The sequence below is a fragment of the Aquarana catesbeiana genome, linkage group LG02, assembly GCF_042186555.1.
Source record: "Aquarana catesbeiana isolate 2022-GZ linkage group LG02, ASM4218655v1, whole genome shotgun sequence".
Lineage (NCBI taxonomy): Eukaryota > Metazoa > Chordata > Amphibia > Anura > Ranidae > Aquarana > Aquarana catesbeiana.
In genome coordinates this window covers 418,586,507-418,658,595 of record NC_133325.1, presented here as the reverse complement: position 1 = coordinate 418,658,595, position 72,089 = coordinate 418,586,507, and the positions used below count along the sequence as shown (strand labels likewise).

General features: G+C 42.5%; 1 protein-coding gene across 1 annotated transcript; it reads right to left on the bottom strand.

Moving 5' to 3' along the window:
• Positions 1 to 11,646: 11,646 nt before the first annotated feature.
• On the bottom strand, positions 11,647 to 65,627 carry GJB3 (gap junction protein beta 3). Its single transcript, XM_073615438.1, has 2 exons — positions 65,476 to 65,627; positions 11,647 to 16,824 (listed from the first exon to the last, which is right to left on the bottom strand). Exon 2 carries the CDS (start codon positions 16,808 to 16,810, stop codon positions 16,004 to 16,006), a length of 807 nt encoding a protein of 268 aa, XP_073471539.1. The 5' UTR covers positions 16,811 to 16,824; positions 65,476 to 65,627; the 3' UTR covers positions 11,647 to 16,003.
• Between the last annotated feature and the right edge of the window lie 6,462 nt (positions 65,628 to 72,089).

Below are 72,089 nucleotides of genomic sequence, written 5' to 3'. Positions count from 1 at the left end.
AGTCCTCTGGGTCACTAAGGACGACAAAGTCCGCAGCCACCTCCTCCCAGCCACGTACAAGTCCATGTGTTTCTTGGAACTGATCCCTTAAAGACTGCTGCTGATGCTGAGTGCCAGGCTCCACCTCCATACTGACACAATCTTCCTCCTCCTCCTCCTCTTCTTCTTCCTGTGTGATCGGCGGGCACGCAGGAACACTGTCTGGATAAAGGGGGCCTTGAGAGCTAAGGAAGTCCTCCTCTTCCTGCCTCTGTTCTGCCTCAAGTGCCCTGTCCATTATTCCACGCAGCGTGTGCTCCAACAGGTGGACAAGGGGGACAGTGTCACTGATGCATGCACTGTCACTGCTCACCATCCTCGTGGCCTCCTCAAATGGTGACAGGACAGTGCATGCATCCCTGATCATGGCCCACTGGCGTGGGGAAAAAAAAACAAGCTCCCCTGACCCTGTCCTGGTGCCATAGTCGCACAGGTACTCATTGATGGCCCTCTGCTGCGTGTGCAGCCGCTGCAGCATGGCCAACGTTGAGTTCCACCTGGTGGGCATGTCACAGATTAGGCGGTTCTTGGGCAGGTTAAACTCCTTTTGGAGGTCCGTCAGCCGAGCACATGCATTATATGACCGGCGGAAATGCACACAGACTTTCCTGGCCTGCCTCAGGACATCCTGTAAGCCCGGGTACCTGCCCAAGAACCGCTGCACCACCAAGTTAAGGACGTGAGCCAAACAGGGCACATGGGTCATTTGTCCCTGTCAGAGGGCAGAGAGGAGGTTGGTGCCATTGTCACAAACCACCATTCCTGCCTTAAGTTGACGTGGCGTCAACCACCTCTGAACCTGCCCCTGCAGAGCTGACAGAACCTATGCCCCAGTGTGGCTGCTGTCCCCCAAGCACACCAGCTCAAGCACCGCATGGCATCTTTTGGTCTGCGTACTTGCGTAGCCCCTTGAACGGCTACGGAGCACCGCTGGTTCCGAGGACAAAGCACAGGAAGAGGCCATGGAGGAAGAAGAAGAGGAGGGGGTGGAGGAGAGAGGTGTGTCACAATCATTAGCATTTTGGAGGCGTGGTGGCGGAACAACCTCCAACGCTACTGCACCTTGTCCTGCATCCTTCCCAGCTGCCAGCAGAGTCACCCAATGCGCCGTGAAACTTAGGTAACGTCCCTATCCATGCCTGCTGGACCATGAGTCAGCGGTAATATGCACCTTACCGCTGACCGCCCTGTCCAGCGAGGCATGGACATTGCCTTCCACATGCCGGTAGAGAGCCGGAATCGCCTTCCGTGAGAAAAAGTGGCGTTTGGGTACCTGCCACTGAGGAACCACACATTCCACAAACTCACGGAAGGGGGCAGAGTCTACCAACTGAAAAGGCAGCAGTTGAAGTGCTAGCAATTTTGCAAAGCTAGCATTCAACTGCTGGGCATGTGGATGGCTGGGAGCAAACTTCTTTCGGCGATGCAGCAGCTGGGGCAGGGAAATTTGCCTGGTACAATCTGACGTCGGTGTACCAAAAGCAGATTGCCCACAAGTACTTGGCTGTGACACACCTAATTCTACACCTTCATTCCTCTCAGTGCAGGTCTCAGAGAGGACTGAAGGCGTAGTGGGGTTGGAGATCTCAGCTGATGAGGAGCAAGGAGAGGTCCTCTTTGTTCTTTGGTGTGGGTCTTTTAGATACGCTTGCCAATGAACTGCATGGCAGGTCAACATATGTCTGGTCAAGCATGTGGTACCCAAGCGGGAGATGTTTTGGCCACGCGAGATACGCTTGAGACATATGTTGCAAATAGCAGCGGTGCGATCTGATGCACTCGTCTCAAAAAAGGCCCACACCAAAGAACTTTTTGAATAACGTGCAGAGACTGCAGCGCCCTGCACATGTGGAGCTTTAGGGTGTGATGCAGTCAAGGTGCTGCCCTTAGGCTGGCCCCTGGAGGGCATCCTGCCTCGTTGGTGATGTGCCGCCTCCTCCTCCTCCCCTCTCCTATCAGGCACCTACGTTGAGTCAGTGACCTCATCATCCCCTCCCTCCTCATCACTGGAGCAAACCTGGCAGTATGCTGCAGCAGGGGGAGCATGACTGCCAGATTGCTGTCCTTCTTGGGCACCCCATCTGTCCATGCTCACGTTACTGCCTTCATCGAGCTCAGTATCATCATCAGAGCCTTCCAAACGCTGGGCATCCTCCTGGAGCATGTACCCAACACTGTGGTCAAACAGTTCGAGGGACTCCTCAGGAGGACATGGTGGGGCTAGGGAAGGAGTCACTGATGACATTGAGCCAAGGGAAGAGGCCGCTGCTTTGCCAGACAAAGTACCCTGGGCATGGGTGAGAGAGGATGAGGAGGATGAGGACGGCTTGGTCATCCACTCCGCATGTTGTGGCTCAACACGGCCAGCTGCCGAAAAAAAGGCCAAGCGTGTCCCGCGGCCACGTGCTGATGAGGATGCACCGTCTCCACGACCAGCACTAGACACAGAGCCTGCTTGCCCTCTCTTATTGGCTTCTGACTGTCTGCCTCTCCTTCTTGGCCTTCCAGACATACTAATGGCCTGTAGCTGCACTAAGCTGGGATATATATATATATATATATATATATATATATATACTGATACTGCAGCTAGCAAAATCAACTGCCTGCCTGTAGTATGAGAACACCACCAACCTTCTACAGGTAGCTTTAGCTGAACATTGTGCAGAGCTCGCAAAAAAAATAACTTGTAGGTTTAGCTGGACACTGTGAGGAGGACGCACCACACTAACTTGTAGTTTTAGCTGAACACTGTGAGCAGGACGCACCGCACTAACTTGTAGGTTTAGCTGAACACTGTGAGGTGGACGCACCACACTAACTTGTAGGTTTAGCTAAACACTGTGAGAAGGATGCACTGCACTAACTGTAAATAGTCTAGCTGCCTGACTGTGGTACTAATAGGATCAAAAGAACACCAGCAATTTTCTTCAGGTAGCTGTAAATACTGTAAGAAGACAAGCCTGCCTGTCAGTAAGAAGATAACAGGAATGGATCTAGCTGAACACTGTGAGCAGGACGCACTGCACTAACTTGTAGCTTTAGATGAACACTGTGCAGAGGTCTCACTACACTAACTTGTAGGTTTAGCTGAACACTGTGAGCAGGACGCACAGCACTAACTTGTAGTTGTAGCTGAACACTGTGAGCAGGACGCACCGCACTAACTTCTAGGTTTAGCTGAGCACTGTGAGGTGGACGTACCCCACTAACTTGTAGTTTTAGCTGAACACTGTGAGCAGGACGCACTGCACTAACTGTAAATAGTCTAGCTGCCTGACTGTGGTACTAATAGGATCAAAAGAACACCAGCAATTTTCTTCAGGTAGCTGTAAATACTGTAACAAGACAAGCCTGCCTGTCAGTAAGAAGATAACAGGAACGGATCTAGCTGAACACTGTGAGCAGGACGCACTGCACTAACTTGTAGCTTTAGATGAACACTGTGCAGAGGTCTCACTACGCTAACTTATAGGTTTAGCTGAACACTGTGAGGAGGACGCACAGCACTAACTTGTAGTTTTAGCTGAACACTGTGAGCAGGACGCACCGCACTAACTTCTAGGTTTAGCTGAACACTGTGAGGTGGACGCACCGCACTAACTTGTAGTTTTAGCTGAACACTGTGAGCAGGACGCACCACACTAACTTGTAGGTTTAGCTGAACACTGTGAGGTGGACACACCACACTAACTTGTAGGTTTAGCTGAACACTGTGAGCAGGACGCACCCCACTAACTTGTAGGTTTAGCTGAACACTGTGAGGTGGACGTACCCCACTAACTTGTAGTTTTAGCTGAACACTGTGAGCAGGATGCACTGCACTAACTGTAAATAGTCTAGCTGCCTGACTGTGGTACTAATAGGATCAAAAGAACACCAGCAATTTTTCTTCAGGTAGCTGTAAATACTGTAACAAGACAAGCCTGCCTGTCAGTAAGAAGATAACAGGAACGGATCTAGCTGAACACTGTGAGCAGGACGCACTGCACTAACTTGTAGCTTTAGATGAACACTGTGCAGAGGTCTCACTACGCTAACTTATAGGTTTAGCTGAACACTGTGAGGAGGACGCACAGCACTAACTTGTAGTTTTAGCTGAACACTGTGAGCAGGACGCACCGCACTAACTTCTAGGTTTAGCTGAACACTGTGAGGTGGACGCACCGCACTAACTTGTAGTTTTAGCTGAACACTGTGAGCAGGACGCACCACACTAACTTGTAGGTTTAGCTGAACACTGTGAGGTGGACACACCACACTAACTTGTAGGTTTAGCTGAACACTGTGAGCAGGACGCACCCCACTAACTTGTAGGTTTAGCTGAACACTGTGAGGTGGACGTACCCCACTAACTTGTAGTTTTAGCTGAACACTGTGAGCAGGATGCACTGCACTAACTGTAAATAGTCTAGCTGCCTGACTGTGGTACTAATAGGATCAAAAGAACACCAGCAATTTTTCTTCAGGTAGCTGTAAATACTGTAACAAGACAAGCCTGCCTGTCAGTAAGAAGATAACAGGAACGGATCTAGCTGAACACTGTGAGCAGGACGCACTGCACTAACTTGTAGCTTTAGATGAACACTGTGCAGAGGTCTCACTACACTAAGTTGTAGGTTTAGCTGAACACTGTGAGCAGGACGCACAGCACTAACTTGTAGTTTTAGCTGAACACTGTGAGCAGGACGCACCCCACTAACTTGTAGCTTTAGATGAACACTGTGCAGAGGTCTCACTACACTAATGCCCCGTACACACGGTTGGATTTTCCGACGGAAAATGTGTGATAGGACCTTGTTGTCGGAAATTCCGACCGTGTGTAGGCTCCATCACACATTTTCCATCGGATTTTCCGACACACAAAGTTTGAGAGCAGGATATAAAATTTTCCGACAACAAAATCGGTTGTCGGAAATTCCGATCGTATGTACACAAATCCGACGGACAAAGTGCCACGCATGCTCAGAATAAATAAAGAGATGAAAGCTATTGGCCACTGCCCCGTTTATAGTCCCGACGTACATGTTTTATGTCACCGCGTTTAGAACGATCGGATTTTCCGACAACTTTGTGTGACCGTGTGTATGCAAGACAAGTTTGAGCCAACATCCGTCGGAAGAAATCCTAGGATTTTGTTGTCGGAATGTCCGAACAAAGTCCGACCGTGTGTACGGGGCATAAGTTGTAGGTTTAGCTGAACACTGTGAGCAGGACGCACAGCACTAACTTGTAGTTTTAGCTGAACACTGTGAGCAGGACGCACCACACTAACTTGTAGGTTTACATGAACACTGTGAGGTGGACGCACCACACTAACTTGTAGTTTTAGCTGAACACTGTGAGCAGGACACACTGCACTAACTGTAAATAGTCTAGCTGCCTGACTGTGGTACTAATAGGATCAAAAGAACACCAGCAATTTTCTTCAGGTAGCTGTAAATACTGTAACAAGACAAGCCTGCCTGTCAGTAAGAAGATAACAGGAACGGATCTAGCTGAACACTGTGAGCAGGACGCACTGCACTAACTTGTAGCTTTAGATGAACACTGTGCAGAGGTCTCACTACGCTAACTTGTAGGTTTAGCTGAACACTGTGAGGTGGACGCACCGCACTAACTTGTAGTTTTAGCTGAACACTTTGAGCAGGACGCACCGCACTAACTTCTAGGTTTAGCTGAACACTGTGAGCAGGACGCACCCCACTAACTTGTAGGTTTAGCTGAACACTGTGAGCAGGACGCACCCCACTAACTTGTAGTTTTAGCTGAACACTGTGAGCAGGACGCACCCCACTAACTGTAAATAGTCTAGCTGCCTGACTGTGGTACTAATAGGATCAAAAGAACACCAGCAATTTTCTTCAGGTAGCTGTAAATACTGTAACAAGACAAGCCTGCTTGTCAATAAGAAGATAACAGGAACGGATCTAGCTAAACTGAATACAGTGTATATATATATATATATGCAACACCTGGGATGCATATATATACACAATACACTGTAAGTGCAGCTAACTGACTGACTGTTCTGCCTAATCTATCTAACTCAAATCAAATGACACTGTCTGTCTCTCTCTCTCTCTCTCTCTATCTATGAACGCCGGAACACACACTACACAGGGCCGCCGTGCAGGCGGCCTTATATAGTGTGGGGCGTGTGCTAAATCCCCTGAGCCATAATTGGCCAAAGCCTCCTTGGCTTTGGCCAATTACGGCTCTCTGTTCAGACGGCGCTGTGATTGGCCAAGCATGCGGGTCATAGTGCATGCTTGGCCAATCATCAGCCAGCAATGCACTGCGATGCCGCAGTGAATTATGGGCCGTGATGCGCCACACGAATTTGGCGCGAACGGCCCATATCGTTCGCAATTCGGTGAACGGGTGAACAGACGATGTTCGAGTCGAACATGGGTTCGACTCGAACACGAAGCTCATCCCTAGTCCTGTATCTTTGTGAAAACTATGAGCCAGGTTAGGTGATACAGAGCCAGGTTAGGGTGGTATATAGTGCCAGGTTAGGGTGGTATATAGTGCCAGGTTAGGGTGGTATATAGAGCCAGGTTAGGGTGGTATATAGTAACAGGTTATAGTGGTATATAGTGCCAGGTTAAGGTGGTATATAGAGCCAGGTTGGGGTGGTATATAGAGCCAGATTAGGGTGGTATATAGTGCCAGGTTAGGGTGGTATATAGAGCCAGGTTAGGGTGGTATATAAAGCCAGGTTAGAACGTCCAGCAGGTCATCATCACTCCATGGCCACTCACTTGCAACATCCTGGTGCCTGCAGGAGGGCGGCAGATCTGTCGCCTGCGGGATCTCCATGAGCGGCTAGCAGTTCTCTACTGTGTGTACAGTGGACAGGGGGAGGGGCCTCTGACCCAGCCGGGCAGCTGATCGGCCGCAGTGTACAAGCAAATTGCTCTGCTTGTACACTGAAGAGAGAAGCCGATTAGCTGCCCAGGTGTGGAGGCCCCTCCCCTATCCACTGTACACACGGAAGAGACCTGATAGCTGCATGGAGATCCCCCACGGCCATGTCTCTTCACACCAGGGAGCTGCGGCTGGAGATCCCCTGAGAAAAAAACAATTTCCTGTGAATTTTCACGGCACACGGACAGACCGGGACAAAGGTCTGAATATCGTGAATGTCCTGGGAAAATCGGGACTGTTGGCACCTATGCATTGGTCCAGCTCGGCACAATGTAAGTATGTATATGTTATATCTGAGGCACTGCTGTGAAAGAGGACAATATGGTAGTAATTGGTGCTACTACAGTGCTTGCTGTGTTCTGGGTCCTCTGCAAAACTGCTTCTCATTTGCATAACTCCATAACCATATAACACCAGAGCAGGCAAAAAAATTAACATGCAGCATTTTTCCAGATGCAGCACACTACTATGCATGATAGTGCATTACCCTGCGTCGTGGGGCACTGAAAAGCACGTGCCTCAGCAGAGCTGAGGTACCTTAAGGTGCTAAGGTGCCATTCAAAATAAATAGCTCCCCAGCACAATAAGGCATACTTCCAACACAGTGCAAAAGTGTGATTTGGTACTGTCTGGTTCGGTAAGTGCTTGGGCTGTTTTCTGTCTGTATGAAATGTGTCCCAGTTTGAGATTAATGCTGGGTCCCTGTAAACCACATATTATTAAAGGTTAACTCAGTGAACAATAGAAAGGACCAATGGAGGGAGTCAGAGTACATTCATGCCCTGAATTCATTCATAGTCTGGATTATAGAGGACTTAGGCCCTACAGTTTGTGGGGGGGGGGGGGGGGGGGGGGGGCGGTAAAAGGGAGCCGTTGAGAAACCCTTTTAACCCCCCTCTCCCCAAACCATTCCCCATAAAGTTGCAAAGTCATTATAAAATGACATGTTATTTATTCTTTCAGACAACAAGTAACATAACACATATGCAGTATGTACACACATGCGTATAGGCAGTAATATATGTATACAGCAATAACGCATATATTGACATCCACATTTATTTTCAGCACTTTGTTTTAATCTGGTGTAGCCTTATTGTTCTATCTCATGAGGTACTTATCTGGTGGGCTGGTTAATGGTCTATCACCTGGGAGCTGCGATGCACATCAGGCGCCCTCCCTCTGCCATTTTTGGACACGGGGATTGGGCAGGCATCCCCTATGTACATCGGCACCACGCCCCGCATGCATGATGTTCAATGCGGGTGCCATGGCGCCAACACGTGTGTTTTTACATTTTAAATGATACATGGAGGAGTTGCGTTGGCGCCATTGTGGGCAGCCGCCGCCGCTCCGTCGAGGATGCCTCTCCTATCACACCAGCGTGATGCTGGGAGGATATATGATCTCCCTTTTGGATTAGTTAGTCTTTTCAGCACATTCTGGACACACTGCACATCATATCTTGGATCATGGCTCTATGTGGAAACATAAGGTATCTACTTTGGTTTTTTACTTTACTTATTTTTACTAACTAGTCTTTACTTTTACTTTTTCTTTCCCCTCTTGATGTAATGCATGGTGGGTTCCATGCAACACAATTAAATATTTGTTCCTTTTTCCTTCACTCCTTATACTGGGGTCATGGTTCTTTTGACGTGTTTACCAATGCACACTTGTTTTCTGTATAACCTATGTCACAAGGGCTATTAGCCTTACTCACCTTGATAGTATCATCATTTAATACTCAATAGTTATACACAATTATTAATTCTATAGAATTGGAGCTACTACCCTTCATCATCACAGACTACAATATGGAGACTACTATTTTCTTGGGGATCTATGTGTGTGCGCCCGGTTTTTACTGCGGGCCTCCATTACCACAGCTCCCGGGACAGACGTTTATAGCAGCCCTCAGTCTGTAGTATCGCATGTTTTTACTCTAGCCAATATGTGAGTATTCTAGGTATGGATACATTCTCTCTCCCTCCTGCTTTACTTCTTTCCCAATGTTTGGGTTAAACAATAGACCATATTGGTATATTCATGTCTCTTGCAGAGAATAGATGCATCCACCTCCCGAGGAAGTGGAGCAAATCCACGAAATGCGTCAAGCCTTTTTGGATGCATTCATGTCTTTAATATACGGTGCTATAATTTTTATCCAGACCACACAATGTTATTTCTGCAATTTTAATTGATCCAATGACATGGAGTATAACTGGCTTACATCATATATTGCAATGTGCTATGGTGTTATCTATGTAAATATATGAATTTATATGCTTTATTGTTGTATACATATATTACTACCTATACTCATGTATGTACATACTGCAAATGTGTTATGTTACCTGTTGTCTGAAAGAATAAATAACATGTAATTTTGTATTGACTATTTACTCAGTTGCGCCTCACGTGCCTCATTCAAAGTCCCAAACCCATCTTCTTGAATACAGATAGTAGGGATGGAGGCGTATGATCCTATACACTTCATCTAAAGTCCCTAAAAAAACACTCCAGTTTATAAGTTGCAAGTCAACTGACAGGGGTATACACACAAAGTATCTCCCCTGGTACTGCCCACTGAATATGACCCATTCAACTGAATGGGGCCAGACCGCAACCAGCCTCACATGTTCATGTGCATGAGGCCTTACTGTATTTCTGGTGGCTTTAAAATAGTACAAACCTCATTTCATTACTTTTAGATGCAGTTCAGACCTCATTCAGCACATTTAAGCTCCAGTGAGGTAATATAATTCAATAGGGATTTATGAAATCTTCTTGACTATTTTAACTCTATACTATGATTAGCTTAAGCTACATACTAATCTGTTATGTACACAATATGCTTGTGGCTAAATATTATAGCAGAGCCAGAGTAATTCTCTGGGTTTGTATATGTTTTCATGTGGCCAGGAGCTCGTTATAATTGTTTTGCTAATTGAATATACTGTATGATTCCTTATACAGTCAGACCTGTGTAATTTCCTATAAATTTAGTCTAAGGCTGTTAGATGACAAACCACTTCTTATATGGCATGGATTTTTCATGTCTCTTTCCTTTAAGGAATATGTTAACCCAACATTTGATATTCCTGATACGTGCCTGCATGTATATGGTGTTCCTCCCAGTCACTCTGCTTTCCTATTAAAAACTGACCACACTAGGCATGAGAACACAGCATGATCAGTTATTCAGCCTGCTGTCCACCAATGATTAGAATAGTGCAAATACGCCCCCCCCCCCCGTGCAGGCCATTCCCCGGGAAGATCAGTGTGCTGCTGTTTCTTCTTTCCCAGCTCTCAAAGCTCTTTATGCACCTGGAAACAGAGATTATGTGATCACTTCTAAAAAAGGAGGAAAAAAAGTTTTTACATTTTTTAAATGTATATACACCATGTTTTGACTTTAATTTCTATTTTAAACTGAATGGGTTGGTTTAACCTCTGGGTGCCGACAGCATTCAAATATGCAGCCTCTTGGCGGATGGGCCTTAACGCCAAGAGGCTGCATGTTTGCGTACCAAAACGTAAACAAACCTGTGTCAAGAGCACGCACCCTGCACACTCCCAGCGCAGTTACCGGTGGTTAACAGAAAGCTTCTGATCACTACTTGCGATCAGGAGCTTTCCAATCATGTGACCGCTGTGACCGCCAATCACGGCGGCCACATGATCATAAACCCTGCCCTGCCTCCCAGCTGTTGAAAAAACAACAGCAAAGTTGCTTACATAAACTGACAATATATACTGTATGCACTATAACTTTCTATCCAGCAGGTGGCACCGCAGTGTTATGATATGTATTCTATGGTAATGTAATGAGAGGAAGTGTTTGTCTTTCCTCACTGTGTACTTGTATGCTCCTTGGTCCTGTTCCATGATAAAGACATGTGGTAAGATATGTTCTGCCATTCTCCATAAAAATAAAGCTGTTTGCTGTATCCAAGAAGCTTCCAGCGCATAGTTTCAATACTCTGACAACACCAGCATCTGACACCCCTTAAATTGCCAGGAGGTGCTGGTGCCAAGGGGTTAAGTTATACCACTAGATTGAGAGGGTTGTATACCTGTGATTCCTATTCCTGATGGAGAAGGTGACTGTCCCTCATGTGCTGTACTGGAAATAGAGTTACTGCTTTCTTTCTGTTTTACCTGACCCCTGTCACCTGGACAAGTAAAGAGAGCAAAACTCTCTTATGGGAACAACCATAAAATCCAAAGAGAGGTTCTAAACTACTGTCTCTTCACTAATTTGTTTTTGTATTTTTGCCCATCTCCCTTTCCTTATGGGAATTTCCCTCACTTTCTATTCTGACTGACATCCATTAAATAGGAAATAGAGAGATTGTACTTACTTTCTTTTCTAACATTCATTATATAGACAAGAAACAATGAGGAATATCCCTAGTGGTTACACAGATGGCCTTAGGCATTGAGTGAAGATAAATGAGCATTTTTTTTTTTTTTTAGCAATTTATGACTATGATCTCTTTTATATGAAAGAGGAAAACACTCACTAACCAATTGCTCTTTGGGGAACTAGACAGGTTTGATATGCTACATAGGCCTAACAGATTGGTTTGAATCCATATTCTGCATATCAGTAATTGTTACATTTCCATGCAAATAAACTATTTAGAATAACAGACAATTGTGACTTACTTAAAAAAATTCAATTTTAATAAAATATATATTTTGTACAAATAATAAATAGAACATACAGAAAGGAGAAGGGCATTCTCTGATATACAAACTCTCATATTGCAGAAAGACATCTTTGCATGTCCTTTAGGCCTGTTCTATGTTGCAAATTTATTTATATTATGGAGAGTTCAGAGGCCATGCACTTGCATTTTGATAGATGTTGTCATCTATTTTACTATACCAGAAAATGCACTAGTGGTATTGAAACTTCACTGCTTAATTTGCTGCAGTGACTCCCCTTTGGAAAAGGAGGGCTGCTAATAACTGAAACAATGGTGGGGAGATCTCATTCATGGTGTCCTTAGAAGGACAAGAAACGAAGGGAGGGTTTACCTGTGCTTTGCACTGGCCTCCACCGTATTCGAACACACACACGCACACACTATATCTCTCCAAGTGACAGCACAGCAGTGAGAGTTATAATTCTTAATAACCAGATATAACTTTATTGGTCCATTGACATCTTACCTAATAAACCATTGCTTTTAAAGGATAAGTTCACCTTTCAGCTAAAAATAATAAATACACATTTTTTTTGCAGGTAAAGAAATGTGCATTTACTATTTTTTATTTTAGGAGCCTGGAAAGCATTACACCCAGGATCAGCAGATTGCTGGTGCCATGCATGTCTCCTGCAGACTATCAGTGTGAGCTGTCTGCCCGTACATTGCACAAATAGGCAGTTTCACACTGACAGGAACAATCAATGAACTACCACAGCGCTCAACAGCATCATGGTAGTTCATTCAGAACAACAAGTCGACAGCTGCAAAGAGACTTGCAGTTTTTCCATTCACAGAATACTGTGAATGAAAGACGGTCAAAACAGAGGATCAGGGGAGAACGGAAGCTGGTGCATTGGCAACATGTTACATGTTTTTAGGGCCGCTGATACGGCAGTACAGCCAGCCCTCCTGTACTGGGCCCTGGCCTCATCAGTTCAAAAGGGGGGCCCGAGCATCTGCCAAGCAGGAGGGCCAGCAGTACTGCCTTATTGCTGACTCTTGTGACTCTTGAGCAGTGCTGCTGGCTTCTACTTTTCTTTTCTTCCTCCTGCTGCACTGCAGGAGGATCAGTTCTAGTACCTGTGCACCCTTATCCCTGCTGTCAGGAATCTGTGTACCCATTTCCTCCTCAGTCCTGCTGTTTTTCCTTCTTTCCTCTCCCGCCGGCAGCTGCTGAAGGCACACAGGTATGTTACCATTCTGAATGAACACATCACCTCGAATGAACACAGTGAGCGATCAGTACCGTTCGCTCACTGGGAAGGTGCAAATATTGCCTCTGTGCTGCTATTCACCTGAATGGGTCTTGTTCGACGGGGTTATATTTTCTGCCATGGCTGCAAATAATAGCATCTCGGGCATTGCATTTTAGCAAAAATACCATTTAATATTTTTGGAGGTGGGGGTGCCCTGTGAGGTAGGCTGTGGGGGGGGGGGGGGGGGCCCATAATTGCTATCAGCAGCCCTGCATGTTATACCTTGAATATGGGTTTAACATGTTAAAAAAGGTGAACTTATCCTTTAAGTAGTCGGATCCTTTAATTGGTAAGATTTCCAAACATTATTCTAGTCAGATTGTGCTAGTTCCAAGTCCGAATAACAATTAAAATAAGTGATCTTTTTTCATCCCAGCACTGTTAGCCTAGAAGCAGACATTATTTATCCAAGTTATAAAATGCTAATATTATTTACCAAATAAGTGTATAGTTATTTACTTCTGACCCAACAGCATGATATAAAATTAGTTTTAAAGAAAGGGTCAGCCTCCCGGGAATTTATAGATAGTCTAAATGTATAAAAAATCTGTGAACTTGTTTTTAAATATCAGTCTATTGCATTGTTCTAATCATGTGTTTCTCAAGCAAAGATTTTGTATTTAGCAGTTGCTTCTTAAAAAGCAGATTTTTGTACTTGTTATAGACCACTGCAGTGTGAAATAACCATTGTCTACCACATCCGATGGCTGTCAGGCCTCATGCACACTGGACGTTTTTGAACGTTTTTACAGCTGCTGTTTTTGGCTTCAGATGTTTTTTTCTACAGTCAATAAACTCTCCGGCATGTTATCTTATGTGCCCATGCACACATAGGCTGTTATAAACTGTTTTTGGCTGGGGTGTTTTTTTGGCTGTAAAAAAACCCCAAAACTAGTATGTTCTGAGAGGAGTTTTTCAGCTGTAAAAACACTCTAACATTGAAAAACGCAAATAAACACTCAAAAACGCGGATCACCAGCGTTTAATGTTTTTGATCCCATTGAAAAAACAAAAGCTGAAAAATGCTATTGCAAACATGCTGAAAAACTCACTGCAAAGCTACTGGCGTTTTGATAACGTTATTATAACGTCCAGTGTGCATGAGGCCTTAGTGTTAATACGTAGCATCCAATTATGCTACATCCTATTTTTCTAACATAGCATTATGTTCTAAATGGGACAACATGATCATCTTAACATTATAGTAAAGTATTCATACAAACAGTTGAATGCTTCATAATTAAAACATTGTCTTTAAAAAAAAAGCAGGTAGTCTAAACATGAAGTAGACTTTAAAGAGGTTGTAAAGCCTTTTTTTTTTACAAAAATAAAAAACCTTCTCTTCTGAGGTCCCCCGCTGGTGCTCTTGGCTCCTCATCTCTTCGTGTACCACCATAGGAAGCCGCTTCCTCTGTGGGCGCATGTGTGGGCTTGATCCTGAGCCAGACTGTGTGCATCTATAGACACACACACAGTGCGGTTCGGCCCCAAACTTGCTCCCGTCTCACAGGGTTTGACTGGCAACAGCAGGAACCAAAGGCCCAGGCAGCTCTCAGCCAGGCTTGTGGGAGGAGATAGAGTGGAGAGAAGAACTGCAGACAGGCACAGTGTTGGATTGATACAGGACTCAGGTAAGTATTAAGGGAGATAGAGGGACGAACACCAGCTGGAAGGTTTTTTTTACCTTAATGCATAGAATGCATTAGGGTAAAAAAAAAACTTTAGAACCACTTGACGGAAGCAATTATTACAAATATTGTAAGCAGCACCCTACATTCTATCTAAGTAATATTGCTAAAATAGGTTTTTAGTTATCCTCTCTGCAGCCTGTCATTCACTGAAAATATGTTGTCCTGTTATGGACAATGATACAAGCTTACATGAGAGGGTAGAGCATATCCGTAGATTGATAACTTTAGTCTGTAGACATGCGACTGCTTTAGAGATGACTCTGTAAAGTAAGTAGCAGCAGAAAGTCTTTTTGTTCTCAGGTCATGGTTACTTTGGCGCTCGTGTTTTTGCAGCAAAGACCAGTATATGCTTGTTAAAAAAGTTACAGAAAAAAAGTCATTTTACTAGCGCTTGCATCCTTTGCATTTTGCATTTTCTTTCAACACTTTGCTGACTTTGGATTTTAAATAAAATCACAACTATCATTTATGTATTCCTGTGCAATCCCATCAATGTCGGTTTATGATAAGATATTAGTGTCAATTAATTGGAGCTGCTCTTCAAATTTTTTAAAGTATTACTGTATATTTAATAAACATAATATGTTTCCACTTGTTCCTATAAAATAAAGCAAATATAATAGATAGATGAATTCTGTTTCCAGTAGCATGGCCTTGCTGTTTGGATCCATTTTTGTTGTAGACCAGCTGTTTCTGCCCACCACTAGAGGGAACTGTTTAGAGACAAGGGAACTGCTCTGTATTGAGCTGAATGAGTAATCGGTCTACCAGGATTTAGGACTGCAGGCATAATTGGGAAAAACGGGAAGTATCATCAGCAAAGTATCAAACTGGCTTAATAAGAGTCTGCAAGGACATATACAAGTCTGTAATTGTTATTGAGAATGCAGTTATTTTTCAACCTCCTTAGCTTTGAGAGAGAGCAAATCTCAACAGTCAAGTTTAGATAAGCATATACTGTGGCAGTGTTTCGTTTACTTATTTGAAATCCATCCCGATTGCTGAGTGGCACCTATCATACAAAACCATGAAATGAAGTAGTGTGTATCTGATACTCTTTGATCCAAAGAGCAGGCAGTTACATATTTATACTGTAATCCATCCTGATTTGTTGTGTCCATACAGCTTTTCTTGAGGCTTCAATAATAGGAAATGCTATGTCTTGTAAACATTAAGCCTGACTAGTATGTTTTAGTATTTTTACTAAAACTTTAGGAGACTCATTTTCTTTGTTTTCACCAAGCAGCTCCCACCAATGCATTCTCCAAAATGGTTGTACAAAATAAAAACCTTTTTATGGGTTATGCTGGCTAATTAAGGTTTGTGATGAAAACAAAATATAGTATGGACCAATGGAACGGAGTTACAAAGTTGTTAAATTTGGTGCTGAAGCTCTTAACGATTCAATTGTCTTATTAAGTGGCTTCTTCTCTGGGTTATCTAAGTGGATATGGCACTGGCAGGTAGAAGCTTTGCTGTAGGTTACTGAGTGATGGTTGGGCTTTTTGTACTTGTTAGCACAGCTGAGAAACCTTTTGAAGAGCAGGTAAAATATCTCACAAATGCTGAGGACAATGCAGATTGCAGAAGCAGCTACCATGAAGTAGGTGAAAACTTTCTTCTCGGTTGGCCTTGCAATGTAACAATCCACGATGTTGGGGCAGGGTTCGACATTAGTACACTTGACAAGCCGAGGCATGTCAAAGCTGTCCCACATTGTATGCAAGATATATAGAAAGGTGATTTCTATGCCAGTTTTGAAAAAAAGACTGAGAAGGTAAGTCCACCAAAGACCTCCATGTTTCTTGCCAGTATTAGAATACAACTTAGAACAATTCTCACCATTTTTCAAGCGGTTCTTTTTTTCTCTTTCTTCTCTATAAGCAACATGCATTATTACCAGAAGGGAAGGACATGTCACAAATATGAGCTGGAGAGCCCAAAGCCGAATATGAGAGATGGGGAAGTAGTGGTCGTAGCAAACATTGGTGCAGCCTGGTTGCCGGGTATTACAATCAAAGTCTTTTTGTTCATCTCCCCATACTTTCTCTGCTGCAACCACATACACAAGAACTCGGAATACGAAGACAACTGATAACCAAATACGTCCAAAAGCTGTTGAGTACTTGTTCACACCACTTAAGAGACCCTGGAATGTCTTCCAATCCATTGTGATTTAGATCCCTGAAGAGACAAAAACAGAGTATTAGTAATTATTATTACTTTAAATAAACATGTACAGAAGTCATGGCAACATTTTTATGAAAGACAGGAACTCTACTTTGAAATAAATTACATAAAAGTAGTTATGATTTATTTTAAACTCTGGTGTGAATTAAACCTTTTGTATTGTATTATTAAAAGTAGTGTTTAAATATAACAATATAATCTATTACGTTTGTTTAAGGGGCCTATGTATAAAAATTCACCGTGTTAGTATCCCAAGCATTCGCTCAACCATCACAAATAATCCCTGTGTGTTAAGGATAGGGGTTGGTGCTCCGCTGTTCCAGAGAGAGTAGAAAAAAATGTGCTGCTAAAGGTAGTAGTACAAATAAAGATAAAATAAATGGATGGTATCAATAAGCATAAAACTCCAAAATAGAGAGATGTAGGACTACTGTAATGAAGCTTCTATAAAACCATGCATGCAATGTGATATAACACAATATGCTGTTAACGGTAGTAGTACAAATGTAGGTAAAATAAATGGATGGTATCAATAAGCATAAAAATCCAAAATACATAGATGTAGGACTACTGTAATAGAACTTCTATAGTACGTGCAATGTGATATGACACAATATTAGGTGATAATGCCAGAAGTGCAATGTGCAGAAGTAAATTAATAGTAACACTAAAATAGGTATAACATAAATATGGTATATCCAAAAACTAAATAGACTGTGCAAGTAAGCAAAAAATGTGCAAAATCAGCACTATCAAACTTCCTATGCAAATGTGCAAAAAACTTGTGCAAAATACAGTGTGCAGCATACACAAAAATGTGTCAACTGCAAAGAAAAAAGTCCAAACAAATTAATGATGTAAAAAATACAATAGGACTGTGAATATAGTTCAATGGGAATATATCGTCTTTCTATGAAAGAGCATTCCAATGTGCAAGTAGTGAAATAAGGTGCTATGAAAATGGATGTCTCCTCTTTGTGCACAAAACACACACTGGTGAGAAGTGGCCTCTTACCTTGCGGCAATGAGGTAACCGCATATAAACACTGGTAATGGCTGTCTCTCCCTTATGTTCCTGGACCAAATAAGGTTCCTTGTGTGTCTTTGTTTCTAAGCGGGTGCAGGAGGAGAAGTAAAAAAGGGGAACCGGATAGTGTAGTATTTTCAACAGTAGTTGGTGTTTATTAGTTAGGAATGAAGGTACTTACATCACTTACATAGCAAAGTAAAAGCAATCCACTTATCTCTACGAGTGGCGAGCTTGTTTACCTACATCAGTATAAAGTGCCTCTCCCGTCCCTACGCGTGACGTCACGGTCACGTGACTTCATCAGGGGATAGAGGGAAGGCACAATAGATGTCTTTAAATAGTCTCTAACAATGGTTCCAATGAGTGGCCATTTTCCTGTAGCTCAATATAATGATAGATGGCGGCCATTTTACGAGAGACCATGAGCACGGCCATTTTCTTGGTTGTATCTTCCTATATAGCACGGCCGTCAGTTAAAGCTTAGTAAGTGCTGACAGAACGTGGTCATTAAGTATATTAAACAATCATGTGGGCATGGCCATAATACCAGGGTGGTGAATGCTGTCAGCAGAGCAATAGGAAAACTGGAGGCTCGATGTGGAGCTGACACAGCAGGCTTAAATAAATGGCAATACTATAAATAGCAATAATGATTAAAATTGTACATATCTATATCAAATAATAACATTAAAAATAAAAATTAAAAAATCATACCTACAGGGAAATCCTGGACTACAATGTACAGCATAAGAAAATAGAAAGAATTATCAAACGACATTGGCATATACTTCTGGCAGACAAACAACTACAAGATACTCTTTCCACTAACCCTAAATTCATATATAAGAGAGCACTGACTATTCGGGACAAAGCAGTGAAGAACATACTAGATCCACCTAAGAGAAACTTTACCTTCTTTACTGGAAAAGGCTTTTATCCTTGTAAGAGATGCTTTGCATGTTTGAGAACTAGACATCCAAATGAAAAGAAATTTTACATCCACAAGCAGGGGAGATACGTATGATGTCAAAGAGTTCATCTGTTGCAACACAGAAGGGGCTGTATATGTCCTTGAGTGTAGTTGCGGCTTGCAATACATCGGTCGCACCAAAAGACCCCTAAAGGTGCGCATTAAGGAGCATGTCCAAAACTTCCTCAGTTGATATGACAAACATAGTGTATCCAAACACTTTCTTTTATGCCATAATAAAGACCCCTCCCATCTGAAATTCTGGGGAATAGAACCATGTATTAAACACTGGCGGGGGGGGGGGGGGGGGCATTAGGTGAGGACCCTCAGCCAGTTGGGATCGAAATGGATATTCACACTAGACACTTTCTCCCCCAGAGGCCTGAATATCGAATTTGACCTCAATTGCTTCCTCAGTAATTTTTAAATACTTGTTTTTACATCTTCCACTCCTTCGTTTATTCATAGTATTTCCCAGTATGCCTTTCTGTCTGTCCCCCCCTCCTTGTTTTTCCCCTTACTCCCTCCCCTTCCCTTCCTCCTTCAATTCTCCCCTTTCCTTCCCTCCTTCCCCCCCTTCCTCCCACTTCCCCTCTCTACTGCCCCCTTTTTTCTATCACCTCCCCCTTCGCCCACCCCTTATACACACATGTTCCACACATTCACATATATATTGTCACATTGATACCTCTCCTTGTTTTACAGTGTTTTATATCATGCCGTGTTTTTATTCTATTCTTTCAGTTATATTTGTTGACCTATTGTAAACCTTTTGCTCGTATGTGCACACTGAAGTGCTGAGGTCTATCCGATCCGTTCGATAAAGACATTCATTTTAATTTTACCTTTCCCTGTAGGTACGATTTTTTAATTTTTAATTTTTATTTTTAATGTTATTTGATAGATATGTACAATTTTAATCATTATTGCTATTTATTTAAGCCCGCTGTGTCAGCTCCATGTTGAGCCTCCATTTTTCCTATTGCTCTGCTTACAGCATTCACCACCCTGGTATCATGGCCACGCCCACATGATTGTTTAATATACTTAATGACCACGTTCTGTCAGCACTTACTAAGCTCTAACTCATGGCCGTGCTATATAGGAAGATGCAACCAAGAAAATGGCCTCGCTCATGGTCTCTCTCGTAAAATGGCCGCCATCTATCATTATATTGAGCTACAGGAAAATGGCCGCTCATTGGAACCATTGTTAGAGACTATTTAAAGACATCTATTGTGCCTTCCCTCTAAACCCTGAAAAAGTCACATGACCGTGACGTCACGCGTAGGGACGGGAGAGGCACTCTATACTGACGTAGGCAAACGAGCTTGCCGCTCGTAGAGATAAGTGGATTGCTTTTACTTTGCTATGTAAGTGATGTGAGTACCTTCATTGCTAACTAATAAACACCAACTACTGTCGAAAATACTACACTATCCGGTTCCCCTTTTTTACTTCTCCTCCTGCACCCGCTGAGAGACAAAGACACACAAGCAACCTTATTTGGTCCAGGAACATAAGGGGAGACAGCCATTACCAGTGTTTATATAACCTCATTGCCGCAAGGTAAGAGGCCACTTCTCACCAATGTGTGTTTTGTGCACAAAGAGGAGACATCCATTTTCCTAGCACCTTAATTCACTACTTGCACATTGGAATGCTCTTTCATATAAAGAAGATATATTCCCATTGAACTATATTCACAGTCCTATTGCATTTTATACACCATTAAATTGTTTGGACTTTTTTCTTTGCAGTCGACACATTTTTGTGTATGCTGCACACTGTTTGTATTTTGCACAAGTTTTTTGCACGTTTGCACAGGAAGTTGATATTGCTGATTTTGCACATTTTTTGCTTACTTGCACAGTCTATTTAGTTTTTGATATACCATATTTATATTATACCTATTTTAGTGTTACTATTAATTTACTTCGCACGTTGCACCATCCATTTATTTGTACTATTACCTTTAGCAGCACATTTTTTTCTACTCTCTCTGGAACAGCGCAGCACCAAACCCTATCCTTATTCCATTACTTTATGGGCTTGGTTTGACCCATACTCTGTGCCTGTAGCAGTTCCACCTTTAATTACTCCCATTTTACATGGTAGCACAGAAATAACCACACACTCTAGTACCAATCCCTGTGTGTTGCCGAATATGTTTATTTCCTATGATCATAAACTCCATCCAGTGGTCATAATGCAGTATTTTCCTGATATAGGTATTTCAGCTCCTATAAGGTAACACCAAGTGATTTATTAGAATCAATTCTTTTTTTAATTCTTCTAAAATTCTATTGGGGTTATGTAGCGGTAGCCCCGTGAGGGCTGCTGATTGACTCTATACCCCACTGGCTACCCTGACTCTGCAGATCCTCTCTTACCTCTGACACCTTGGGTTCCATGCTGTAATAGGATGTTATCAATGAGAAACTCACACAATGTCACTGAACCACTCAGAAGGTTTACTAGAGTGAATAATAAACACAAATGAACAATATGAATGAACACAAACAATATATGACAGTTGATAACAATAAGCCTAGATGTGAAACTGTGAATTTAATAATCACCGTAGGAAGCGTATGCAGACAGGTGTACAATGGGACAAGTGTTCAATATCCTCCAATACCTATATTAAACACCTTCCCACTGAGGCCTCAATACACACACTAAATTGCAATATAATGTTACTTACATTCAATAATACAATGCAATATTTAACCTGTACTCAAGGGCTCCCCCTAGGTTACGATTCAAAGTTCAAACTACAAATAGAACCGTAATGCTTTGCAGAAGATGATAAAAAGTTCCTTGACTCCGGATATCTTCAGCTAGCCTGTAGTTTAAACTGCAGTATTTGTAATCCAAAAGGGCAAAAGAGAGACAGCAAACTGTAGAATAAATGGTACGTTGATAACTGCTTAACTGAAGAAATATGGCACTGGTAACTTCCTCCTTATGTGTGAGTGTAATACAGTACTGACCTTACAGCACAGAGAACAACAAACCCCAGAATTCAGCTGTATATTGCCTGTGAATAAGACTCAGAGGCTGTGAGGCTCCGTCCGGACTCCCCTCCTGATGTCTCAGTCTGAAAAGATGGTGCCGCCGCGCTGTACCGCTCCTTTGGATGGCTGAAATACAGGAAACTTCCGGATGTCCTGGTTCTGCAAACCAATTCGCTTGCTAAGCCGGCAGGGTTGTACTCTGAAGCACCTCAGAGGCTGGCAATCCTGCTCCGCGCTGTATAGGCCGCAGTCTCTTGGTCACACACACAGACCTCCTTCTGGCAGGTATTGAATGGTGTCCAGAGAGGCCGCAAGATGGCCGCCCTGATCCTTTTATTACTGCTCCCAGCATGCAGTGCTGCGCGCTTTGCATTGTTTGTATTGTAGTTTAAGGCTGATCCAGCTAACAGAGTCACATTCTCCTCCAAACTACATCTCCCACAATGCTTTGCAGCGCTACTTCTCAGGAATTAAAAGAAAGTCCCAACAGCATTAAAAGAACACAAGAGGGAGACAAACTCATTTGCAACCATAACAACTGTAATGCCTTCTATTAGCAAACCCTTGGCTACACAGTCCCCCCACTTAAACTCTTTGGTCCCCAAAAACATAAAGATCACCACTTCAACTTGCTGAAAAGAAAGAGTAAATTGTTAATGATTTAGTTCTAATTACAATCCAAATTTAACAAATACTGACACACCTCTGGGTTTCTTTGAAACCATTTGTACACACTATCAGTAAGTTCATAATCAGTTTTTGAACAGGCCAGGGCAATTTCTGTGTCCCACACATTGGTGTCAGAGGTTAGAGCAGAGTCGCTCCTACCCAATTAACAGGGGGAGGTGTAGCTTCAGGAGCTGATCTGTCAATGGTATGAATAAGCTCTTCAGAACTCTCTCCCAGTGTGTCATACATGAGTCTCTTGGGAGGGTGCACGTCCCGCCTCAACCGCATGGGTGAATATGTCCCAGCAGGCTGTGTTGAGTCTTTGGCTGTTTCCTTAACATCGGTTCGAACACTCAATTCAATGGAGGGGTCTTTAGTTGCAGTTTCAGGAACATAGGCCACTAGTCTCAATCCCCCCTTCTGTTTCTGATACACCACTCCTCCCAGTACTTCTCTACTAGCACCTACATGTAGCTCATAAGGCAGGCTAGGATCAGTGTAGGCCAAAACTGAAGCCTCTGTGAGATTTTTCTTCAATTGCCAAAACGCTCTTTGACATAGAAGGGTCCATTAACTTTGGACAGACTCTCCTTTCTTGCGAATGCCACTCCTCTTGGGTTTCACTTCTTCTTCTCCCTCTCCCGTGACCGCTTGCAATAACTCATTCAAGAGGCCTGGCGATCTTAGCAAAGTTGGCCACAAATCTTTGGTAATAGGAGCAGAAGCCTAGAAAAGATCTCAACTCGGTTACAGTTCTTGGTCTAGGCCAGGTAGTGACAGCCTCCAACTTCTGAGGATCTGTGGCGACTCCTCCCGCAGAAACCACATGACCCAAATAGGTGACGGAAGTTCTATAAAACTGGCATTTCTCTAGTGACAGCTTCAGTCCTTCCTCATGAAGACGAGAGAATACGTTTTCCAATTGGGCCTCGTGCTCTTCCAAGGTCTTCCCAAACACAATGATATCATCCAAGTACACCAGGACTTCCACAAGATTCATGTCTCCTACTGTTCTTTCCATCAAGGCCCTGGGGCATCTGACTGAACTCGTAGAATCCCAATGGGCATATGAATGCCTTCTTCTCCTGGTCTTCATGGGAATCTGGTAATACCAGCTCTTCAAATCAAGCACACTAAACCACTTAGCTCTAGTAAGACACTGCACAGCATCTTCAATACGAGGTGTGGTGTACTGGTCTGGGATGGTGCGCCGATTCAGGGTTCGATAGTCGATACACATGCGCAACAACCCATTCTTCTTCCTTACTACCACAATGGGAGATGCATAAGGACTCCGAGATTCCTGAATGACTCCTGACTTTTTCAACTCTGCCAGCTGCTCTCTTAAGTCTTCCAGGTCACTGAGAGGTATTCTCCTGGCCCGTTCTCGAAAGGGTTTGTCTTCCTGAAGGCGAATTCTGTGTTTGGCACTTTTTGCACACCCTACATCGAAATCATCTTTGGAAAACAGCTTCTCCCATCTCATCAGCTGAGTCTTCATCCTGTTCTGCCAAACAGGAGTAAGGACCTCTGCACATCGCTGAAACTCTGCCTGTAACTGTCGGCCACTCTTCAAGTCCTTAACTTCTTCAGGGATAACAGGGGTGGCAGCTTCTCTGGCCTGCTTACCCGTCTCCAAGACCACAAATGGGCCTGGTTGATCCCAAGTCAGCTTGATGGTGGCCTTCACATGAGCAACCTCCCCTGGTTGTAGTACCCTCTCTTTAGTCTTCACCTTCCACAACTGCCCCACTCCTCCTTTCGGGCCTTCTTCTCTCTTTCCACTCGCCGACAAGCTTTCAGTAACTGTGGGTGAATCTTATTGTTGGTGGACCCATCTGCGTTCAGTACTGAGGGCAGCAGGCTTCTCACCAGGTCAGTGTTAGTTCTCACCAGTATAGAATTTCGCCCAGCCCCGGGTGGTCTGGGGCACACGACAGCCAAAGTGCCGAAAACTTCTTCCTTTTTGACAGCTGCTGGCCCAAAAGATATCTGGATAGGAATGTAGCCGTCATATGAGCATCTGGTGGTTCCAATTCCCCAGATCTCAAGCTCTTCCAGCTTACGGATGGGAATGTGACTCAGGTGTTTGTCATAGAAGTCCCAGTATAATAGTGTGACCTGTGCCCCTGTGTCCAGTAGAGTTTTGGTATAAACTCCCGAAATTTGTACTGGTACAATTGGGGACGGCCCCACTAGCTTTTCCGGGAAACTGGCAGAGGTACCCAGAGGTAGGATTACGGTTCTTCTTCTTCCTAATGTTCTGTGAAGACCTAACAGTGACCCTAGATAGTGTTGCCAGACCACGTTAAATAGGACCAGGCCGACAATCTCTCATAGGGGTGTTTTGGTAGGACCTGACTGGGGCCCTGAGTGGTGTCGCCAGACCTCTTAGAATTGGGCCAGCCTGACAAATTTTCTTAGAAATATTCTGATAGGACCTAACCGTGGTCCTAGGGAACGGTAAAGCATTGACCCTTTGCGCCTGGCTCCCTGACCACGGTGGAGGGTTGGCCCAGGTGATTGAACCACTCTTCCTTTCTGTGGCCTCGTTCTGGCCCCTCTCTTCCTTTGCTTCCTGGAGCTCTGTTTCTTGTTGGGGTTCTCAGTTGGCTCCCTCACTGAGACCCCCCTGGAGTTTTCCGCCAGTTGATCTTTCAGTAATGTCCTTAACATCTCCACTGACTCCTCCAATAGTTCAGCATTCACTTCCTTTTGTGGGCACTGGGCCTTGAAGTGTCTTGGATCACTGCACTTGTAGCACTTCTGAATACCGTCCGTTCAACCTGCCTGTGCTTCCATCACTTGTAACAAAGCTTGCTGCTTTTGTTCATGGACTTGAGCTCCACTTTCTGGTGACTTGACAGGAGTGACTTTTGGGGTGGATTGCACTATAGGAATCTTAGTGTGCCCCCCCCCCCCCCACTCAGATTCCTCATTGCTCTCTTCCACGCTACCATCCACCTGAACTGATTGTGCAGCGATCTGCTCATTCTTCTGAAATGTCCTTGCTGCGAGTCGAGCCTCCCGATCCTTCTCATACAAATGGCCTCCTCTTCTCTCACTAACCCCATTAACTCTGGGTAAGAAGGGTCCTCTTGGGTGCCTTTCAAGAGCAATCAAAGCACAATGGGATGGTTCGAGCTAGCTCTTTGTAGGGTCTGATCCAACCGGACTTTGTCTGACTCTCTAGGATAGACGCCTTTTTTTAGAATGATCTGGTGCAGAATTTGGTCTATGCGGATGATATATTCCAACAACTTCTCTCCTCTCAACTGGTGGGTATGCTCAAACTTGTACATCAGATCAGATAGCTTCTCCACCTTTCCGTAACAGCATAGAGGCCTCGATATAGTCCCTGGCCTCACAATCCGGATTCCCCCTCTTTAAGCTCCTGATGACATCCGCTGGTGGGCTCAGAAGGCTCTCGCTGATTCGCTGTCTTTCCACTGGTCCTGACACATTTCAGTCTTCTATGGCTTGCATGGCCTGATCCATCCAACTATCAAATTCTTTTTTCCCATCTGGTCTAGGGACACGACCTGAGAAGGTCGGTAGCTTCCGATATCCTTCATTGGTGGATGTCTTGTGACTCTGTATCGCACTGTCTAGTAGGCGACTCATGTCCAGATAAAATCACACAGGAGGCATCCCGGTTCCTGGGCTTTCCACTGCTACACTGGTGGTATTTGGATTACCCACAGTTGGACTGCCTGCAGCAGGGCTCTCTGGTGGTGGCCCAGGTGTCTTCTCACCCACCTCCTCCGGCAACTGTACTGGGATCACATGGCCATCCAGTCCTTCTGCTAGACTCACCACTCCCTTTTTGAACTCCGCCAGAACGTCCTCTTTCCACTCTAGAAGGGCATAGGTGAAATCTTCCTCCAAGTCATGTTTCAGGTCCAAGAGGTAGGACCCCTGTTCTGGGACAGCCTTTCTCATCAACTGCCGTACCTCTTTATCAAACCACCAAACTCCTGGTAGCCTCAGAACTGTGGTTTTCTCCAACCGGCTCCCATACTCCTGGCTCCATTTGGTGGCAGTAGCTAAGTCCATGATTTCTTCTACTCTGGACGCATCAACTAATCTGCTCGGGCACCCCAGATGGGATATCTCGGTGGGACCTCCAAATGTAGTGGTACCCCAGTGAGGGCTGCTGATTGACTCTATACCCCACTGGCTACCCCGACTCTGCAGATCCTCTCTTACCTCTGACACCTTGGGTTCCATGCTGTAATAGGATGTTATCAATGAGAAACTCACACAATGTCACTTAACCGCTCAGAAGGTTTACTAGAGTGAATAATAAACACAAATGAACAATATGAATGAACACAAACAATATATGACAGTTGATAACAATAAGGCGCCGTCGCACTGTACCGCTCCTTTGGATGGCTGAAATGCAGGAAACTTCCAGATGTCCAGATGATTCTGCAAACTGATCCGCTTGCTAAGCCGGCAGGGCTGTACTCTGAAGCACCTCAGAGGCTGGCAATCCTGCTCCGTGCTGTATAGGCCACAGTCTCCTGGTCACACACACAGAACTCCTGCTGGCAGGTATTAAATGGCGTCCAGAGAGGCCGCAAGATGGCCGCCCTGATCCTTTTATTACTTCTCCCAGCATGCAATGCTGCATGCTTTGCATTGTTTGTATTGTAGTTTAGGGCTGATCCAACTAACAGAGTCACTTTCTCCTCCAAACTACATCTCCCACAATGCTTTGCAGCGCTGCTTCTCAGGAATTAAAAGAAAGTCCTAACAGCATTAAAAGAACACTAGAGGGAGCCAAACTAATTTGCAACCATAACAACTGTAATGCCTTATATTAGCAAACCCTTGGCTACAGTTATGCCATGTGATTGGAGTGACAAAACACTGTAGCGCAAAGAGGTCTTCTATCTGGAGCCCCTTGCCTATAAAATATTACCTTACATTCCCTGATTCTTCAACAACATTGCTACAAAGCAAAGATTTTTCCACAGTGCAGCTACCCAGATCAATCAATCAATCAAACAAAACATCTTTATATCACTGATTATATTGAACTGGAGTATCTCAGAAGACCAATATTTACATTTTTTGCTGCACTGATTTCCAGATTGACATTATCGAATACACCCTTGCAATACATATGTTTAAAGTGAACATTTCCATTCGCCAAACACGTAAGCATAAATGGTATCCACATAATCTGCTTTAGCAACAGTTTTATTCATTTTCCCTCTTTCCTAAAAATATTCAGCCTATATAGACTACACAGCACTGTAATAAAAGAGAAGAGCTAGGCCCTCATCTCCATCCCTTACCAATCCTTATGGCTGTTGAATATAATGAAAGCAGTGACTAGTACAAGCAGTTCTCCCATACAGGGCCTGGCCCCCATTAGGACTGCTTGTGGCTCTCTCTTCTCCTCAGGGTGCAATGTGTCCCCTCAATCTCCTGTATATATGCTCCCTGTCCAGAGCCTTCTGGTGGTGGGAAGTGGTGGGAGCTGGCGGGTGCTCCCTCAGAGCACAGGATCTGTCTCCTAGGTGGGGAGGGCTAGGGGTGTGGCCACCTTCTACCATCCTATCACAGGTGGTTGCTGCACCCTGGCTGAAGCTGCTAAACATGGGGTGACACTGAGGAGGGGAAAAGATGGCAGCTGGGCTTCATCCCCATGAACAATGGTAAGAAGCTGACCTCTCCGCTTTCTGCAGGAATTCTCCTGCCCTGCCACTATAGTTTTGCCTTACCCTGCTTCTACATGCCATCCTGCCACTACACACTGCCCTACTCTTTTATATTGCCCAACTTCTATATACTGCTCTGCCCTGCCACTATCATGCCCTGCCACTATATACTGCTCACTACACTGCCCTGCCACTACATACTGCTTACTACACTGCCCTGGTTAAATATACTGCCCTGCCACTACTTACTGTTCTACCACTACATAATTCCCTGTTTCTACACACCACCCTGCCACTACATACTGCTTACTGCACTGCCCTGCCACTGCATATTGCCCCACCCTACACTACATGCTATTTACTACTAGGGATGAGCCGAACACCTCCGGTACGGTTTGTGGCAGAACATGCGAACTGACAAAAAGTTTGTGCGAACACCGTTAAAGTCTATGGGACCCGGACGTGAAAAATCATAAGTGCTAATTTTAAAGGCTAATATGCAAGTTATTGTCATAAAAAGTGTTTGGGGACCCGGGTCCTGCTCCAGGGGACATGTATCAAAGCAAAAAAAGTTTTAAAAACTGCCGTTTTTTCGGGAGCAGTGATTTTAATAATGCTTAAAGTGAAACAATAAAAGTGAAATATTCCTTTAAATATCGTGCCTGGGGGGTGACTATAGTATACCTGTAAAGTGGCACATTTTTCCCGTGTTTAGAACAGTCCCTGCAGCAAAATTACATTTCTAAAGGAATAAAAGTCATTTAAAACTGCTTGCGGCTGTATTGTTGGGTCCCGGCAATATAGATTGAAATCATTGAGAAAAACGGCATGGGTCCCCCCCACCCCCAGCCCATTACCAGGCCCTTTGGGTCTGGTATGGATATTAAGGGGAACCCCTCACCCAAATAAAAAAAAAAAAAAAAGGCGTGGGACCCCCAGGCCCTATATACTCTGAACAGAAGTATACAGGCGGTCCCCGTGCTACAAACAAGATAGGGACTGTAGGTTTGTTCTTAAGTTGAATCTGTTTGTAATTTGGAACAGGTACATTTTTTAAGTGTAGCTCCAGCCCAAAAATCTATTTTTAAGCTTTTTGGATAAGACTTCTTTTGCTGTCTGTGCCCGTGTTCAGAAGATTTCACTTCACTTTCTGTCCCAATGACAATTGGATTTTGAAAATGTTGGGTTATTAGGGAAACAAGAATTGGTGATAAAAGCATCAGTGGAGACACTTTTTTCCCATATTAACTCTTACAGGAGAGATTTTCCCTTCCTAGGGGTAGATTTCCTCTCATTTCCTGTTGTGTCCCTCCGTTTGTACGTAGGAGTTGTTTGTAAGTCGGATGTTTGAAAATAGGGGACCGCCTGTATATACTATATGGCCTGCCCTATATAATCTGCGGAAAATTAGACCTTAGGTGTTGGTAGTACCAGAACACTGTAAGCCCTCACAGTTACTCTTGGTGGGCGCTGGAACGGGCCCTGCTGTGAAGTATTATTTCAAGAATTGTAATTACATGCCACTGTTAAACAGGGGCAGAAAAATTGGGCATTTGGTGGTGGTCCCACAACAGTGTAAGCCCTCACAGTTACTCTTGGTGCGCACAGAAACAGGCCCTGCTGTGAAATATTAGATCAAAAATTTTAATTACATGCCTCTGTTAAACAGGGGCAGAAAAATTGGGTCTTAGGCAGTGGTGGTGGTGCCACAACACTGTAACCCCTCACAAATTCTCTTATTGAGTGCAGGAACAAGCCCTGCTGTGAAATATTAGATCAAAAATTGTAATTGCACTCCCCTGTTTAACAGGGGCAGAAAAATTGGGCCTTAGGCGGTGGTGGTGGTGGTGGTGGCACAACACTGTAACCCCTCACAGATTCTCTTATTGAGATTAATTTTTATGAATGTGAGCCGATCAACAGAGTCTGTGGACAGGCACACTCTGTAATCGGTTACAAAGCCTCCAGCAGCACTGAATGTGCATTCAGAAAGAACGCTGGATGCAGGACAGGCCAGTAGCTCAATTGCATATTGAGCAAGCTCTGGCCAGTGGTCCATCATCGCAGCCTTCAAATCGATGTGCATCCTCCAGCAGCATGTACCACCCGACACTGTGGTCGAATAGTTCGGGGGACTCCTCCATGCATGATGGTGGGGCTAGGGAAGGAGTGACTGCTGACATGGAGCCAATGGAAATAGGCCACTTTGGCAGCTGCATTGGCAGGCAAACTACTCTGAGCCTGGGTGACAGAGGATGAGGATGGCTTTGTTATCCATTCCACCAACTCTTCTGCATGTTGTGGCTCAATAACATGGCCAGCTGCAGAAAAAAAGGACAAGCGTGCCCCACGGCCATGTGCTGAGGATGCACCATGTCCACGACCAGCACTGTTGACTGTAGACACAGAGCCTGCTTGCCCTCTTTTAGTGGCCTGTGAGCATCTGCCTCTCCTTGGTGGCCTTCCGGACATGCTGTAAATTTTGTTTAGCAAAACGAACACTACACTGTATTGTGTACTGTGTACACCACCAGAAAAGTATTAGCAACTGCACTAGAGGTGCACGGAACTGTGTACACCACCAGAAGTGTAATAGCAACTATGGGTGCACTGTATTGTGTACTGTGTACACCACCAGAAAAGTAGTAGCAACTGCACTAGGGGTGCACGGTATTGTGTACACCACCAGAAGTCTAATAGCAACTATGGGTGCACTGTATTATGTACTGTGTACACCACCAGGAAAGTAGTAGCAACTGCACTATGGGTGCACGGTACTGTGTACACCACCAGAAGTCTAATAGCAACTATGGGTGTACTGTATTGTGTACTATGTACACCACCAGAAAAGTAGTAGCAACTGCACTATGAGTGCACGGTACTGTGTATACCACCAGAAGTGTAATGACAACTATGGGTGCACTGCATTGGGTACACCACCAGAAAAGTGGTAGCAACTGCACTCTGGGTGCACGGTACTGTGTACACCACCAGAAGTGCAATAGCAACTATAGGTGCACTGTATTGTGTACTGTGTACACCACCAGAAAAGTAGTAGCAACTGCACTATGGGTGCACGGTACTGTGTACACCACCAGAAGTGTAATAACAACTATTGGTGCACTGTATTGTGTACTGTGTACACCGCCAGAAAAATAGTAGCAACTGCACTATGGGTGCAGGGTACTGTGTACACCAACAGAAGTGTAATAACAACTATGGGTGCACTGTATTGTGTACTGTGTACACCACCAGAAAAGTAGTAGCAACTGCACTACGGGTGCACTGTGTACACCAGCAGAGGTGTAATAACAGCTAACTGAATAACCTGCTTGCCTGAAGTATATTGGAAAAAGTACACCAGGAATGGCCTGCAGTCAGATATAGCTACACTGGATGCAGAGTATATATATCTATATATATATATAGATATATATATATATATATATAGATATATCTATCTATATATATAGATAGATATATCTATATATATATATATATCTATATATATATATATATATATATATATATATATAGATATATATATGAGACTGACTGTATATATATATATATATATATATATATAGATAGATATATATACTCTGCATCCAGTGTAGCTGGATATATAGCTATATATATAGCTATATATATATCTATATATATAGCTATATATATGAGACTGACTGTATATATATATATATATATATATATATATATATATATATATATATATATATATATTAAATACACTGCAGCTAACTGAATAACCTGCCTGCTCAATCTAAATCACACTCTCTCTCCATCCACGCCAACAATACACTACACACTATATAGTGTGGGGCGTGGACTTAGTCCCCCTGAGCCATAATTGGCCAAAGGCACCCTGCCTTTGGCCAATTATGGCTCTCTTAGCTGAGGGCGCTGGGATTGTCATCATACAGCAATGCACAGCGATCTCGCAGTGCATTATAGGGCGTTACGCGGTGCTCGATTTGCCGCAATCGCCCCATAATGTTCATTTTTTTGCGAACGGGCGAACACCCGATGTTCGAGTCAAATTCATGTTCGACCCGAACATAAAGCTCATCCCTATTTACTACACCTGCCCTGCCCTGGTTCTATTTATTGCCCTGCTAGTACATACTTCCCATTGCCTTGACCTGCAAGTACATATTGCCCACTGTCCTGACCTGCCACTACATACTACCCACTGCCCTGACCTGCCGCTACATACTACCCACTGCCCTGACCTGCCACTACATACTGTCCGCTGCAGTGACCTCCACTTCATACTACCCACTGTCCTAACCTGCCACTACATACTGCCCCGACCTACCACTACCTACTGCCCACTGCCCTGGTCTGCCACTGCATGCTGCCCACTGCTCTAACCTGCCACTACATACTGCCCTGACCTACCATACATACTGCCCACTGCTCTGATTTGCCACTGCATGCTGCCCAGCCTAACCTGCCAATGCATGCTGCTCACTGCCCTGACCTGCCACTGCATGCCCTGCCCTTACACACTGGTCACTGCCCTGCAACCACATACTGCTCATTGTCCCTCCACACTGATCACTGTCTGGCACTGCCATTTTATACAGCTTACTTCACAAACACTGTATAAAGTTCCCTGCACTGCCATTATATACAGCTCACCTGCCTGCTTTTAAATACTGCCCTGCACTGCCACTACCTACAGCTCACTGTGCTGTCATTATATACTGCTAATGGAATAACACTGCCATTACATAGTACTCACTGCCCTGCCACTGCATACTGTTCATCTACTGCCCTGCCACTGCCAGTACATACAGCCACCAGGTACTGTGCATGACCCTGCACTTCTTTACCTCTACAGACTGCTCACTGCATACTGTTCACTGACCTGCACTTTCCTATTGCTTCATACCAAGCACTCCACATCTATGCCCTGCCATGTTATACTGCTCACTACCCTGTCATTGCACTTTCTTTATGCACTGCTCTGCACTAACACAACATACTGTGCCTGCACATTGCATACACTCACACTGGCAGTCACACCAAGCAGGGGAAGGGGGGCCCTTATCAGACTGTATGATGCCGCTTGTCAAGTAGAAATGAACGGACTGCACAGTGATGCTGTCACTGATATAAAACCAGCTCCATGATTAACTCCCCAGTGGGGGTGAAACATGTTGGAGAAGGAGGTAGACATGCAAGTCTATATGTTGTTAATTCTCTATTTATATGGGAGCTGGAAGTACAGGAAAAGAAACAATTTTGAAGCATTACTACTATTGATTCCACAGAGTGTATGATCATGTGCCCATGATTTCTAAAGGCGACTCTGGCAGTGACAAATGACTGTCACAGGAAAGGCTGATGTGTCGCGAGCTGTGATTGACACCTGGTTTACCCCCTTTATGCCACGTAAAAAGCAACATGGTGGTAACTTCTTAGGGTACTAATTGGAGCAAAGTTTGTTGTTCACTGAAATCGCACCAGGGAGTTTTTCTATAAGCCTAATAATTCATATATGGCAATGGTCTCAGTAAACATTGGCAAAGAATAGGGCTGCTTTAACATACAGTACATGATATATAAAAATGTTACATAGAATAGATATGTAATAAAAAAACAAGACTCAACCAGTTAATGTTTATTATGGTAACCAGATGTGTTGTCATTGAAGGTGTTTTCCAGCATAGTTAAGATTTTACTATTGCTTAAAACTCCTTTGTATAACATATAGCAAACCCCCACCCACACACCAAACCTTGCCAGTAAACTAAATGTAACAGTTTTACAGAGGAAGCACAAAACAATTGCATTAGATAGGCATCATGCAGCTGGAGTTTCATTGAGCAGTTTGGAAAATACAATGTACATTTTAGATCATTTTCTATTATTCCAAAATGTATAGAGCCAGGAGCTGAGCTTCATTAGTTATGAAATATGTTAGAAAAGGGGCCCTTGACACCTTTCACTCAAATGGCTTAATCATAAGACATTCATTTTCCAGTATTACCCATTAAAGTGGTTTTAAACCTCTGGCATAAAAAAATGAACAAAGCACATCCCTCCATAGTGAGTACTAGCCCAAATCCAAAGCACCAAGTCTGGTTTCTCTTTGGTCTCTCTTATCTCTGCTGTCTGTATGAATAAGTGATAGAATTCTAAGCCGCTAGAACAGCCTCACGGTAAAAGACCCACCCCTCTCAAGCACACAGCAGGTGACTCATAGCATTAGCTCTGTATACCTTTTTATGAGTCTGTTAGAGGAGATGTATTCTATCTGGTTACACTACAGCTGTGTACGCTAGCTGTGCAGTGTATGTGATGTCAGATCCTTGCCCCTCTGCTTTCTAGAGCTGATTGATGCTGTGTAAAATGTGTGCTTTAGGAGGCCGTGCATAAGAATTGGCTGCAGCTATACAGGTACAACTTATGTAGGAGGATTTGTTTCATCTCTGTGTATCATCTGAGTCTGGTCACTTCACTTCACTGGGTTTACAACCACTTTAAAAGGCATACTGACATTCACAGTGATGTATGCAGTCCCATGAAAACTTCCACGTCAGGCGGGAACAGTTATCTACTGACTTTCATTGATGATATTTCCAGGTACACAACTACTTATCTGATGAAACATAAGAATTAAACATCAGAGAAACTTCAAGAATTTGTTGCCATGTCTAGCAACAAATTCCAACGCAAACCTGGAATAATATGCGCCGACAATGGGGGAGAAAACATAAGCAAAGAAGTGGCTTCATATCTTAAGAGGCAAGGAATAGTACACCAGACAACCACAACATACACTCCTGAACAAAACGGTGTAGCAGAAAAGGAAAAAATCACACTCTTATAGAAATGGCCAGATGCATGTTGTCAGATGCCAACCTACCTCTCAAGTACTGGGGAGAAACAGTCATGACTGCAACCTACCTGCAGAAAGGACTACCCTCAAGAGCCATTAAAAGTACTCCATTTAAAATGTGGCATGAATCAAAGCCTAGCATAGGGCACATTAGAGTGTTTGGATATAAAGCAAATGCCTATATTACAAGTGAAAAGCAATCCAAGCTGGAGAAAAGAGCCATTGAGGGCATTCTAGTACTACAGCAAGCAAACTTAGGGTTACAGAATCCTTCATCCAAAGACTGACAGAGTGACAATAAGCAATAGTGTTTATTTTGATGAGAGCCCATCACCAGAAACACTGATCCCTGAAAGCTGTGAAGTGAATAGGCCAAGCAAACCAGAAGAAAGGGTCAACCAAAGTGAACCTGTGCATGAGTCAGAACAGGAGGGGGAATTTACATTGCCTGAATTAAGTTCCCCACCAGATCCCGCTGAACTGCCTGAAGTCAGAAGATCCATTCGGACTACAAAGGGAATACCACCCGGCAAGCTGTCATACACTGTAAAAACACACAGCATACTTGAACCAACATCCTGGGAAGACATAGAAAGACTGCCAAAACATGAAGCCAATAAATGGAGAAAGGCAGCAGAAGAAGAGTTAAAGTCACTTCAATAAAATAAAACCTGGACACTTACAGAACTATAGGAAGTAAGTGGACTCACAAAGTAAAGTCAGACGCAGAATATCGTGGAATATCCACAAATACAAAGCCAGACTAGTTGCCAAGGGTTACTCTCAGAAATTTGGTGAAGATTACGATGAAACATTCGCACCTGTTGTAAAACACTCCACCATCAGAGTGCTTCTTAGTGTTGCAGCCGGGAAGGGCATGCAAGTGAAACATCTAGACGTTAAAACTGCTTTCCTATATGGAGACATTAAGGAAGATCTCTACATGGAGCAACCACCAGGGTTTGAGCAAGGAGACAACCTTGTGCGTAAACTTCAGAAGAGCATCTACAATCTGCAAGGATGTGGAATAAGAAAGTGAACAAAGTACTTATCAGAGAGGGATTCTCAAGAAGTAAAGCAGACCCCTGTGTCTACTCCAGGAATCAAGGAGGCAGATTGATATACAGTACATCCTTATCTATGTTGATGACAATATAACTTGTTTTAAACAAGAGGGGGTTTACAATGAGAGTTCACAAACTAAAAGAAAATTTTGAAATCAAAGAACTAGGGAACATTAGCTGCTATCTGGGAATCCAAATAGAGAGAAAAGATGGAAGATATCTTCTTAACCAATCTCAGAAATCTTGGAACAATTCCATATGCAAGATGCAAAGGAAGTGAAAACTCCTATGGAGCCAGGCTATCAAAAGAGCAACGAAGCAGAAAACTAGCTACCCAACAATGACATGTATCGCAGAGCAATTGGTAAGCTGCTAATTGGTAAGCTGTGACAAGACCAGACATAGCCACAGCAGTGGGCATACTATGCAGGAGAGTCTCAGCTCCCTGTCAGCGTGACTGGAACGCAGCAAAAAGAATGATACAATACCTCAAAGGAACAATTCAGATGAAGTTACAGTTACCAGCAACATCCAATTCAAAACTGGTTGGATATGTGGATGCTGACTGGGCTGAGGACTGCACTGACCGCAAATCCACAAGTGGATTCATCTTCCAGTATAGGAAGGAACCATAAGTTGGTATAGTTGAAAACAAGTAACTGTCGCTCTATCTTCAACTGAATCAGATTACATTGCATTAGCACACGCATGTCATGAAGCGATATGGATTTGTCAACTTTTTGTGGACATTGGGATAGACATGTCAAAACCAATTCCCATTTTTGAAGACAAACCAGGGATGTATAAAGCTTACACAATCAGAAAGAGTCAATCCTAGGATCAAACACTTCAACGTCAAGTATCACCTACTGACGGACAATTAAGAGCAAGGTGTTATTGACATTCAATACTGCCCATCAGATGACTGCTGATGCACTCACCAGGCCTTTGTTGAAGGAACGTTATAGTTATTTCCAGAAGAAGCTGAATATAATTTGACAAAGCCCATGCTGTTGAGAAGGGGTGTTGGAAAAGAACAACAGCATATAATGTAAAGTTGTTAATAAACTGACAATACTGTACGCATTATACCTATCTATGCAGCAGGTGGTGCTGTGGTTTTATAGTGTATAGTTCTAATATTCTATGATATAACAGGATGTTTTGTCTATCTATGCTCAATGTACTCATTTGTGTTCTCTTCCTGTTTGTCTTGATGATAATAAAAGGCATGCAATATATTTCTCCATGAAAGTAAAGCCATATTACTGTATCCAAGAAGCTTCCAGCGTTTATACGCAATACTCTGCACAATAGTAATCAGTTGACTACGAGTACACTTAGGTCACCCCATTTTTACCTCATTGAGATCTGCGGTGGAAAATGGGACTTGTAGGTTTTGATTCACAGATTCCTTTGCAGGCAGAGCCTTGCAGAGTCATGCCAAATTAAAAAAAAAACAAGATACTGCATTAAGAACACTGAAATTCAGGTAGAAGGGGAAGAGAGAGGGCAATTTGAGGGTGAGGGACTGGGGACTGTGACCATGTTTCATGTTACACTCTAAATATGGATGTAAAATGAAACATGGTCAGAATGGTGGACCTAGCCTTTACGTATAGGTACAGTAGAGCTTTATATAGAGTTCATCCAAAGTACATTTTAGTTTATGTGCAAATAGAGCAAAAAACATATTTGCAAGTGCCTTATTGTTCTTATAGAATGGTCAGAACACCTTGCAATTGCCCTAATTTTGATCTTATAGAGATATGGAACTAGAAGGGAGTTAGACTAGAAACAGTGCTGGCAATTTAAATCTAATCCCATTTAAAGCCCAACTTGAGCTGATCATTTTGGATAAAATAGGGGAAAGTCAAATTCTCTGTTAGGCGCTTATTGCTGTCTGTGAACCCTAATAGGAAACTTTCCCCACAATTGACAGTCTGTGTGAGATGATACCCTTTGTGTTTGCGTTACAGTGTGATAAAGTGTTACTAGGATGGATGGAAGTGAGAGAAAATCTCCAAAATTATGGTGCAGACAGCAATTTCCATCTAACAGAGTTTATAAGCCTATGCCTAAGTTTATAAGCCTTAGGCCTATGCCTAAAATTTACTTTGCAAAGAATATCCAGTCACGTGCCAGGAAAAATAAAAACTGCATTTTTGTTTGCACATGATTGGATGATGGAAGTCAGCAGAGCTTCAGCTCATTCACTGAGCTCTGGGGAAAATTCCCTTGCAAAGTGACCAGTCTATTTTCCTTTAGTAAGACAACCCCATTGGCTCTATATGACAGCATGCTATGCCTGATTCCCTGCAATAGCTGGGACAACTATTATAACACTGATGTATAAAATAGGATAATGCAATGATATTCATATAGACCAAGCTACTGTATCAAATGAATGTATGCATAGCAGAACAGGTTTAAAGGTACAAGTCTGCAAAGGAGTGAAAAAGGTGTTTTTCTTTTGTAGAAAGGTCAGAGATAAAGTGGTATGATAACATGACTCATACCAACGTGAAAGAGTAAAGGACCGAGGGTTCACAGTTCTAAACAAAGGTTCCCACAATGCCTTCTCATGTCGAATACACTTTCTTTGCAGTTCAGAAATTAAAGCTGAAGTAAAAGTCTACCTTTAAAATATTGCGAGCAGTCTATGTGTGTATGGAAGAGACATGCAACATCTCTTCTGCAATCAAATAAACTTACCTATCTGCTCCCAGTGTTCTTTAAAATGTACATTGAGCCGTGAATGTGCAACTCCGTATACATTCCAGCACGGTGTCTGTATCCTGGTGTGCGTCCAGTGTATGCATAGGAGTTATATAATTCTGTACCAGCCTATCAAGCAGGGCCGTTTTTAAGGCAGGGCAAAAGGGGCAGCTGCCCTGGGCCCTGTCATTGTTGTGGGGCCCAAAGCAGCTGCCTCATACTTGCCAACTATCCTGGTTTAAATTCCCTCGTCCCTTGAGGTTTTAGTCCTGTGCTGTGTCCCAATATCTCAGTGTGAAGTGCTGCTACTAATGCTGCCCAGCTCTGCCCTTTTATTGTGTACAGATGACTCACCTGCAGACCCTGTGTTTACATGTAAATTACCGGCATTCATATGTAAATAGCGGTGGCATTCATATGTAAATAGCGGCGGCCGGCAGCATTGATATGTATATCTTGCCCCCCTGAGGTCATATCCATAGTAATCTCTAGCAGCCAATCAACAAGCAGAAATCATGTGCTGTAACCTCTAGCAACTAATCAGTGACCCGTAATGTGTGCTGTAACCTTTAGCAACCAGTCAGTGAGCGGTAATGATACACTGTAACCTTTGGCAACAAATCGCAATAGCTGTCTGATCTGATTCAGTAAACTGATTTTGAGTCTAGCTGCAATTTATTGTATGTCTCAGAGCAGGTGGAGAGCGAAACTGCATGGGGGGGGCCCCAAGAAAAGTTTTGCCCAGGGTCCAATCAATAATAAAGACGGCCCTGCTATCAAGATAGCCAAAGGCCGGCACCTGGAAGAAGCCTAGAAGAAGGCGCTGGAAAGGGACTTCCCGTGTGTCAGACTGTTGGAGCTAAGGTAAGTATTGTTGACTTTTGTTCTGCTTTAAGTTTTTTTCTTAGTAACAACTTGCCTAATATTCATCAGAAAAGGCAGCTATCAAACATATTAACCACTCCAGAAGATTTAGCCTTTCATGACATGACCATTTTTTGCGATCCATTTTGGCAAGCTGCAGGGCCTCTGGTATCCCTGATCTACAGTACCTTGTCCCTGTGACTGTTTCCTGGGAAGCTGGACCTTGTAGTGCACCTAATTGGTTTGTGTATTTTTGATTTTTTTTTCGATACGGCACTGCATTAATTTGAATGAAAATTTTATGGGCATGCGACACTGTACCCAAATAAAATTGATGTTGTTTTTTTCCCACAAATAGAGCTTTCTTTTGGTGGTATTTGCAGGGCTGCATTTTTAATTTTTTGTGCTATAAACAAAAAAAGACTGACAAAAAACAAACACATCCAATAACATTTTAAAAAAAAATCTAATTTCTTCATAAATTTAGACCAATATGTATTTTGCTACATGTTTTTGGTAAAAAAATTCCAATAAGCGCATATTGATTGGTTTACTCGAACGTTATAGCATCTACAAACTATGGGATATATTTATTCATTTATTTATACTAGTGATGATGGCGATATGTGACTTATAACAGGATTGCAATATTGCGGCAGACAGCCTGACACTAACTGACACTTTGTGGGAACCAGTGACACTAATACAGTGATCAGTGCTAAAAATATGCACTGTCACTGTACTGTTGACACTGGCTGGGAAGAGCTTAAACATCTAGGGTGATCAAGGAAATAAATGTGTGCCTAGCCAGATTTTTTTGTTTAGATAAGCAGAAAAAAAGTGCCTCCAGATCAGAATCAGTTAGATGTCTTTAATATACAAAACGAATATGTCCACTTACATGTAATAAAAAGCAAGTAGAGCACAGATTATCCTCAGGTAGTGAAAAGCAAGTAGAGCACAGCTTTTTATTACATGTAAGTGGACATATTCGTTTTGTATATTAAAGACATCTAACTGATTCTGATCTGGAGGCGCTTTTTTTCTACTTATCTCTTCCATGTTCCTGGAGCCTGCTTCATGCTTCCCTAAAGGCTTGCCCTGGATCACAGACTGTTAGCCAATATACAAAGGTTTTTTTGTCCATTTGTTTTTTATACCACATTGTGTCATTTACCCATTAGTTTTCCCAGTGGGCATGTATATTATATCTATTCCCAACCAGCAACAGTGCTACCTACCATAGTTTTTGCTCTGTACAGATTTTTTTGTTTACTATGTGTGCCCTTTACTAAGGCAAGAGATGGATTCTAGTCCCTGCTTTGCAGGAACACAGAATCCATCCCTTACCCCCTGTCAGAACAGGGACCCTGTTCTGTGTACTTTACAGACGATCAGCGGGTGCCGGAAGACATTGAGTGCCTAGCAGCCAGCGGCACCCACTGATCGGCTTCTGCTGTGAACTGTTACAGCAGAAGCGGCCCGCTGGCAGCATGTGCGCACCCCCTAGCAGGCGGAAGCTCAGATTAACTTATACAGTATATGTATTTGATCCGGTCCACAGCTGCCGCCCTGTAGCGTAAAACTTCTATAGGGCTGTCAGCGAGTGGTTAATATTCAAGTAAAAAAAAATCCTGTGCTTTAGGAGGTTGTTACACTAAACTCTCTTTTTTAGAAATTCAAGACCCTTGTTAAAGCACAATAGTTTGTAATTACAGGCTCTAATGTCTTCTTAAGACCATACATTTAAGCATGGTTTCTCATGGAATCCATTAAACCCTAAGATTCCTCCAGAGATTGCTAGGGGTTCCTTGAGCAATGAGAACTTTCTGCCTCTCAGGTAAATTCCCACTGTCCCCATTGTTCTCTTTAGCTATCTCCCCAATGAGCACACGTGTTATGCTGGCCATAGACTATACGAAAAATTAGCCGAAATTCAGTCGTTTAGACAGTACGTTTGTTTTACGGACAGTTAATGGGCACAAAATCGATAATCGTTGGGACGTTTTTGAGCTGAAAAAACAAAGGACAAGTTTGGAAATTTTCTGCCGAACGAACGATAAATTGAAAATGTTAATGTGTTTCCCGTCTGAACTGTCTGCACTAGGTGTATGTAAAAAAACAAACAAATAATGCATTAATGTATGTCCACTGAACGATTTATCGGTCATTACATGATGGCACTATCGTTTGCGCTCACGGCCGAATGTTCGTTTTTCAAAAATGGGTTTGGCCGATTTTTTGTATAGTGTATGGCCAGCATAAGGAGCATTCTTTTAAATGACCATCACACTAATAGATCATGAGTTGTAGATATACAGCAGTCGTTTTTAGAAGGGGTGCCCTGAGACTGGAAAGTTATTTTAATGGTTCCTCTGAGCTGAAAAGATTGACAAAGGCTGAATTAGAGTAATATTTATTGACTTTCAATTCTTAAAAAATAAATAAATACTGTAAGTAAATAAATAAATAAATATATATATATAATTATGTGACAGTACGGATCCCTGTCCTAGTGATTGTCACCCAGGATTCTCAAATAGGCAGGTTGAGAGGCTCCAGGAGGATTATTTAATTTGGAGGAAACTGTTTTATCAGTTTCCTCTGTGGTTGGTAAAATCCTGTTGGGGACCTGGAGCCTGGAGATTTCATAGCGATCTGGGTGGGATGGAATCTCCAATCCTGGGACCAGGTTTTGGGAACAGCCAGGAGTCTGGCTTGTAGATTGTACAGGTGGGTCCTGGGCTTATAGCAGAGCCAGGACCAGGGTTCTGGGCTCCACCCTCCCGAGGAGTCCAGGTGTGCAAGGGAGAAGTGTGCATGTCTGCACAGTTCTTCTGGCCTGGAGCAGCGTGCTGAGGTACAGGAACTACGTTATAAAGCCAAGAGGTCTGAAGCAAAGCCTGAGCAGCAAAGCTGACCAGAGAGCCAGGTGGCTTGGTATTTTTGTTTATTACTACATTACTGCTGTGAAGTTGAAACCCCGCGTGGGAGTTCTGGATGGACATTTTCTTTCTTTAATAAAAGTGGGCCTACAAGCCCTTAAACGGCATATCTGACTTGGACTCTGCTCACTGGTAATATATATAAACTAAACGACAGTATACTGGCATGAGACTGCATTAAACTCCTATCAATCAAACAAATTCATTGTCTTGAAAGATTGTGTCTACTTGGTCACACAGAGTTTCAAAACCATCCCCACTATCCAAGACCAAAAAACAAGTTTGACTGGATTTGTGCTTTAAATAATGATAGACTGGCTTTTACTTGTAGACTCAGAGAGGGTACTTTGGACATAGACCTTCGACCCGCTGACTTCTTCCAAATGTCAACCAGATAGTCCTATAACTATAAAAAAATATTACAGGAGGGACAGAGACCCCCTGAAAAGGAATCACGGGTGGACCAAGCTGCTTTATAAAGGATATAATTTTATTATACAAAATAGGAAGTATTAGGAACTGCACTTTGATTCATTAACAATTGGATAATCGGTGTGTGTGCGGTCAGTATGACGCAGCTGCTCTTAAATGGACAACGTTTTCTTAATTTTAATATAATCCTGGTGTTGGTGATGGGTACCCTGTCTTAGTGTTTTCTGTATTTTGTATAATAAAATTATGTCTTTATAAAGCAGCTTGGTCCGCCCGTGATTCCTTTTCAGGGGGTCTCTGTCCCCCCAGTAATATTTTTTTTATAGCTGTTTTAATCAGTCAAGGAGACCACACTAATCATAAGTGAGTCTGCATTAGTAAGGACACTACACAGGTATGCAATTTACTACCGAATGTTGTAGTATTTAATAGTGAGTTGATGGTCCCCCCCCTTTTTTTGCAAATAGTCCTACAACTATGCTCTAGTGACCTAATAGTTCTGGGCTGGGATTATTTTCTTATTGTTTGTAACTTAAATATAGCTGCACGTGCAAAGCTGGCAGCGTGTACAAACTCAGCCTCAACACGTGAATGCATATCATTCTCTTTAGGATGAGCCATGATATACGGGTGTTTTTGAACAGTGGCATGACATCGCAATAAGAGGAATTTAAATTACATGATATTTAAGTAACAAGTATAGCTAGCTGCGTGTGTAAATTCTTTCAGTATATTCACAATTGAAGGACCCATTCACATCAGGTGCATTGGGAATGCAGGGGGCAACCTTGCCCAGCACAGTCCCAACCTAAGGCAAAAAGCCTGTTTCCTATCATGCCAGTTTACACCAATTCACAATAGTGGTGTACATTGAAAGAATACAGCATGCAGTCCTTTTTTTCACAGCATGGTTTATATTAAAACTGCTTTGTATTCAATAGTACATTATTTAAATAATCAAATACATTTATATTTTAAATATAAGCAGTATAAGTACCTGAATTTGACTTGGTTTTAGTCCCTGTGATAGGGAAAAGGAGCACTAGGAGTGAGTCTGGTGTGCTGCAGTGCTCAAGCTAACAACCCTTCCCTAAAAGTGCAACAGCTAATGGATAATTATAAAGTCACTCTCATTCACATCCATTTTGCTCATGGACACAGACAGCTGTTTCTTCAGAATAACAAAAGGTAGGAATATGTTTGGTAAAATCCTTGCTCACCTAGAGGTGGATGTTTTTTTTTTCCTCAACAAAAGTGGTGTTACTCTTTAACTTAAAAAAGGAACTTACATAGTTACATAGTGGGCGAGGCTGAAAAAAGACATCAAGTCCAACCTATGTGTGTGATTATATGTCAGTATTACATTGTATATCCCTGTATGTTGTGGTCATTCAGGTGCTTATCTAATCGTTTTTTTTTAAACTATCGATGCCCCCCGCTGAGACCACCGCCTGTGGAAGGGAATTCTACATCCTTGCCACTCTTACAGTAAAGAACCCTCTACGTAGTTTAGGGTTAAACCCCTTTTCTTCTCATTTTAGTGAATGGCCACGTGTCTTATTAAATTCCCTTAGGCAGAAGTTTTATCCCTATTGTGGGGTCACCAGTATGATATTTGTACATTGAAATCATATCCCCTCTCAAGCATCTCTTCTCCAGAGAGAATAAGTTCAGTGCTCGCAACCTTTCTTCATAACTAATATCCTCCAGACCCTTTATTAGCTTTGTTGCCCTTCTCTGGACTCTCTCCAGTTCCACCACATCCTTTCTGAGGACTGGTGCCCAGAACTGGACAGCATACTCCAGGTGCCGCCGGACCAGAGTCTTGTAAAGTGGGAGAATTATCGTTTCATCTTCAATCCTTGTTATTTCTGCCCCACTCTTTCTGGTGTGTGCGGCCATCTTTGAATATCGGATGCATGCACAGTTGTGCTGAAGGCCTCTTCCAGATCTTTGGACCCAGCAGAGACATGGCACATTTGCGCATGTGTGGAGTTCCTGCCCGCGCACATATGCAGCTGGTATTTGGCTACCTGCAGAGTCTACGCATATAGGCAAAACCCCCCTACACATGTGCACAGATGAGCCACAGGTCACAAAGTCCTTGGCACACTGCGCATGTGCAGATTATCCACAACACGCATGCATCCATCAGTAGAACTGCCTCCTGCAATGTGTGATGTTGACACTCCAGGAGGCAGTGGGGGGCGCTATGCACAAGAAGGTCAGAATTTATCTACTCGTGGCAGGTAGAAGGGGAGGAGCCAGATGGAAACAAAGTTATTTTATTGGGAGAAGGTCCACTTTAACTGCTGCAAAGAAAATCAGGTCAGACAGGGCTGTCCTGTGTGGGAGAGCTGTGTAAATTTCAGGACCGGATGGACAGAAATACGAGTACTTTGGCACATAAACAGCTCCTATATATGTATTTCCTCTGTGTATTTAGCTGTTTACCTAGAGTTCAGCTTTAAGTTTAACTTAATAAATCTTTCGGAATAACCTGGGTCTTTATAGTACATGTAATAAACCATTTATGCTAAACACACAATATTTATCTTCATTTGGCAAACAACTGTGTTTTATCAATGAATTAGGTGTGGCAAAGCAAGTATATTTTGAACTTATCTATACTTTATTCTTGCATTTGAAAACGATTCTCATAGCCAGTGTAAATAAAGTGAATGAGGTCAGACAATAAATTATCAATTTAGCTGATAACTTTTGTTTACCTTTAAAGTCTATGAATACATAATTTTCCTGAGCAATAACTGGCTATGTGAGAAGAACAAATGTACTTTGGAGTAGTGCAATGTTACCACTGATACAGTGTTTAAACCTTGTATGCCAAGCTTAACAGTAAATCTATAAACTATAAAGTGCAACATGACAATAAGTCAATATAAAGTGCAAACTATCACAACCTAGAACATAGGTATTTTATAATAATCCCCAAAGTCCACTTCCATTTATCATATACATTCAATGTGCATATTATGCTCCAATTTTCATCCGTGCTTTATAACAGGAACTTTTCACCACTTCATGTGCTGCTACCACCTTCTAAAATGGGCACTCACCAGAGCCTAGAAAAAGTTTTGTCTTTGCTTCATATAGGGTAAACCACTCCACTATCCTGGCGTTCCTCCAGCTTGTTAACCACTAGGGGCTCCTTATATCTCCTTGTCAGTGTTGGTATCTCATAAAAATTAAACATCCATCATTGCGCAATATATTTATATAAAATAAATTTTGACTAATAAGTTAATATCCAGAATGTGTAAAATGTGCACTCACAATTTAAAGTGCCTTAGGACTGGCACTAAGTCCTTCCAGCGATTTGTTTTAAAGTTCCGCTACGCCGCTTCATTCCTTGAGTTCGGCGTTCGTTCCAAGCCTCGATCTGGTGCTGGTTTGTGAAAGGAAGTGATGTCTGCAATTGCCCAGAAGTCTCTACGTGTTTCTCATACATACATGCATCATCAGGAAGCTTCCTGATGACGCATGTATGTATGTGAAACGCATAGAGGCTTCTGGGTCAATTGGAAGTTTGCATTTTATGATATTTTGCACTTTTTATTAACTTATTGTCACGTTACACTTTATAGATTTACTGTTAAGGTTGTCATACAAGGTTTAAACACTGTATCAGTGGTAACAACACACTAGCACTTTTTGGTTCAGCACAGTTACACTTCTTTGAATACATTTTTCCCTAATCTATGGTACAGGGCCTTTTAACTGCAGCAGATCAAATTTCATTATTAAAATTTCACTATTATCAATATTTTAATTTTTGCACCGGTGACACAATTCTTCATTTTTTGACTCATCAAGACTGCCTATGCCTGCATTTTCTGCCCCCCACCCATCCTCCATTCATAGAAGCTGTACTATAGTTTCTATGAATGAAAAGTGATCTATGAATGGAGGACAGGTGGATGAATAAAAGATCTGTCTCCTCCATTTATAGATAACTTTTCATTCAGAATTTGTTCTGCTGGTCTGTGAATTGAGAACAGGCTGGGTTTGCCTCAAACCCACATCCAGCTCAAACCCAAAACTCATCCCTAGATACGATGTGTTGTCCAAAGTATTTGATTTGTTGTCGTGTTTGTTATAATAGAGATCAGTATGTTCTCATCTGCTTTTTGCCTCTTAGTCCATACCTTAGAACATATGTCAGTTACTGTGGTCAAGGTTCGTGAAGCAGCAGATTGCATGCATTGAAGGAGGATGACGGTGTTAACATTGCAAGACCCTTACTCACTATTCTCCGTGAAGTGAGGAAACATTTCATTTGGGAAGGAGTGGCGCTAGTAAGTGGTTGCTCATTAAGAGGCAAAAATGTGAACCACAGAACAGCAGCTAGAAGTCTGGGTGTAGAGTTTCACTCATCCAACTCGTCAGACAACTTTCCTTAAAACTAAACTTTGTATTATGAAGAGAAAAAAAGTTCTCGGACTAAATGGTGTTAAAAAAAAAAAAAAGCAAATGTACAAAGTAGGTGAATGCTTAAGGCTTCCATTTGCATCTGCTTATTTTTAGCGTGCTAAGAAAAAGTCCTGCTTGCTGCACCTTTAATGTAGCTTCCGGCAAAATGTGCATTATATAGAGTTCAATGGTAAGCCATGTAAAACATGCAATGTAAATACAACATATCACACCTAAAATGTAAAATATGAATGGGGATTAAAGTGACCCTCTGGCCAGGTCTATGGATTTTAATGTATTTACATAGCCTTAATAAACAGTAAATGAGATTTAAACAAGCAGCAGAGCTATGTAGCTGCAGGCACTATGCAGTGAATTATTCCCAAGGATCACAACAGAAGCATTGAGCTCATTGGGGCTGGGTTCACACTGCCACATGGAGCGACTCACAGCAGGGGTCCGGTACATCTCTGTTCACCATTTCAGGTCCGATTTCAGTCCGAATTTTTGGCTGAATTTGGACCAGAAACAGACCAAAAGACGCACAGGACTCCTGTGCAATTCGCCCTGGAGCCTCCCTGGAGATGTGTGATCTGGCTCCATAGAGAGCCGGTCACAATCTCCTGACATGCGATTTGGATGCAGAGAAACCTGCATCCAATTTGCAATAGTGTGAACCCAACCTGAAGGATAAGAGCTCTATAAAGTGGGACCAAAGCTACTCCCTTTCAAATGATGTTTACATCCAAGAGCTGTCATATTGCTGCTGACATCTTCACCTGGTCTTATTCCGAGTTTGGCGTCCATTTTCATTGGCTAACACAGGATAATATGAGTGCATGTGCATGGAAATTGTTTCATTCCAGATCCTATGGATGCCAAGATTTTATACTTTGCGCATGCACAGATAAGTGTACAATCTAAAGAAAATTGTTAGCAAGCAGGTAAGTGACATACAACGTTTCTTCTGCAACAAATACACCGCTCCTAAACCACTCCTGCCCATTGAAATTAATGGGGCAGCACGGCTATACAGCCGGCATAGCGCTGCTGCAGCGGCTCTTTTCGGGCGGTTTTAACCCTTTTTCAGCCGCTAGTGGGGGTTAAAACCGCCCCGCTAGCGGCCGAATACCACAGCTAAAAGGACGGTAAAGCGGCACTAAATATACTGCCGTTTTACCGCCGACGCCGCCCCTGTCCCCGCCCCAGTGTGAAAGGGGCCTAACATAAACTAGCCCACAAATCACTCCCCAGATCATAGGCGTGCGCAGCCTATTGGATTAGGGTGTGCACTCCAAAACTCAAACACACACATGTGTGGGTATATATATATATATATATATATATATATAGACATATATATACAGACACACACTTTTAAATAAATGTAAACAAACATTTTGAAATGTGTTAAAACAATTTTTAATATTTCAATACATTTGTACATCTTATGGCAGAGCTGGTCAGAGGGAGAAAGTGGGGGTGAGAGAGGGGGGAGGTGGGATCAGTTGGCAGTGGTGGTGGGGTGAGGGCATGGTATCAGTGGCAGTGCTGGAGAGGGGGGGTGATCAGTGGCAGTGCTGGAGGGGGGGTGATCAGTGGCAGTGCTGGAGGGGGGGTGATCAGTGGCAGTGCTAGGGGGTTGATGGGATCAGTGGCAGTTGTGGTGGAGGGGTAATGGGGTCAGTGGCAGTACTAGGGTGGGATGGGTGGCAGTGATGGGGGGGGGGTGGGGATCAGTGGCAGTGCTAGGGGATTGATGGGATCAGTGGCAGTGCCGGGGGGATGGGATCATTGGCAGTGTTGGAAAGTTGATGGGATCAGTGGTGTTGACGGTGGTTGTGGTGGGGGGGGGGAATGGGATCAGTGGCAGTACTGGGAGAATGGGATGAGTGGCAAGGTTGGGGGGGGATCATTGGCAGTGCTGGGGGTTGATGGGATTAGTGGCAGTGGTGGGGGGATTTGTGGCAGTACTGGGGGGGATGAGTGGCAGTGGAAGGGGGGATCAGTAGCAATGCTGGGGGGGAGATAGGATGAGTGGCAGTGTTGAGGGGCATGAGATCAGTGGCAGCAGTGGTGGAGGAGATAGGTAGGGGCAGTGCTGGGGGGCATGGCAGCAGTGTGGTTGGGGATGGGATCGGTGGCAGCAGTGGTGGGGGATGGGATTAGTGGCAGTGCTGAGTGGGGGAGATAGGATGAGTGGCAGTGCTGGGGGGCATGGCAGCAGTGTGGTGGGGGGATGGGATCGGTGGCAGTGCTGGGTGGGGGGATGGATGGGATCAGTGGCAGTGCTGGGTGGGGGGATGGATGGGATTGGTGGCAGTGCTGGGTGGGAGGATGGATGGGATCGGTGGCAGTGCTGGGTGGGGGGATGGATGGGATCGGTGGCAGTGCTGGGTGAGGGATGGATGGGATCGGTGGCAGTGCTGGGTGGGGGATGGATGGGATCGGTGGCAGTGCTGGGTGGGGCGATGGATGGGATCGGTGGCACTCACTTGCTCTCAGTGTGGACTCCATGCTTGCTGTGTCTCCGGCTCCCTCCAGGATTCACGTGTTTCCTCACACAGTGGAGACCTCCTCCTTCCTACTGGATCAGCTGGCTATTGCAGTCCTTCGGATGCCATGCCCCCATCTGCCTGCTGCTGTAAATTCAATGGGCGGAGCCGTGGAGAAGCTGGGTGGGCGGTCCTGCAGCAGTTACTTAGAACAAAGGAGTCATGGGGAGCTGGGAGGCGATGCCAGCAGTTCTAGTACAGTAGCTGTTGGAAACATAGTGCACCAGGCTGGATGAGAGGGGCAGCAGGCGGCATATAGAACAACCGATGCTCTGCATTTTCCTCCATACAGCCCCTGAATGCTCGCTTCTCCTTCTCTTCCTCCCGAAGGCATTCAACGGCTGTAGGCTGGAAAATGCAGAGCATCGGTTGTTCTATATGCCGCCTGCTGCCCCTCTCATCCAGGTGTAGACAAGTATGTCAGGGGATTAGGGTGTGCCCAGGCACACCCGGCACCCCCCTGTGCACGCCTATGCCCTAGATACATACTTACCTTGATCTGGTGGGCATGGCCCCCATTGTTTGCTTACATCTTGAGCCAAACTTATTCTGTGTCCTGGTTGTGCATGTGAAGCAGCTACTTATAGCATACCTTCCAACTTTCTGAGATGGTAATGAGGGACACCAAAACTATGTGGGGATAGGACAGGCCTCCACCACACCCCCCTAAAGTAGAATTATACAAAACAAAAATAAATAAATATTGGTAAACCCATAAGTGCTTTTTTTTACCACTACTATTCCTTTATATTGGCTTTTGAAATTCACAAATGCAGCAATTTAGAAATTGGATGAAAGGTTTAGTGCTGGGAATTGCTTTTTGATAGATAAATAGTGCATTTTTTATACAACGATATGGATCGGACCAAAATAAGGGACAAATGAGGAGGAAAGAGGGACAGTGTTCCAAATCAGGGACAGTCCCTCCATATCAGGGACAGATGGGAGCTATGCTTATAGACATTTATGAGAAAACCTCCTGAGAATGGAGATGCTAGAAATATAGTTCTATAAAAAGTGTTTGTGAAACTACTCTTTTTTTTTTTTGCTATCTCACCAGCTCAGTTCACCTTCCTTCCTACTCCCAGTCCCAGCATTGACCCAACAGCCTTTTAGGCCTGATTCGCACCTATGCATTTTTAGTGCTTTTTGCATTTTGCAGATTTGCACTACAGAACGTGTTCCATAGTAAACAATGTTAAATGGACTGTAGTGCAAATCTGCAAATATGCACAAAGCACTAAAACTGCCTAGATGTGAATCCAGCCTTAATCTCCTATGTAAACACAGAAAAGGAACTCCGAGAAAGAGAGAAGTGGGAGCTGCCTGAGATAACTTTGACGATATCATTGCTTCTGCTGTAAACTTTGAGAATGCACCAAATTAAATTCAAGATACTAACTATAACTTACAAAGCCATCCACAACCTGGCCCCAGCTACATCACTAACCTAGTCTCAAAATACCAACCTAATCGTTCTCTTCGCTCCTCCCAGGACCTCCTGATCTCAAACTCCCTTGTCACCTCATCCCATGCTCACCTTCAGGACTTCTCCAGAGCCTCTCCCATCCTCTGGAATGCTCTACTCCAGTCTGTCCGATTTTCTCCTACTTTATCCACTTTCAGATGATCCCTGAAAATTCATCTCTTCAGAGAAACCTATCTGGCCCCCACCTAACAACTGTACATGTATCTTCTCAATCAGCACATTGCCCACAGTTATTGCCTTTTGTATCTCTTGACCTTCCCTCTTAGATTGTAAGCTCTAAGGAGCAAGGCCCTCTAATTCCTACTGTATTAAAGTGTATTGTATTTGTACTGTCTACCCTCAAGTTGTAAAGTGCTGCGTAAACTGTTGGCGCTATATAAATCCTGTATAATAATAATAATAATAATAAAATTGATACACAGTGCCTGCAACTACAGAGGCCAATACTAAATGTCAATAGCCTAGCCTGGTTGCATTTCCACTTTAACATATAAATGTAGGAACATTTCCTTCCTGCTTCAAATGATTACCAAAAAACTAAAACTGGCCATACACTTTTTTCCTTCAACTGGGGCCTGGATAAAAAAAAGGTAACAGATTCCTCCATCCACATAAATGAGGTAAATGGAGGAATCCCCCCCCCCCCCCCCCCCCCCCCACTGAAACATTGTTTTCTGACTGCTGCTGATTGAGGAAAAGTTTCCAACATGTCCCTACGACAGATGTTTCCCAAATTTTTTACTTCTGTTAAGGCGGGGCTGCCACACACTGATCAGTGTATGACCAGCCTAACTGTAACCCTAGCCTGTGTTTCCTTTCCAATATCCAGTCTAGACAATTAAAAATTAGGTGTTTTCACTTGGATTAGTTATACAGTAAGCAAAATAAACAATACTGTTGTTAATAGTATTAATAGTAACATTACTCAAAGAAATAATGAGCCACATAGAGCTTCCAAACATTGATATACAAATAGTATTTATGTAAGCTGCTATTTGCATATCATTTGGCACACCTCCACCCCTATATAAAAATGTCTGGGCCTGCTGCTAGGTAGCTTGGGCACACAGAATCATGTTGTGGCATGAGGGTTGGGCAGTGGGTCTATTCTCCACTACCAGGAAGTTGGTAAACCGCAGGAAGCTCACTGCATTTTTGAAGTGAAAGTTTTTGCAGCAACAGCTGCATGATAACAGCTTCTTCTAGAAGACACGTTCTGCTCTCTTTTACAATACATTTTATATGACTTTTGAATCAACCTGAGCGTCAGAATATTGGGATTGAGTGCCATTTTATTGACTTGAACATTTTAAAGATATTTTGTTGTTATGTAGTTTTTACGGACTTATTTAATTATCGCTTACTTGAGAAACAGTGCCTTGCAAAAGTATTTACCCCCTTGGCTTTTTACCTATTTTGTTACATTACTGCGTTTAGTTCATTGTTTTTTTTTTTAATCTGAATTATATGTGATGGATCAGAACACAATAGTCTAAGTTGGTGAAGTAAAATTAGAAAAAATATATACATAAAACTATTTTTCAGAAATTAAAAACTGATAATTGGCACGTGCGTATGTATTCACCCCCTTTGTTATGAAGCCCATAAAAAGCTCTGGTGCAACCAATTACCTTCAGAAGTCACATAATTCGTGAAATGATGTCCACCTGTGTGCAATCTAAGTGTCACATGATCTGTCATTACATATACACACCTTTTTGAAAGGCCCCAGAGGCCTAAGCAATAGGCACCACTAACCAAACACTGCCATGAAGACCAAGGAACTCTCCAAACAAGTAAGGGACAATGTTGTTGAGAAGTACAAGTCAGGGTTAGGTTATAAAAAAATATCAATCTTTGATGATCCCTAGAAGCACCATCAAATCTATCATAACCAAATGGAAAGAACATGGCACAACAGCAAACCTGCCAAGAGACGGCCGCACACCAAAACTCATGGACCGGGCAAGGAGGGCATTAATCAGAGAGGCAGCACAGAAACCTAAGGTAACCCTGGAGGAGCTGCAGAGTTCCACAGCAGAGACTGGAGTATCTGTACATAGGATAACAATAAGTCGTACGCTCCATAGAGTTGGGCTTTATGGCAGAGTGGCCAGAAGAAAGCCATTAATTTCAGCAAAAAACAAAATGGCACTTTTTGAGTTTGCGAAAAGGCATGTGGGAGACTCCCAAAATGTATGGAGGAAGGTGCTCTGGTCTGATGAGACTAAAATTGAACTTTTTAGCCATCAAAGAAAACGCTATGTCTGGCGCAAACCCAACACATCACATCACTCAAAGAACACCATCCCCACAGTGAAACATGATGGTGGGATGTTTTTCAGCAGTCGGGACTGGGAAACTTGTCAGAGTTGAGGGTAAGATGGATGGTGCTAAATACTAGGATATTTTCGAGCAAACCTGTACCACTCTGTGTGTGATTTGAGGCTAGGACGAAGGTTTACCTTCCAGCAGGACAATGATCCCAAACACACTGCTAAAGCAACACTTGAGTGGTTTAAGGGGAAACATGTAAATGTGTGGGAAGGGCCTAGTCAAAGCCCAGACCTCAATCCAATAGAAAATCTGTGGTCAGACATAAAGATTGCTGTTCACAAGTGCAAACCATCCAACTTGAAGGAGCTGGAGCAGTTCTTCAAGGAGGAATGGGCAAAAATCCTAGTGGTAAGATGTGGCAAGCTCATAGAGACTTATCCAAAGCGACTTGGAGCTGTGATAGCCGCAAAAGGTGGCTCTACAAAAGAATTGACTTTAGGGGGGTGAATATTTATGCACTTTCACTTTTTCTGTTATTTTGTCCTATTTGTTGTTTGCTTCACAATAAAAAAAATAAAACACATCTTCAAAGTTGTGGGCTTGTTCTGTAAATTAAATGATGCAAATCCTCAAACAATCCATGTTAATTCCAGGTTGTTAGGCAACAAAACATGAAAAAAGCCAAGGGGGGGGGGGGGGGAATACTTTTGCAAGGCACTGTAATTACAGTATGTTTTACTTTTTATAGATTTTTTGCCCTGAAGAAGGCGGAGGCTCTTTTCCCAAGAAACACGTTGGATGTATTTGAATTATTTTAACTAGTAAATGTTTCAAAAAGGCTTTCAAGTGAGATGAACTTTTTTTTAAGCACACCTAAGAAGGTACAGATGTTGGACAAGATGACCTAGCTGGCAATTAATGTTCAAGTTTATCCCACAAGTGTTTAGTAATGTTGAGGTCAGGGCTGTGTGCTGGCCATAACAATTCCTCAACACAAAATTAATCAAACCATGTCTATATATTGGAATGAGCAAGCCACATAACAATGATGTCACGTTTAAAAAAATTTCAGTAACACAAATATATGACAAGACGTCCCGCCTGTCATCCACCCATCTAACGCATTTTGCCAGAAAAGGGCTTAATCATGTCATATTGGAGCTGGCTTTATACACAGGGGCACATTCATTCCAGAACCCAGACTGTTACTAAAGTGTTGGAAGTGCACAGTTGTCTAAGATGTTCTTTTTGCTGTAGCATCGCTGTAGCATCACCTGTACACAATTTTAGTACACTACTGGATATCTGGCATAGCCATAATAGCCACTAAGTTGTGCAACACTTATGACTATGTAGCAAAATAAATATATAAAAGGCAGAGCCTGGCACAGTCAAAACTTTATATGGATCATTGTAATTTTAAAAGCAACATGTTTTTATACGTCATTCTTAAATATCTGAGAAGGAATGCATCTTGTCTGGCATGTTTAGGTGACTTTTGTCACAGATCAACAGTATGCTAACTGTTGGTTGCCTGAGTTTCTGTATACAAATATTTTCTTTTCATGTAGTTTTGCTTTTTATATACTACAGAGTGTATATTAGCCTAACATTTTTATTCAAGTTTAATTGTATTGTTTGATAGGTTTATTTAACCACCTCAATACTGGACATGTGCGGTTCATTTCATTCCAAATTAAAATTCAGACCAATTTTCGTTATTCGGGTGCATCCGAATTTCTCTATTAAAATAGTACAGAGTTTAAACGAATCCGACAAGGAAATTTGAATTCAGACGAAATTAGAATTCAAATCGTTTTCAAATACTTTTCAAATTCGAATAGTTTTTCAATTTCCAAAGAGACTATTTGAAATTGATTCGAAAACGAATCAATGAAATGAGTCACGAAAACTAATTGAACTACATTAAGTAAACAAATTTATGTAAATAACAAATCAAAACTAAACAAAAGTAAACTATTTTTTTCGTTCTGCACATGTCTAACTTCTACCCCCTTCCTGCCCAGGCCAATTTTCAGCTTTCAGCACTGTCACAGTTTGAATGCTAATTACTCAGTCATGCAACACTACCCACATGATATTGTTATCAATTTTTTTAAACAGATTTATTTTGTATTCAATCATCACTGGGATTTTTAGTTTTTGCTATATAAGCAAAAAAATACCAACAATTAACAGTTCATAATTTCTGTTATAAAATTTAGCAAAAAATTAACCGCTTCAGATCCGGGCCATTGCCAAATGACGGCAACAGCGCGGATCTAAATTGCCGGGACGACGTCTATTGACGTCGTCCCGTGCACGAGCGGCCTGCGCGCCCCCTGCAGGGCGCGCGCGGCACGCTCGGTGATCAGCGAGTCTATGAGACTCGCCTGATCACAGATCAGAGTAAGGGGTTGGTCCCGACCCCTTACCACATGATCAGCTGTCAGCCAATGACAGATGATCATGTGATGTAAACAGAGCCGGTAATCGGCTATTTTTCCTCCTCGCGCTGACAGCGTGAGGAGGAAAAAAAAAAACCCGATCACCGGCGGCCGTGATCGGGACATCAGTCCCGATCACGGCGATCTTCTGACACAAAGCAATAGGCAGCAGTGCTGCCTACCAGTGCCCACCAGTGTCACCCATCAGTGCCCACAGTGCCATCAATCAGCGCCACCCATCAGTGCCCACAGTGCCACCCATCAGTGCCCACAGTGCCACCCATCAGTGCCACCCATCAGCACCCACATCAGTGCCACCCATCAGCACTCACATCAGTGCAACCTATCAGTGCCCATCAGTGTCACCTACCAGTGCCCATAAGTGCCCATCAGTGCCGCCCATCACTGCCCATCAGTGCCCCCCATCAGTGCCGCCCATCAGTGCCCCCCATCAGTGGTACCTATCAGTGCCCATCCGTGCCACCTATTCCTGCCACCCATCCGTGCCACCCATCCGTGCCACCATCCATGCCACCCATCCGTGCCACCCATCCGTGCCGCCCATCCGTGCCGCCCATCCGTGCCACCCATCCGTGCCGCCTTATCTGTGCCCATCAGTACCGCCTTATCTGTCCCCATCAGTGCCGCCTTAACTGTGCCTATCAGTGCCGCCTTATCTGTGCCTATCTGTGCCAATCAGTGCAGCCTATCAGTGCCCACCAGTGCCGCCTCATCAGCGCATATTAATGAAGGAGAAAAATTACCTGTTTGCAAAATTTTATAACAAACTATTAAACATGATTTTTTTTTTTCAAAAATCTCCATCTTTTTTTGTTTGTTTAGCAAAAAATAAAAACCCCAGCTGTGATTAAATACCACCAAAAGAGAGCTCTATTTGTGGGAAAAAAAATTATAAAAATTTCATTTGGGTACAGTGTTGTATGACCGCGCAATTGTCATTCAAAGTGCATTAGCGCTGAAAGCTCAAAATTGGTCTGGGCAGGAGGGGGGTTTAAGTGCCCAGTAAGCAAGTGGTTAATCTTTCTTCATAAATTTAGGCCAAAATTTATTCTGCTACATTTCTTTGGTAAAAATAACCCAAATCAGTTTATATTTAGTCTGTGTAAAAGCTATAGCATGTACAAAACTATGGTATACAGTATATCTGAAAATTGATCAATCCTGATGTACTGATAGCCTAGCTAATTTCTAGAGGCCCTAAAATACCAGGACAGTACAAACAACCCCCAAATGTCCCCTTTTTGGAAAGTAGGCAGTCCAATGTATTTAATAAGGGAATTTTTTTTTCACAATCTTTTTTTTTAATACTGTCATGCCACCAGAGCAGTACAGCATCATCATATGACTGGTGTGGCAGTGATCAGGGATACTGTCTGATGGCAGTATGTAAAAAGAAAAAAAAACATTTTAAATAACTTTTTTCCAAATTTTTTAACCGCTTGCTGACCAGCCGCCGTCATTATACTCTGGCAGGTCGGCACATTCCCTCAAACCATTGTAGCTGTATGTCGACCCTTTAATTGGAGGTTTAGCAGGCGCGCAAGCCTGCTGTACTGGGGGGGGCCCCGATGCGCATGGCCGGCGGTCGCTATCTCGGCCACTAGAGCCAAAACAGGGTCGTTTGTGTGTATACACACAAATCCCTGTTCTGTGAGGAGAAGAGAGACAGATCATGTGTTCCTACTAGTTAGGAACAATGATTTGTCATCTCCTCTAGTCAGTCCCATCCCCCTACAATTAGAACACACGCGAGGGGAACACAGTTAACCCCTTGATCGCCCCCTAATGTTAAACCCTTCCTTGCCATTTCCACAGTAATCGGTGCATTTTTATAGCACTGATTGCTGTATAAATGTCAGCGGTCCCAAAAATGTGTCAAAAGTGTCCGATCTGTCCACCATAATGTCGCAGTCCCAATAAAAAAAGAAAAAAAAAAAACGCTGATCACCGCCACTACTAGCAAAAAAAAAAAAAATTTATAATAAAAATGCCATAAATCTTTCCCCTATTTTGTAGATGCCATAACTTTTGCGGAAACCAATCAATATACACTTATTGCGATTTTTTTTTTTTTTATTACCAAAAATATGTAAAAGAATACAAATTGGCCTAAACTGAGGAAAAAATTAACTTTTTTTAAAAAAAAAAAAATGGGGATATTTATTATAGCAAAAAGTACAAAATAATGTTTTTTTTTCAAAATTGTCGCTCTTTTTTTGTTTTGTTTATAGTACAAAAATTAAAAACCGCAGAGATGATCAAATACCATCTAAAGAAAGCTCTATTTGTGGGAAAAAAAGGACGTCAATTTTGTTTGGGTACAGCGTCGCACGAATGCGCAATTGTCCGTTAAAGCGACGCAGTGCCGCATCGCAAAAAATGACCTGGTCATTGAGCAGCCAAATCTTCCGTGGGCTGAAGTGGTTAAACACTTTTTTTTTTTTTTTTTTAATATACAAATATTTTTCTTTTTTTAGACTTGAGGTGTTTTTCAGGCGCTAAAGATAGTAAAGCACCTGTAAAGCACCTAAAAAATGCCTCCCCTGCAGCCCCAGTGTGAAAGCACTGGAGCGGTGCGCTTGCAAGACGTTAGAAAAAGTCCTGCAAGCAGCATTTTTGGAGCGGTTTAGGAGCAATGTATACACCGCTCCTTCACCCCCCCTGCCCATTGAAAGCAATGGGCACCGCTGCTGAAGAACCTGCAAAGCTAGGTGGGACTGATATTCTGTATCTTTTGTAGGTGCTTATTGAGTGACATATGTTGTGTCTAAGGATGCAAGGGGTCCTTGCCTTCAATGAAGGAAAAGGAACAAACTGCAGTTTAGGCCATATATTTCTTTATTAAATCAATTGGTAGAAAAAGTGTATCATTGAAAGGAAAGCATAAACAATAGAAAATTACACATGGTAAATACTGACAACATTGTCACTTAATAACACATGCCCATGAGCTCAGCCATATTCAAGTCATCCACATGTGTAAATCACCTCAAGTAGTTTAGTGTGACTTAACACATAATGCTTATGTACATCAGACAAGGTGAGTTCTGGAAAACCTTTGTAGCACAGACCGTTATCCGTATTGTGCTTAACCATGGACTTCCAGACTCCGTATTTGCCTTTAAAGCTGCTGCATTTGGTATCTACAGTATTAAAAAGGCATTGATAATCAGACAAATGCAATTTTGGGCTGGAAGGTGTCCCTGCCAGGTAACGAACAAGGCGGGTTTGGTTTCTTGGTGTAGCACTATCAGTCATAGAAACGGTACAGCAGTGGAATGCAGCACGTGGTGATGTAGCAATGTGACTTGAGTCTAGGAGGAACAGATCTGCAGTAAGCCTTTTAATCATTCAGCACTATGTTTCCATAAAACATTTAAGATGGCACCGCATGGGAGTTAAGTAGAAGGATATAGTCAGCTGAGTCAAAGCACAAAGCCGCAAAAGGTGTTCAGGTTGTGATCGCTTGCTGGGTATACCAGCTTGAAAAAGGCTCACTGTTTGGACGATATTGAATTAGTCCTTGATTGCAGGGACAAGGTGGTGAATCTAGAATCCTTTGCAGGGGTCTGCGGGTATGCAGGGTTGTGAATCTCTGTATTCCTAGTCCTGGTGAAATGCACAAGGTGTCATCCACTCAAAACCGGCATGGGGCCGTCTGGCCGTCTACTTCCAGTTTCCAGTTGTTCGCAGACTTCCGGTTTGCGGAGACAGGGTGAGGGCTAAAGGGTGATGAAAAACCCATGGGGTCCCCATGGAGGTGCCTTGTATTTGTCTGTAGTAAATGCCCAGAAATTTAAAGCAATTGTTGCTCAAGGCAAATTGTAGCATATCAAGAATGAACCTATTTTAAGGCCCCACATGTGGAAATTTCTGGTCGAGAAAGTGTGCTACCGCTGCCAAACTCCATACATGGGGTATGGACGTATAAAGAGACTCTACATCAGTGCCTACCAGGAGAGTTCCAGGTATACAATAACTTCTTTAATTTTTGCTAATAGGTCAAGGGTGTCTCTGACGTATGAGGGTAACTCAGACCATTTTTTTCAGTAGGGCATCTAGGTATCTTCCAATCCTCTGCAAAACAATCCTTCACCGCTGAAACAATTGGCCTACCTGGCGAGTTTGTCAAGAATTTGTGGACTTTAGAAATCATGTAGATGGTAGCAGTATTAAACGCCTTTACTTTCAGGTACTCCTATTCATTCCTAGAAGAAAAAAGGCCGGCTTCAAGAGCAAGCATAAGTTTAAAGTTTAGTTAATTAAGGAGGTAAAGGGATTAGTAGAAAGTTTTTCATAGGTGGATAGGTCATTTAATTGCCTTTTTATCTAGTTTTCATTGTATTCTGTTGAGAGTAATACCACATTACCCCCCTTGTCGCTTTTCTTGATGACCAGATTTGGTGCCTCCTTCAGTTCTCTTAAGGCCTGGTGTTGTTCAGGGTCCAGGTTGTCTTTTCTTCCTCTTTGCCAATTCACCTTGGTAAGATCATCTTGAACGAGGTCTAAAAAGACCCCCAACCATCCATTTTTAGGGAAAGGGGGCATTTTTGGTCAATTTTATAAGTAGGTTGGCATCTCGTTTCCATGGGCTAGAAGGAGTAGGGGTAGGTTGGTCATTGCCCTCACTTTCCGTTAATAGGGAGGTGAGTATATCTAGAGCCTCATCATCTTGGGATTCAGTTAGAGAGTTCCCATCTTGCTCTTGGGTAGGTCTTTGATGTAACTGTAATCTTTATATACCTCAAACTCGTTCATTGACCCAGTAGGTGAGTAGGAGAGTCCTTTTTAAAGCAATTTTCTATGTCTATCTTCTAATTTAAATTCTGAGAGGTTAATAATTGTCTTGGAGTGTTGGTCAAGATGAGGGTTTTGGGGAATAATGTCTAATGATGATGGGAAGATTATCTCGGTCATCTCCGCTGGCTCCGGGTATTGGCCCTGGTAGTTTCTTCTTTGTCCTCAGCACTTTTGTATTTTCCTTTTCCTCCTGTTCCTCTTGTGGGTATTGTGATCCCTTTGGTGGTAGTTGTCACCTCCAAAGGTGACCGTTTTTGTTCTAAAAACCACCATTCTTTCTGTGTCTTCCTCACTCTCTGAGATATTTGGTGCTCCTCTGGTTGAGGATCGTGACCACTGACGGCCTTTTCTCAAGGTGCTTCTACCTCTAGTCTTTGTCAGGTCAAAGATTTCTCCCTTGGCCCAATTATCCACGTCCCTTTTGAAATTTGGATTGTTTAGCGTTTCAAATTTTTTTTTGTATTTTAATAACTTCTTTTTTTAAAATTTTGTTTTGTTTTTCAAATTCTGGTTGATCCTTGAAGGGTTCAAGTTGTTGCAGACTAACCTCAATTTGTGATTGTAGCTCCGAAGCTTGTAATTTCTCCTCCCCCACTATGCGTTTCATTATGGACACTCCATGAACAATACATTTCTGCTTTCATTTAGTTAAAAAACGTTCATTGTGCAGATGTTCTGCTGGAATGACACGCTCATGTAAGCCTCGGGGAATTAAACTTTTGGCAATGTAAGATTCTATAGATAGCATATCCCATTTCCTGTTTAGTTGTTTTATTGTAAGCTTTTTATGTAGTTTAAATACATTTTTTTTATTGGCTCGTCCGCAGAGAAAGTGGCTTCTTCCCCTCTGTCACTGAAAGTCAGTCTGCTTTCCTCCTCTATGTCATCTCCAATTACAAACGCTATCAGTGTACAACTGGGGTTTAACCTGATACACTTTTTCTACCAATCGTTCTAATAAAGATATATCAGGTTAAACCTCATTCATTGAAGGCAAGGACACCTTGGGTCCTATTCCCACTTCCCTTTTATTTTGACTACTTCTCCTGTCTTGATAAGAAACTCAACCTAATTAGGTGAGTTGGTAACCTGCCACCTGAACTAACCAATGATATTGGTCATCAGGACCCAGCTAATTGCATTTTTATATATTGTGATGTGTCTATGGATGCTCAGTTGTATCTATGAGGCAGTCTTGGCCTTACTTATCTTAATTGTTTTCTATTTCTGTTACTTTAATAAAACTTTTCTTGATTTAAAAAACAATGCTTATCACAATGATGATCTCATCACTGTTTTAAGTAATCATGTGTGATTGGCCCCTGTACCATGTGATCACTGTGACCAATCACAGAGATCACAATAAATGGCTATGAATGAAAGCCATTGTGTACTATTAACTATTAACATTGATTGGTCACAGTAATCACATGGTATCGTGATCGGCCTGGTACAACGATCTTTCTTCCACTGGGTGGTCGGTGCCGGTGGTCACAGCGGGTGACAGATTGTGCTGCTGTGCGCTCATTAGGGTGCGCATGAGGCACATTACTGGAGGATGTCCACCCAGGATTAGAAAGTTCCCCCCAGCCGAAATTTTACAATAGGCCATGCGGAAAATGGTTAATTAGCACAGGATTGTATAGTGAAGCGGAATAAAAGCATAAGCATGTTTTATTAACATTTTTAAAAGGATAAACATGATCTAAAGGAAACTGTCCTTCTTTATGTATATATTATTTTTACAGAATGTAACACAGATGAACACATATCTTATGATAATTTATAAGCATAGCAGTTCCAGAGGAAATGCTGGACAAAATGCTCATAGCCTCTAGATAATAATAAAAGTTTCCTGTCCCAATTTACGGATATTAGAAAGCAGCGTTTTGTTGGCCTTTGGTAGCTGGCAACATTGTAATATTAGGCAATCAAAATGAACAGATGTACTGTAAGATATCACCTGTTTTTATTGGCAAGAAGGTCATATCAAAATTTGTATCTACAACATTTCTGCTATTAAAAATGTAACTTGCACCACATTTGGTTTGGGTTGGATTTTAGGCCAAGTGTGGGCTAATTCCAGAAGCTAATGAGCTTACAAAAACTATAACTGGAACCTACATTTAGGCCTCCCTGGCCTGTTGGATTCACAACTTTGTATTGCAGGAATATGCACTAAAACCCTTGTCTTTACAGGCACGTTCATTCTACATAGCATTCCCAATGCAAATATACAGTAGACTTTACACACGGCTGTGTATTTTCTTCCACACAGTTAGGTAAATTAAAAGACTATTCAAAATAAATATGCTGCTTTAACACAATGTGTTGCAGTACATAAAAATGAATGTGTTAGTGTACACAAAGTAGAATGGACTATTTGCCCCTGCAATAAGAAAATTAATTTTTGTGTAATAGGGATAGATTCTAGTCAACAAAGCAGCGCGACGTGGATGGCAGATGTATTGATTTGCCAACGCTGTCAGTCCAACACTGTCAACACATGCATGATCTTATTACTCTGTTGCTACTTATAATTTCTTTTCTAGTGAGGATAAAATATTTGAATTATCAAAAACTCTATAGTTCATTTTTTTTCGTTTATAATGCAATCTGTCCTTAGTGTATGTGTGTGTGTGTGTGTGTGTATATATATATATATATATATATATATATATATATATATATATATATATATATATATACACACACACACACACTTAGATACATTTTAGGAATGGTGTCCAAGATGTACAGTTAGTGTGTACTTTTGTGTGCAAACTCATAGTTACATCAACACTCGTCAAAAAAGGTGCAGAATTGGTTTGGTTACCACAATCGCATGCCTTGCAGGAAATTTTTTCTATGCACTAATATTAGCCATAAGAACTTGGGATAACAGCACCAGAACAGAATGGGAAGTAAAAAAAAAAAAAAATATTTATTATTACTTGCTTCCAACTCTCCCAAATATGATTTCCCAGAAACAAACAAACAAACACATATTGTAATGAAAAACACCCTGCGATTCCACATTTGTCTAAATAGTTCCAACTTCATTAAAATCTGAAAAGGAGAATAAAGCTCCACCTATTTGCTTTAAAGACAATATATAAATATATAGTTATTTTGAGGGGACAGCAAATTTACACTGTTATACAAGCTGTACACTCACTACTTTACATTGTATCAAAGTGTCATTTCTTCAGTGTTGTCACATGAAAAGGTATAATAAAATATTTACAAAAATGTGAGGGGTGTACTCACTTTTGTGAGATAGTGTATTTTTATCTTGTTTTACCATTACAGTGTCTGTTTGTCCTATGTGGTATTGTGTAGCAAATAAGCTAAGCAGGCTAGTCTGTATTTTTCTACACAATGTATAATTTTGTGGGGATCTCCAAAGTCTATAAATTGGGCAATAAATATTATGCTGTTTAGTTAATTCACAGCAATATAATGCGCTTACTCTTTACATAGTTAAATGATCCTAAAGTCTTTTTTTCAGAGACAGGAATTGTTATTTTTGATGTGCCAACACTGCCATAATATAATCTGGTTTATAAAGAAAGTGCAATCAGAACTACATTTTAATATTTGGCAAAACATGAATAGCTAACTAACTATACAAAAGTATTCTGTTGACCACAGAAGTGAACATACAATTGTTTTCATCTTAATAAGAATCGGCATGGGAAAACACAAGCACTGAATAAAACTGTCTTTGTGAGGGACAGCGACGGAGACAATGGGAAGGCTCTGGTTCTGTCTATAGTCTATATGTATGATCTGTAGTCATGTATGATATTTCTGCTCTCTTTTGTTCTGTATGCTGTACTTCTATACCTCTATTGTCCTTTGTCATCTATATTGTTACATACAAATCTCTTTTTTTTTTCTTCAAAGGAAAATATACTATATATACACATCTATTTTACATTTCATATGGATCCATTGGATTTCACATGATTTTGTTCTTGTCTATATTTCCTTTCACTGTTACATAATAAATTTTAAAATTATTTGTGCTTGGGAACAGCTCTGGGGTTCCACAAAAAAAGTTGTGTAGTTGATTTCAAATAAGGCAAGTTACATTTGTGTAAGTAAGTGTGCTATGCATTACAAATACAAGTAAAAAATGAGCGTTGTGAATACTTAAAATTACAGAGATAAGGTGAAAGGATAAGGAACTGAACAAGGAACAGCAAAGTTACTTTGAGAGCTAGTTACACTTTGTACCTGTTATACAACGAAGAGCAGAAGCACTAAAGTAAGGGTTTCCCATGAAATGCTCATTGTTTTTGTGTGTTCTAGGTTAAAAGTTACACAGTTCTATAAGAGAAATTGTTAATAGAAAGGAATCCTACCTGTATGTCAGTGGGAAAAGATCCTGACAGACCTGGATCTAACTCAGCTGCCAGAGTCACAATGTGCTGACTTGCTTAGATCTTACTGAGGTGTGTCCAAGAAATACCTGAACAGGTTGTGCCTTGTTAAGATTGAGGCAGAGACTGCGAGAGAGGGGGTTGGAGCTAAGGAGAAAGTACAAAACATGCGTTAAAACTTTGTGTATTTCCTGTATCTCCAGGAAAACACAAAAAATACATTTTAACTTGAGATCCCTCTAACAGCTGTTCTGAACTGAACCCCTATAAAGTGCTACTGGTAATGCATCTGCAAAAGGCTTTTTGATTTTCCTTGTTAAAAATTGGCGACTATCATTATGAAACAACAGCTAAAACCACAAATAGAAGTAAATATTTGTTTATCCTAATAGAACTTGAATGGACACATATTCCGTTTGGGGTGGAGCTTTTCCATAAGCACCCAGGTGCTAATGCTGACGTATAATGGTCTTGTATTATCAAAGTGGGGCTGAGTGGCTGCATTCATGCATATCCTTTCTGTAAAGAAGTCTTTTTCAACTCTTTTTTTTTTACAATATGGAACCCTTGAAACAAATTTTGAGTCTCGGGGAGCCACTGCTTTTAATTAACCACTTCAGCCTACGGAAGATTTTCCCCCTTAATGACCAGGCCATTTTTTGCAATACGGCACTGCGTCGATGTAACTGACACTTGCGCAGACGTGCGACGCTGTACCCAAACAAAATTTATGTCCTTTTTTCCCACAAATAGAGCTTTCTTTTGGTGGTATTTGATCACCTCTGCGGTTTTTGTTTTTTGCGCTATAAACAAAAATAGACCGACAATTTTAAAAAAACAAAAAACAACATTTTTAACTTTTTGCTATAATAAATACCCCCCCCCCCGCCAAAAGTCTTCATCAGTTTAGGCCAATATGTATTCTTCTACATATTTTTGGTAAAAATCGCAAAAAGCGTGTATTGATTGGTTTGCGCAAAAGTTATAGCATCTACAAAATAGGAGATAGATTTATGGCATTTTTATTATTTTTTTTTTTTTTTACTAGTAATGGCGGTGATCAGCGATTTTTAGCAGGACTGCGACATTGCGGCCGACAGAATGGACACTTTTTGGGACCAGTGACATTTATACAGCGATCAGTGCTATAAAAATGCACTGATTATTGTATGAATGACATTGGCAGGGAAGGGGTTAACACTAAGGGGCGATCAAGGGGTTAAATGTGTTCCCTGGGAGGTGTTTCTAACTGTGGGGGGAGGGGACTAACTGGGAATACAGAGAGATCTTAAGGTATGATTACTAAAGCGCTGATATGAATAAAACTAAAAAATAAATTATGGCTAATTATATAAATGAAAAATAGCTGCATCTATTTAAAATGTGTTCTGGTACCACAAAAACAAAAGGATAAAAACAAATAATAGTGCGCTAGATTCCAAATATATAGTTCATAATAAACTCCAGTGAATATGTGACAAAAATAGTGATCGTAAAAATTATATAAAAAAAGTCCACATGCACAATAATAAATATGTGAAACTCTTGAATGCTGAGAAGACGTGAATGAAATCAATCCGTGCTCCGTGACAGTCTCTGCAGGGAATATGTGCTGACAATTAATCACCACCACTTCAGTGTGCAATGCCTGCTCACCTCAAATGAAGACCCCCTTGGGTCTATTGGCACTTTCAATAAAAATCCACACAAGGATCAGCTCAATCATACAAGGATTTCAGCTAATGGCTCCAGGATTACCAGGACTTCTCCATAAATAATTACTTTCTCCAGGTTCAATTTCTCAAAGCAAATAAAACATCATCAACGCACTAGATTGCTTAAAAATACTTGCTTTTAATTAATAACATAATATGCACTCACATTTGCGCAGTGATAAAAACGTATTAACGATCCGGCATTTGGGACAGCTCTCCTTCTCACTTTACATCCAGGATAACAAGACACCGGAAGTGTCATCACCAGCTCCTCCCGACGCGTTACGTTACATGTCACGTGACTTTCTCAAGAGAAATCTGCTGATCCTTGTGTGGATTTTTATTGAAAGTGCCAATAGACCCAAGGGGGTCTTCATTTGAGGTGAGAAGGCATGGTGGAGGTGGTGGTGATTGATTGTCAGCACATATTCCCTGTAGAGACTGCCACAGAGTATGGATTGATTTCATTCACGTCTTCTCAGCATTCAAGAGTTTCACATATTTATTATTGTGCAGGTGGACTTTTTGTATATAATTTTTAAGATCTTTATTTTTGTCACTTATTCACTGGAGTTTATTATGAACTACATATTTGGAGTCTAGCACACTATTATTTGTTTTTATTATAATACAGAGAGATCTCTGTTCCTAATCACTAGGAACAGGCGATCACTCTGAACTCCCCTGTCAGAACGGGGATCTGTTTGCTCACATTAACAGATCCCCATTCTGGCTCTGTGGAGCGTTCGCAGGTGGACGGAGGACATCATGGCTGCCGGCCATGTGCATCAGCTCCCTCGACGTGCAGTGGCGTGTGCCTCCGGTAGCATGCGCACACCTGCTATAGCTGTTAAAGGGACTGACATACAGCTATGGTGTTTTTGCGGGAATGAGCCGACCTGCCGCAGTATAATGTCGGCGGCTGGTCAGCAAGCGGTTAATATCTACATCTTTCGGGACATTAGTGTGAACAGTAAGTTATAGATTAACATTAACTAAAAGAATAAGTATTGTATTGTATGAATAAGTACTCAGCAAATTTGACACCCAGGGTTGTATTATATGCCAAAATTATTTTCAGTATTAAAGTGTTACTAAACCCAGGACCCTGCATTCACTATATCTGGTCTCCCACAGTACACAGAACATGGAAATTCAATTGTTTTAGTAAATATAAACTGCTAAATGCCTTTTCACATCAGCAGTATATAGCATTCTAGTAACATCTATCATTTCCTGGTTAAAGATTGTAGGAGGAGTTTTCATACTGCACTGGGCTGTCCTATCAGGATCCAGGACCCCTGACCCTCTGTCTGCACAATGTTGATTGACCCTGTGCTGATTACATGCACTCTCCCAAAAAAAAAAAAAAAAAAACCCTCTCTAGCAATACACGCCAAACTGAGCATGTGCAGCCTGACTCCAAAGGTTTTGTCTTATCCAGGCCTGTTCTGGAGTCAGTAGAAGAAGAGGAGGACCTGTGCATACAGGATCAAACAGCCTTTTTACACAATGCGGAGGATAACCTCTGCAATGCAGAGTATATGCTTTACTGCATATACAGACTGATTTTTACTGTTGTGGGTATAGTAACACTTTAATAATAAAATTAAGGTTTTTAAAAAGGTGCAAAAAAATAAAATAAAGTACAGAAGAGAAAAATGTTCCCTTACGTTGGTGGTCAGTAAAAATGTGACCCCATACATTAGAGGTCAAGTGAAATCTCCATTTATACTGGTGGTCTGTGTAGTGTCCCTTATGCCCCTTGCACACTGAACATTCAGCCCTGGAGTCTGAGGCTCCATTGTTAAGTGCGAATGCATGGCACAGGCACACGTCCAGCCTTGCCACCAGAAACCTGGTAAACTCTATGAGAGGCTGACAGTTACTGCGGCTGGATGGGGTTGGATGATGGGGTAGGATGTGCACAGACAATGAAACACAGATTTCTTAAAGCGAAGCTCCACCCAAAAGGGGAAGTGTCCTATGACACATTTGGCGTGTCATTTTTTTTGAGGGGGGGAACGGGTAACTAGTTTTGACAGGTAACCACTCAAACTTTTGCTCGGAAAACCTAGACAATCTGAGCAGAAGTTCTCTCCCCCTCCCTCCCTGCAATCTTTTGGGACATGTCATAGGTCCCAGAAGACTGTCCGACCATTTGGGAGGTGCATTGTGACTCACGCATGCGCAGTGCGCATCCAGCTGTGAAGCCGCAAGCTGTCACAGTCAGATGCCCACGGTTGTAATGCCGGCCCTGGCGAGAGGAGGCGGAGAGAATCAAGATTTCGGGCGGCCACATCGCTAGATCCTGGGACAGGTGAGTATGCGTTTATTAAAAGTCAGCAGCTACACTTTTTGTAGCTGCTGACTTTTAATAAACACAAAAATTACTGGAACACTGCTTTAAGATCCTGGGCATTTATCCCTGGGCGAATACTGCCCTAAACATTAACACTGCTCGGTGCACTGGCTAGCCACAGCAGCTGTCAATCTCTCATAGGGTTCAACAGGTTAGTCACAAGGGTTAAATATCTTTGTGCAAATTACAGTTCGGTTGGGAAATATTACAGGAAAGTGAGTTTTTCCCTAAGTTTTCTCTATTTCTTTCTAATAAAAATCTAGCAAATAAAAATCTATGTATTCAATTGTGTTACCACCTTAAGGCCCTGTCCTGAATATCCTTAAAATAGAAGCTGTACAGTATATTGCACTAGGGTGACTAAACACATTAAAATGTCTAAAATGTGGAAATACAGTATATCCAAAATCATCAAAATTCTTGCCAAGTGTCTGAAAAGGAAGCATAAATACTATTAAAAATAAAACATTTTTTCCCAAAGATTTTCAGGTAGGACGAGAAATAAAATGCATTCATATTAAGCACTAGAAAGGAATTTATAGCATACCGTAATTTTTACTGGAAGTTAAAAGACTCAAGGATAAGGATGGGTGAATATGCCCAGGCTCAGTTCGCCAAGGGTTCAGTGAAAATCAGCAAACCCAAACTTAGCAGCAAATCCCATCAAAGTGTGTAGAGGGGCTGGGTGAATCCTTTTTTTAATCTCTGCCCATTTTCGAGCTAACAGCTGAACCTACCAATGCAAAAATTTTTTTTTTGTAAATACTGTATGATGGAGAGGGGGTTTCATGTGCCTCTAAGGGCAACATCAAAAATGCAAAAATGTTTTAACTAACAAGCTTGGGGGATGCCTTAAAACCGTACATGGTATAATAGAACAGTATGATCTTTATGGACAGTCTCAGTGATAGATTTAAAGTGGAGCTCCACCCAAAAGGGGAAGTTCCAATTTAAGTACTCCCCCCCGCCACTTTTGGCATGTTATTTGTTTTTGGGGGAAGCGGGTACCTAGTTTGACAGGTACCCGCTCCCACTTCCGCTAGGATCACCTAGAGGAAGTTCTCCTTTCCCCCTTCCTCCCTGTAGTCATCTGGGACACGTCCCAGATCACTACCGGACCATTCAGGGCACGCAGCGAGACTTGCACCTGGCTGCAAGCTGTCACAGCTGGATGCCCACAGTTGAAATGCTGGCACCGGGCAGAGAAGAGTGAGACAAGTGATGGCTCTGGTGACCACATTGCTGGATTCTGGGGCAGGTGAGTGTGTTTTTTATAAAAGTCAGCAGCTATACTGTAAGAGAAGCCCGGCACACCAGTGTGTGTAATAGGAGGGACTTGTATTGGTGCATGCGCAGACGCGCCGCGTGCGCGCGTATGGGTGCCAAGTAAGCCTATTTAAACTGAACACTGACACATGAACATTGCTGAGTGGTCTTTCAGCTAGTGCCTGCTTACCTGATCTGTTCCAGTTATCTGTGTCTTGACTTGGCTATACCTGAACCTCCCCCTTGACCTCCGCCTGCCTACCTGATCCTGGCTTGGTTTTGACTCCACTTCTGCCTGATGTTCCTGTACCTTGCTGCCCATCCGTGTACCGAACCCCGCTTGTGTCCCGTCTCTGCCTCTGCCTCCTGTCTCGGTACCTGCTCTGCCTGGCTGTTGATGACCTCCTGGCTTTCGTCCTAGCTACGTCTCCATCTGCTGACCCAGCGATTCTGAGCTCCAGTTCTCAGAACCTGCCCTGCACTCCCCAGCCACCTGGTTCCTGCCAAGGCCCAGCCAGCGCCAACAGCTACATCGGCCCTCGTGCCACTCTGTGTCCTTCACTCCCTGTCATCACTACCAGGGGAGTCAGACAGGAGGTGCAAGAGAAGCCTCCTCTCCAACTCGATCTCCATCACGTACGTGACATACACTTTTTGTAGCTGCTGACTTTTAATAAACATAGAAACAACTGGACATCATCTTTAACTGGCATCTTTTGGCTGTGGAATTGTCAGGGCTGGGCTCAGCCCTTCCTTCTCTGAGCTGGCCGCTCAACTGTCGGCTAATTGACAGCTCCTTTCTCTCCACAGTGACTCAGCTGTTGATGATCTGCTCGTCAGTCCTGCCTACTTAAAGCCGTCCAGCTCACTTCATCTCTGCCTTCACCTTTGGTCACATCTCACAGACTTTCTCCTATGTTCCTGTTGAAGACTTGCTCGGCTGACGTCCCTTCTGGCTCCTGATCCTGCTTGCTGTACTACTACGTTGATCTCTGTCTCTCTGACATTGGCACTGGCTGACTACCCAATCTGGTTACTGAACTATGGCTATGTATTGACTACGCTTACTTTGTTTACCTTTTTATTATTATTAAACAAGTGTGATTAAATGTACTTCTGTCTCAGTCTGATTCATGGTTTCTGACAGGAATTGTATTTTTTTCTTTTACAGTTAGCTTGATCTAATTCATTTCAGTTTGAAAAAAAATGCTTTTCCCCATGAAGTTTTAGCAGTGATACATGATTTTTCATTA

Excerpts from the sequence above, each read along its gene's own strand:
- GJB3 (XM_073615438.1), bottom strand. The coding sequence starts at position 16,810 with ATGGATTGGAAGACATTCCAGGGTCTCTTAAGTGGTGTGAACAAGTAC.